The 58,251-nt window shown below is 43.7% G+C and overlaps 1 protein-coding gene across 3 annotated transcripts; it reads left to right on the top strand.

Annotated features, from left to right (window-relative positions):
* The first annotated feature begins 31,635 nt into the window (after positions 1-31,635).
* tle3b (TLE family member 3, transcriptional corepressor b) lies at positions 31,636-56,534 on the top strand. Of its 3 annotated transcripts, XM_067248519.1 has the most exons (22): positions 31,636-32,048; positions 32,477-32,708; positions 33,407-33,507; positions 33,737-33,800; positions 34,914-34,958; positions 40,708-40,770; positions 40,984-41,088; positions 43,776-43,805; positions 45,426-45,630; positions 45,950-45,966; positions 48,685-48,807; positions 48,971-49,021; positions 49,575-49,727; positions 50,853-50,985; positions 51,134-51,309; positions 51,973-52,049; positions 52,157-52,406; positions 53,382-53,629; positions 53,884-54,031; positions 54,132-54,282; positions 54,561-54,637; positions 54,973-56,534. In XM_067248519.1, the coding sequence occupies exons 2-22, from the start codon at positions 32,685-32,687 to the stop codon at positions 55,078-55,080; spliced, it is 2,349 nt and encodes a 782-aa protein (XP_067104620.1). In that variant the 5' UTR covers positions 31,636-32,048; positions 32,477-32,684; the 3' UTR covers positions 55,081-56,534. The 3 variants fall into 3 exon arrangements, with proteins under 3 accessions (XP_067104620.1, XP_067104619.1, XP_067104618.1); XM_067248518.1 differs by lacking the exon at positions 43,776-43,805 and having other exon boundaries at positions 40,984-41,058; XM_067248517.1 differs by lacking the exon at positions 43,776-43,805.
* The last annotated feature ends 1,717 nt before the right edge of the window (positions 56,535-58,251 follow it).

Here is a 58,251-nt window from a genome sequence, read left to right as displayed (position 1 = left end):
TTTTTATGAATGAACGATTTTCCACTAAATAAATGTCAAGCTTATTTACGTTTTTGGGGGCATATTTTCAGTTAGCAGATGGTACTGTTTGAATCGCGATTCCATCTTCTACTGCCAGGTAACGTCGTAGAATAATCTTCAAAGGGGGTTCTTTATTATGAATGAATGCAATGAGTAGGCTAAATGCCTGAAAATATCACGAGAATGGAAAACTTATAAGGACGTTTAAATCATAGAGATTAGGTGAATTTTTACACCGGTCTACATTTGGCAGACCGGTGTAAAAATTCACCTAATCTCTATGATTTAAACGTCCTTATAAGTTTTCCATTCTCGTGATATTTTCAGGCATTTAGCCTACTCATTGCATTCATGAGTAGGCTAAAGCTATGAGGCTGCCTCTTGCAGGGGAAATGAGAAGACATCTATTTCATTCTACACTTCACTCGTATTTTGAGTTGTAAATGAGCAGCAAAAAAATATGCTTTTAAATCTATGTAATGTTTATAAATAATAAGTATGCATTTTTATATAAAATATACAGAAATATCAGTTGTAAACATTTCATAAAAAACGGACCCCCCCTGTGCAACCGACGCAAGCAAGCACACCCTACAATTTCCCCAGAAATTGTACCCTCTCTAGTTGTAACTTGTTTAACTACATGCTCTTGTGGTTCTGGCCTTTGGCACTTATTTGGTTTTTCACAATGTATGCTTCATGTTTTGGCTACCCACAATGATGGGGGCTATCTCGTTGTTATGATCAGTGACCTATGCACTTTGTAAAGCTCTCTCTTGGAAGTCGCTTTGGATAAAAGCGTCTGCTAAATGAATACATGTAAATGTAATAAATGTACCGGTAAAGAAGGTTGTCTAGGACTTTCATATTCAAACAAAATTCAACTATGACACAACGTTGGTAAAAGACAGCATCATAGTGTCTAAAAAGGATGCAAATATAATATCATAGTTCATCAATATAATGTCTTTAAAGACTTTGTTAAGATATCTAAAAAAGTCAGCTATATGATGTCTGATCATGACGTCTCCAAGACTGTGAGGGAAGACCTGTCAGTTAACTGGGAGTCAATTTACCTTCAAGTGAAACATTCCAGATGTACCACTGTCTTTGTTTATCTGTTAAGCTATTTAAAGAACTGACCTGTGGATAAGCATTTATTTTTTTATTTGAAAATGTGTTTCTCTGTTGTAATTTGTAATTTTGCGTCCCTACTCATTTGAAGACGATTCCATTTTCATTTGTCTTCATTAGGCTCCTGTGGAATCACCCATTTAATCAAAACCTGCCTCTAAATGCACTGGGTGCTTTTCGTTACTGGCAAACTTCCAAAGAAACCTAGCCAAGGCACATAAAAGTAGTCTGTGTGGAGCATCTCAAAACCCGTCAGAAAGAAATGGCTTAACAAGGCTAGATTGTCAGTTGCAAAACATATTCTTGAACAAATAACTCTTGTGCTAAAATGTAGTATAAATTAGGAAAACTGCATCTACAATTATAGCGGCCCATAACATTCTTTAATTCTTGTTTGCCCCCGACGGGCTTCTGTGTTTGATAATGTAATAAAGTGTGTCAATTTTCTTTGTTAATCAAGAACATCTGGCAATAGAGTATGCAGGCAACGCTAAACAGCTAAATCTGCAAAACAAACAAAAACGTCTGACTGTGGTAATCCCTGCTGAACTCGAAAGCGATTTAGGCTAACAATTTAATAACTGCTAACAGATTTTTCATTGGTGAGGCAGAACAATTGGCACATTTGGATCTTAATTGCTTTAGAGGATGAGTTAGGCTTTGGTTTTCTTTTCCTTTGACACTGTACTAACTACAGATACTATACAAAACCAGCTAATTTAGTCCTGTTTTTCAGAGGCAGTAAACTATGTCCAAGAAGATGCATGTGGTGCTGAGATAAGAAACATGTAGTTCCTGTAGTACTTCAAACTCCAACTTCCTAAAGTATTCCAGAGCTATGAATCCACTGTCATAGTATCTCTGTATTCACAATGTTAAATTCCAGCTCATTCCAGATTCTACACCAGACTGGATGCTTTTCCTCATAAATTCAGACATTTTGTTGGCCTAAGAGGTCACTCAGCTGGACGCGGTGCAGTCAGCTGTGAACTACCCAATCGACAACAAATCTCTTCCTCAGAACACTGTGAGAAACAACTGGCTGTAAACATAGTCCAGTCATTTAGGAGGCCCTGTGCAGTTACTCAGATGTCGTGCACTAGAATGTGCACACTGTCTCTATTAAGTGGTGAGGGAGGACAATTACTGTATGTCAGCTCCGTGGATGAGGACACTGCTGCTGTACATCATGACTTTGATTTGTCCACAGGGAGGAAGACTGAACAAGACAGGCGAGCTATCTGAGCTTCTAAATGGCAGGTGCCAGCAGCGGGCTCTTATGTTTTATGTGTACGTTTGCGTGTGTGTGTGCGCAAACTATGGGCACACTGCCAGGAGTCTTGCCCTTGGGCTGATGGCAAATGCTGAGTTTGAGTTGAGGGAGGTAATGGCTTTCCAGCAGTTCCATGTACATCCAAAATAGTAATCTTAAAGGACCAGTGCAGTACCCTTTTCCCATGCGGATGTACAGTATACCATATAGCAGGGATCCAAGCTCCATTGCTTAGTGTAGCTCAACATGGGGGCGAACGCGTTTATATTTACTTCTCGCAAACCGCTTTTCCAAAAAACACTCTTGACACTGCACATCCTTGGTTACTGAGCAATACACCTGCTGAATATCAATTTGAGATACTCAAGCCACAGACAGACACACTCACAGAGATACGCACAGAGATTCCTGCCTTTATAGTTAGATGAGGGAGATTAAGACCCACTGGGGTGTCCTGCCTCTCAACCTGATGACCTTTTAGATTTTTAGTTAAATGTACAAGTGTCTTTTTGGCTCATTGGAAGTTCCGGTCATTGAGTTGTGTAAAGCTTTTGCTGCAGCTCATTTGCTTTGACGTTTGAATGATAGAATGAATCTGGAGGATGATTATAACTGTATTGCATGATTAACGGTATTGCAGTAGAAGAAGTGAGGGCTGAGAAGGACATCCTGGTCGATACAGATGTAAACATGCTGCTTTGTAAGGACAAACCAATTATATATAATATGATAAACTGACCATGTCATTAGGTGACACAAAATAAGAAGAGTAAATCACCCCAAGATATTTGATATGCTTGTGTATTGGTTATAGTCTTTACAAAAGATGATTAGACACAGACACAAACATTCATCATGTTGTTCAGATTCACACTGTCCTTGGCAGCCCCTGACTCTTTTATGCATTGCTATTGCCTAGCTTTCGCTCGCCACGTTATGTCCCATGACAATAAAAAACACCCAGGCGCACAGAGAACTGAGGAGACATCCCTCATTTTGAAGTCCAGGCACACGCAAACAAGGAAATAGACTGGTCGTGTTCGAACCGGAAAATAATAGAAAAACTGCTCTTTCAATTTAGCAAACCCAAGTTTTTTTTTCCTCTACCTTTTCATATGGCCTGGGGCAGAGCAAGGTAGATGGTTTGGAAGTCTTCCGACAAAATACCCCTGAAAAATTGAACTGACTATGAATAAACAAGCTGCAATATCCTGTGTTATGAATATATAATTTCCATCTTTAATAACTGTCTGGGCCCAGGGGATTGTCTGCAAATGGCTCTGTGAGCTGTAATATTTATTCCTGAATAATTAAAGCACCTGTGACTGACTAGTTTCTCTTCTGGTAGGTGATGCTGAACTGTTGAATGTCATGGGTTTGTGAGAGGTCTACCATGGTGGCTGTAGGTCATCATTATGGACTGCGTTGGATCTCAATAGGTAATTCTTACCACAGCTACTTTAAAAGATACAATAGAAAGAAACCCTTTGTCTTCTAAAAACATGTTGTACAAGCTAATGAGGTCCTCTGTGAGTTGTTTTGCAATACAAACAGCTCAGTACAAGTGAAATATCAATTTCTACTTTCTATTTTCGGGCTGCTACTTTCCAGCCAGTTAGATTCCAGCAATCCTGTTGCATCGCCTTAGGCGAGGCAGGCCTTCCTCCTGGGCTTTTTTTGTGAAACCACTGTCATACAAACTGCTTGAGGAAAGCACGGAAGTTCAGACAAGTAAACTACACCTGATTGTATTTGTATTGTGTTTTCAGCTGCTAGCTTCCATCTTGTTGGTTTTAAAATTAGAAACGTTGTCTAACAGATTAAATAGTATATTATAAATTATAAACAATATGATATTAATGACACCCTATTCATTTTGAGAAACTACAATGCAGGACTAATGCAGTGTAGTCCATTAAAACCATACAGAAATATGATTGTACTCGGTTATGTTGATACACATGACTATGGTCACATAGTAGTGTTGTAGGAAGGAAGATCATGCTTGAAACCCCTTAAAATATACAGTATTTGCATATTCAGATCATGTAGAGTTGTGAATCTGTTTTCCTGCCCATACAGTAGCAGTCAGTTTCAGTATGAACTGTGCTTTCTCCCCTAGGATACTATTGATTTACATTTCATTGTGAGTAACCTTTCCAAACCCACTGAAGTATAAAGGAATTTAATGAAACAGAACTACATTTTACAGCTGCAGCATTCATATTCATTAGTAACTTGCATTAACACATCACTCCTGTGACAGACCAGTAATGCATGTTTTATGACTGCAGTTAATAGTAAACTAACAATGTTCCCTGGCTATAAAAAGACCACTAGAGGCCAGCCAGATGAAAGGCATGGAGCCCCATAAGAGCAGGCTATTGATTCTCGTCTGTGTCCTATTGATCTGTGATGTTTTCGTTGCATGAAGTCCTGCTAATCGCTGTGCTCTCAGGGAGGACAAGCCTATCTCAACTACTTGACTCCACTGTCAATAGTCGATCTGCTATCCAGTTAGAATTAGCTACAGGTTCACTAGCTATTAGGCCATCAGCCCAGCTCAGTACCATATGAAAAATGTGCATTTACCAGCATATTGTTTCAATTCACAATAGGTCATTTCTGTAATGAATCACCCAATTACCAGGAGTGTTTTTTTCTTATCAAATAAGAGTCAGTAATGATGATGACATTAAACCAAAAGGATAATAAGTGTGATGGGGAGATAAAAAATCTGAAGAACAACAAAAACAAGTTGTATCTTGCCTGGCAGCTAACAAATGGTGTTGTTTTTTTCCAAGCTGATAATCAAGCATTTATTCCGTAAACAATGCTGGAACTGGCTTGGGAATTTGCCTAACAATGCCTCATTATGAGTGTATGAGCTCATTTTTTTTCCAAGATAATGTGTTTCGTCAAGGAGAGTAGAGGGGGAGAAAAAGAAAGAGAGGGGCGGGCGGAGGAGGGAGGGCAGAAAACACTTATTAATTTGTGCGAAATGGAATTAGCAGCGGGGAGCCGCAGCGGCGGAGTTTCTAATTTTACCCCTGCCCCCATGTGTGGGAGCGGCTGATGGTAAATGGAGATTTGTCACACTCCACTTGGCTACCTCCCCAGAAAGAGGTAGCTTGATGAGCTGTCTCTCCCTCAGGAGTAGCCCCTCACTGCTGCTTGGTGGGGGCACCTACACGTACCATTATTCACCATGGAGAGAGCCCAAGACTGGGGTAAGGATTCCAGCGAGATCCCCCCTCCTTTCCCTCTTCCTGCCCCTATGGTACTCCCTTGACAGTGTCACTCATTGGTCATCTTAAATCTGTCCCCCCAGACATTCTGAGCTGGAATGGGGAGAGGGGGAAAAGAACAAGTGCAGAGAGAGAGAAAAGGATGGAGAGAGACAGGTGATCGATGGTTAGTGAGGTGTCCTGAAAGACAACAAAGGGATAGAGAGGTAGAGCGAGCGAGAGAGAGAAAGAGAGAAAGAAAGAAAAAAAACAGGTGCATGGGCAGAAGACCATGCACCATTAGCTAGGTCTGCTGGCTCCACTACAGAGAAGCCAGCATGATAAACCGCATCCTGTTTGATAATAGTCTAGCCCCCGATCAATAGGCCTCTGCACACAAACACACTCCATCCCTCCTGCCCTATCCCCACAGCCCCCCAGGGAGATGAGCTAGGCAGAATAACAGTAATCCCTCACACATCACCCCCCTTTCCCCTGTGTGACTACTTTTCCCATAGTTCAAAGGGCATGGCCAATAAGGTGTAGCAAAACAACACACTGCACTGCTAGCAGACCTGTAAATTCTGTGCTTTTCATTTTTAGAGGGGCAACTGAATTATACTAAGCCCTATCACTGAGCGGTGTAATTAGTATATAAAATTCCTCGCTTTTCAATTTAGATGATGTATGATCTCCCTTTCTCCTCCCAGCTGCTTTGACGCCTGTATTGATTATGTGATAAACTGTCGGCTAGCCAAGATGGAGTTTTGCAGTGCTAATGGCTTTTTTCCGCTGGCTACTGTTACACCGGAGTGTTTATTGATCACGCTTTGCCAGCTGCTATTCAACTGTTCTTTTTATCCAGCCATTTAATCCTACAACCCCTCCCTCTTGTCTAAATAATACACAACAAATTTGAATTGATCACATAGGTTTTTAATTGGAGGTCGACATCAAAAAACATAATGGGGAAAAATGTGTTCCTTTTTTCATTGACAGTGTTTATGGGTTAATGAAAGTTTGTGAAGACCTGAGGTTTAAGCTGCAGGTCAATCTGACCCCCAGGTGTAATTCTTGATTAAAGAGAGTGGCTGAGATGTGTGGATGCATATACACAGACATATGTACACACTCTCTAACACACTCAAACACACACACACATGCACAAACACACAGTGCCTGCAGCTTCAGCCTGGCGATAAGAATCCTGATGTGTCTGTCAGTGGTACTGACTGCAGAGTTTTAGGGAATTAGAGGGATTAAGAGGTTATAGAGTACCATGATAGCCGCTGGGATGATGGAGAGATTAGCCAGATTATCTCCCTGCCTGAATCGTCTGGAACTGGCAGATGTGGCCCCGGTAGGTAGGGAAAGGATCTGAGGGAATGAGGGATAGAGAGGGAGGAAAAGAGGGGAGCAAATAATGATGAGAGGAACAGAGAGGTAGGAAGAGGGACTATAAGGAGGAAAAGGGTTGGAACAAGAGGGAAGAAGAAAGCGAGCGAGAAAAAGAGAGGCAGAAGGACTTGCAGAGTGGAGCCATAGAGATGGAAGGTGAGGAGGATGAGAGAGAGAGAGAGAGAGAGCTGGATCCCTTTAGGACTTGCAGAGTGGAGCCATAGACATGGAAGGTGAGGAGGATGAGAGAGAGAGCGCTGGATCCCTTTAGGACTGGGGTTTACTCTCATCCCTTCCAGTGCACATTTGACTCCTTGCTTCCCTTAATAGGGGATTTCATCATGGTGGCATCTGGAAGACCAGCTTTACATTTGATTACATGCTTTTACTGGCAGTTCCAGTTTACTCTGGATGATGTATGCATGTGTATTATGTACATAATGGTCAAAGCTATTCAAAAGTCAAAACTGTACACGACTGTGATGGGTGTAGTTCAGTGGTAGAGCATTTAAATACAGATTAAGGGTCACAGGGTTGAATCCCCCACCACCTCTAGGTTGCTTTGGATAAAAGTGCCTGCTAAATGACTCACATTTTTATTAAATGTACCCACATCCACCATCTTTCACAATGTATTCAACATTTACTACATAATATTCTCAGCATTAATTTACCATCTAGTTATTTGAGACATTGAATCTAGCACAGTAGGAATTTACACATATATACAGTACAGTCGTTGTCTTTACTACATCGTGTAGAAACCCAGAATCAGAATAGGCTTTATTCGCCATGTGAGTTAACACAAACAAGGAATTAACGGTGGAATACGATAAACATCAGAATCGTAACTATAAAAAGTAGAAAGAAAAGCTTCTTTTTATTTTTTAATTTTTTTACAATGTTATACAATGTAAACTATTAAATAAGATATATAATAGGATAATGCAATATGACAGGTAAATGGTCAAATTGACAGGTGATTTTGTGCAATGTGCAGTGAGGTGATAGATGGACTTAATAAATGAGTCAGACATTCTGTCTGGGAGATGTTCTTTCTTCAGTCCCTATAGAAACACACTGGTAGACATCATGTCATAGTTCCTCAAATGGTTTCAGATCACAGACAGCTACAGAGCAAGGGTCAGACAGCACTAACACAGAACTGTACGATTAGTATCAGTCTGGATTAGTTTAAGCACTGCTATAAAAACGTGACCACATGGTCCTTTTTGTCCCCTGTCCTACTGTCTATACTGTTTTTCACGGTTGTAATTGAGAATACCATGAGAACTGGGTCACAGAATAAGGAGGTGAATTGGATGTGAAGTGTAGATGATGCTTCATACACAGCAGTACGTTGGCTCAGTGGCTATGCTTGAAAGAATGTCACTAAGACAGTAAAAGACACATTTTCAGCGGTACTGCAGAAGTTGTCATGTGCACTCCAGTTCACTTTTATTATGCAGTATTTGTATCTGACCACATTTGTTTTTGAGTGGATAGACTATGTCTTGTAAAAGGAGATGTGGTATTGGAGTCATAGGAGAAGCAGCATTAATGAAGATAACAACCCCAGTTCCTTCTTCATACCGATGGAGTGGGCCACATATAAATGTGCACACACATTTTCAGTGTAGTCTGATAACAGACAGGAAGTGGAACTCACACACACTCACACACAGATGTACACTCAACATGTTACTCCAAAACACACATACACAAACACGTGTGAAAAATATAGATACATACATACATATATACATGACCATTCAACACAGACATACACAAATGCATTCTTTGCTACTGTATACTACACACACACACAGCCACATAACTATTTTAAGGCCCATTGCCCTTTCAACGTGTCTCTTGTTATCTCACAGACCCAGTTGTGGCTTTGAACAACATACTGACTAGGAAAGAGAAACGATGTAGGCCTATCTCGAGAGAAAGCCCACAAACCAAAAACCACAAGTAGCAGCTAGTCAAAACCCCTGACTTGGCTTCCAGTACTCTAAAACCTTTAGAAGATCCTCTTTCCCTCCCAAGCCTTAAACATTGGAGTAACATTTAGTTTGGGGATTTTTTCCTCGTGTCGACAGGTTTGAATTGCTTTTAAGGAAATACAAATGAGGTAAACAGTAGATTAAGCAACATACCTCTCATAGTCTCTCTGCTTCTGTTGTAGCATTAGCTTCACAGCAGAAAGGTGTGTGGTAGTGTTGCATGCAATTGCGGCTTTGTGTTTTCTCAGAGCCTCCATCTGAACAGGATGTGCACACATAGATACCAGAGAAGGTGTCTTGTGTAGCGTGCGTTGGAGTGTACTTCTTTTTTTCCCTACTGAAGGTATTCAACAGTCACACACAAACTTTGTGTGTGACTGTTGTGCGTCAACACGACGGCGAATGTGTGTAAACTTACAATTTATTTCTCACGAACACGAACTGCTCATCAAAACAACTTTACATGCTTTGCATGTCCTAAGCAATACATCAGACACATTCAGACACACAGAGATTCCTGCCTTTATAGTTAGATGATATGGTGTATTGTCCTTGCTATGGTATTTGACATTGACATCAGCTAAAAAAGTGTTTCTAATGATGTACAATGTGTGCTCAATACTCTAGACCAACAAACAATACCTAAACAAACACCCCCCTCCCACACACAAACACACACACTTCTAACATCTTACTGTTCCAACATGTGCTATGCCCCCTCCCTTGCACCCTGTTCAGTGTCAGATCTTCTATCTATGTCTGTGCAATGGTGGAAGAATTTCAAGGTGGCAGATAAGACAAGTGGTGGACACAATTATTTTCTCCATCTTCAAACCCACGCATGCTCACTCACTCACTCACACATGACACAAACGTATGTTGGGGAACACCCACACACTAATTTACACCAAGGTTATCAAGTGTTTGTGTGTCAAAACTGTTGTTGTGAAAAGTTTGGGCAAGTTTTGTTTGTGTACACACTACGCAATGCACTCAAAAAATTGTTTTAAGTGTTTATAAGTTGCCTTTTGCACAGTTAACCAGGGCACATGACAGTCAGTGAGGTTTGACAGGAAGAGAAAAAAGTTTACGCCACGTCTGGAGCCGGGCAAGTTCACACTCACAGAGGAGACGATGAGTAGGGAGTTGGTGTTGGTCTGCAGGGGAGGTGTAAAAACCACAGAAGCAGGTCACAAGAACTGCTAATGAAGCGAGGAGGCCAACAAGAAGAAAGGGGAGAGAAAGAGAAAAAAAGGAGAGGGGATATGGAAGGTTAGCAAGAAATGCACAGCACAGAAATGATGCATAAACTAACTGGGCCTTCCCTACCCAATTGCAAAACCATGACCTATTATGCAGCCCTGTGAAGGAAGTGCACAAGTGGAATGGAAAATGTGTGTCAAGGTGCACTGCGGAGGAGTTGAGGTTATGGTTGAAACTAGTTTGAATGAAAATGCAACTAAAAGGACTCACTTAAGCTACTTCATTCCGTTATCTGTGTGCGGTGTCAGCCTTCAAAGCTACAACAACAGCTTGTTGAAATGCACTACACTCAAAATCTAAAGATTGCCATCTCCCTGCTCGTTTGTCAACACTAATACATTTGAACCATTCTTTGACAGTGTTCTCATAGGGGAAAGATTACTTTTTATTACAAGATTGTGGGGCAACTTTGGCTGGGATGTTAAATCAATTTGATCAAAAGGAGGTGCAGAAATATTAGGTTGGCACCTCCAACTATATTACCATTTTTATAAACTGCACAACAAGAGTTTTTATCTGCAATCAAATTTTGCTTTCTTGCCTGTGAGGCTGCTAGAATGCATTCAATATGGAGGAAGAGTGAAAGAAAAGCTTGGGTGTTTACAGGTAAAGACACACACATTTTCATCCTACATCCTTTCATTGGTCTCCTGTAGACAGAAGCTGTGGTGAAGCTTTAGGAGCAGAAGAGGAATGATTGGTCATGAACGCATCTCGACCCCTTTTCTTCCTCTCTCTCATCCCCCCCCCATTAGGAAAACAAACACGAGGAAATTACAAAGAAATTACTACAACGACCATGGCTGACGACCATGCTTATGCTCCATCTCTGCAACCAGCGCGCCTGTGATGCTCCTCGACTTTTTACGAGCTGCCATAAAACAGCGGAGAGGAGATGGGCTGGATGTTTTCCATGTATTGCCATCCGAATTTATAAATTGGTCTATTACCTCCATTTCCACTGGTTACTCTGGGAACATTAGCAATTATTTTCACATGGGCCTCGCACATAAAACCAATAATTAGGTGATTTAGTGTTTTTGCGGCACTCTGAACTCTCCTGCTTTCAACTCTCCCAGTCCTTCCTCTTGTGTGCTTCTACCTATCTTCTTGCCGGTTATTTGCTTGGCTTTTGATGTGACAAATTGCTACGATTTTCTGACGAAGGCCGTGGTGAAGGGTCGATGGATGTTCTGGATTCCAATCCGTATATGTTGGGTAGAACAGGCCTGTGTTTTTTTCATGTTTGAATCATAGCATCGTTTGCAATGGTTTACTTGCGTCTAAATCTGACTGTGTGTCGTACATGTGAGCGTGTGCATGTGAATATACCAAAGAGTGTAAGTGTGTGTGTGTGCTTATGTGAGTAGTCCTAAAGAGTCTGGGCTGCTATTGCTTTCCAGTCAATGTGTGCTTATGGAGATGAATGGCCAGGGGGCTGAGATGGCGAGAGGGCCTCCACTGCACTGGAGCCTCCTGACTGCTGCCCACACACTCCTGCTCCATCATCACATTACTGCTCCTCTGGGAGGGAGGGGAAAGAGAGAAGAAATGGGGGAGGGAATGAGAGAAGGAGGAAGAGAGAAGAAATGGGGGAGGGAATGAGAGAAGGAGGAAGAGAGAAGAAAGTAATGCATCTAGGGGAGAGGGGAAGGGAGATGGTAAAAAAGGGGAAGTCAGAGAGAATATAAAAACCATTTTATCTCAAATATGGGAGAGAAACAGAATAGGAGAGAGGGAGGGAGAGGAGAGACCAGATAAAAGGATGTACTATAGAAGAGAAATGAGAATTTAGAAAGAAAATTGAGGAGGCAGGTGGAGTAAGAGAGCAATAGAGAAAGAGAGAGTGAAGAGGAGGGAAATGGGGGGAGAGGTATAGCTATCTGAAAGGCCTGGAGATAGGCTTAGATGAACTCATAAATCACAGGAGGCCAGGGACAGCTTCAGTGAGAGAAAGGAGGGGGGGGTGAAATCAGTGGCTTGCCACAGGCCTCCCCTATTCACTTTACACTGACTGACAGCGCAGAAAGATGGGTGATGTGCTTACAGTAGGATACCACACACACACAGGTGTCTAAACACATACTCATGCAATCATCACACACAAACACACATCCAATATCCCCCATGGCGCCATTATAGATCACATACAAACTCAGTGACGCTATAATCTTACAAGTAATACAAATAGTGTGTATTGTTTCTTCCCAATTCTTTTTCTTTTTGAGAGGTGCTGTCAATAACTTACTAGCCCAGATTGCCTCTGTCCTAGTATTTAGAATCTACATTTTTTTTTTTTAATTGATGCATTTACTCTTATTCTTGATCTATAGAGCAGAAGTCAATAATGTCATAGGAACACTCCTTTAACCCCCAAACTTCCCTTTTTATTTAATTTCTTAAGTAACTATGCACTCACACACATACACACACATGCATACACACACAGTGCGGTCTAACCTCTGGCTCCAAAGTCTGTAATGAGGCCTTGTGTGGGTCTATCATGGAAGCCGGAGCAGCCAGCTAAGCCTGGCCTGTGGTCCCATCCTGTGGTGCACACCCTCCCCAGGCTTTGGTGCCTGGTCCCTGGGTGGGATGGTCATAAGACTGGGACCAGCAGAGGAAGGATGGATTGAAGTACAGGGATGACTACTTTAGATGTGGTCCATGTGGGATACCATTCTGTTGCTTTTCTTGGTCGTCCTCCTCTCCAACCAGCTTACCTCACCGCAGACAAGACGTTAAGCCTGGGAGGTTAAGTTTGCTGTCTTGTGCCAACTCACAATTCTTAAAACGAAAAATATACTTATAAGAAAACTTCAAACTAATTTAAGATAATGGGTGTGAATGTCTGTTGCTTGTGGCTATCACACCACCACCATAAGAGAGTGGTTCGCTCATGCATAATACACCCACCACAATGACCTGGCAGGGCCAGCTCAATGGCAACATATATTTATCCCTCAGCAATTACCCTGCAGTTTTGACAGCTCACCGTTTATATACCACTGCAGTGCATATGCTCACGCACACACACACGCACACACACACACACAGTCTGCAGCGGGAGGCACTCCCTGTCTGTCTTGTCAGCGTATGGTACTCCACAAGGAGGCGGAGCTGGTTAGGGTAGCGGAGCTTTAAGATCAGATCCATGGGAAAGGCTGGAATTGAGTGAACTCATCGCATCCTTCTGAATAACTCCTAACTAAAGCTTTTCTATACCCATATCTGATGTCATTTTCAGAGAATTGAAGATGACCTGCAGATAGGATATTACAATCCCTTACACAACATGTCAACTATTCAAAATACCTGTCGTTGTAGAGTCAGCAATGAAAACAGGCCTTTAATGATTGCCCTAGAGCGTATCTGAATGTCTCATTGGGGTTCGCTTTAACCTTTAACTAATTACCCTGACTCACCATGATGAGAAGCCCTTTGCCTGCATGGTTCAAACTTGGCATTTGCAAAATGCCGTGTACACACAAAATAGGAGTCTCACAATTGTTCTTTTTTTTGTCTCCAAGTTTTCTTTTTTCTTACTTGCTATTTGTTTACCCACAGTTTGTTTACCCACAGTTTATCTTCTTCATCAGTCTTCCATAGATGATCAAAATCATTATAGTATCCTACTCTTGTATGACTGTAGTTGCTTATTTCAGATTGATGCGACATGGTGCATGTCTTAATGAGCTTTTGTGTGTCCATGTGTTGCTAATTTCAATACCTGGTTTTGTCTGAGTGTGGGGCGGTTTGTGTTTTGTGCTGGCATACAGTACCAGTAAAAAAAAATTGACACATTTTGTACCTTTTGAAGGATGAGAACAGTGTCTGTATTTTAGTTTAAACCCAGTATTAGTATAACTAAGATACAACCACGTGATACCAGCCCCACACGTGTGTCTACCTGTCCCCATCTCCCCCTCTACCCTAACCCTCTACCAGTGGAGACCCTAGGACTCAGACGCCACATCCCGAGTTACTGGATCACTCTCACTAACCCGATCCATATATTTCTTCTTTTATGGTTGTTCATCCTTCAAGTAAAACAAAAACACATGTTGGTGTGGTTTTTGGATTTGTGAAATATAAATGAATAGAGATGTCTCCCTGAGGTATCTGTGTTTCAAAGCAAACTGCTGACAGTGAACTATGAAGCTTCACCCTGTGAGGGTATGGGACAGGAGCTACTATACTGTTTCGTACATCCACCACTGGAAAGACTGGCTAGGAAAGCTCTCCCTCGATCCACTTACATTATTAAATGTTATCTGTAGGAGACTAAAGCCAACTTTTTCCATAATGACACAGCTATTGGAATCAGAGCAGAAAGAGAAAAGCAACATGTTTCCGATACCATGAACAAAGTCATAGTATAATACTTCTTGTAGCTTATGGAGATATCAAGATCACGTAACATACTAGCTAGTCTGTAAAATGCAGCATAGCCAACACAGCTCAGGCCAAGGATAGGTCAAAGTAAAATACATCATTTCCAGCTAGAGTTTGCATTACAAGCGAAGAGACAAAAAGATATGTAACTTTGTATCCTTTTGACTGCGTGTTGCCTAATTCTCTTCCTGGTTTGGCAGCCTTAGCCCCGATGCAAGTGGTTTCTCGAGTTTATCCAGTGAGGTTGGAGGGAAAATAAAAACATCACATGAAAGCTACAATTACAGCCCTCAAACATGTCAAGCGTCTGTTTTTGTGCTTTGAATGAGGGCTCTGTTTTAATGGTCGGTTCAAGCTGCAATGTAAACAAACAGTCATGGGGTTGGTGTAACCTCGTCTATAAGGCCTAGCCAACACTCGTTTCTGAGCCAGCTAGCTAGCTAGGTCACAATATCAGCAGTGGTTTTGGGGGAGAGGTAAATTACAGCATGGAACAGAACTGTGGTTTTGTAGACAGCAGACAGACACACTCTCCCTCCTTCTGTCTCTCACACACACTGCCTAGTTCGGAATTATCATCTGACTAGGATCCCTCTCATTTAGGTCACATGTTCTCACATGAAAATATGTTCTGTCCTCGGGCAGGCACCTGGGTGGGCCCTTTCCTACAGGTGTTCCAGTGACCTCAAAAGTAGGCCACCTACAAATTGTGCCACAGGCAATTGTCTAAACCTACTGACCTTATAAAGAATTCAGTAATGTCACCAATCATTGGCTCTGAATCCTTAAGGAGACTGTAAGCCAGTGGGATCTCATTATACGGAACATGAAAGAACTCCCATTGGGCAACATGTTACATCACTATTCTCATTTGTTTTGGGCCCCAGAGCTTAATCACGAAACATATTAGAGAGCAAATGTATGATATCCTATAAGAATGATACCTTCTATACAGGAACTGTTCTGTGTTTTATAGCACAAACATTTATAGTAGCAAAACTAGACCTTAACACTTCAGTGATATAATGAATATTAAACTAAGGTTGGTTGATTCTGTGGCCACTATTTGTCTGTAGCTTTGAATTAAAATGTCTGCTTAATAAAATGCAAGGGTGTAGTGTAAAATACAAACTGTGTTGTTGTACAATGATAGACTACGGCTTAACTAAAACTAAAACAATATAATTGAAATCTGCACCTCACAATAACAATCCTAAACTAAACCACATACAATATATATTTAGTTCAGGCCTTTTTAAACGCACATTACTGCACACCTAATGACCTGGATGCCACCCCAAAATAACCCATGTGAATGTTTTTGATTTCCAGGCCCCCAAAATTCACCCATACTGTTTGTGGTGACATGATTCAAAACAGGCACTCAAAGCCTTTGTTGACACTGAATATGTAACCTGGTCTAAAGCCTCCTCTTTGTGTGTGTGGGTGTGTAGTGTGAAGCGTTCACACCTGCCACAGAGTGAGCTTCCTGTAGCAAATACATGCCTAGCTCACACACTAAGGTCAATGATCACACTGTACCCACATGCGTTGTTGCATGTGTTTATTCACACACACACACACACACACACACACACACGCACAAAATGTGTGTCCAACACACTCACACACCTGCTGCTTATCCTCCTCCTCAGAGCCCTGTGCTAATGAATGGGAGTCTAATTACTCTTCTCACTCTGGGACTCCTCTCTCCCCACCTCCTCTCTCCTCTCCCTTGATAGAATGTGGGTGTGGAGGGGATGAGGGGGGGGTTAGCTGCTGTCAGCACTGAGCTTTCTTTCGCTCTCATACACACATGCTCACTCTCTCTCTCTCTCTCTCTTACACACACAGAGCAGCTCATTAGCTGACTGTCTGCACTTCCTTTCGCTTGCTTGCTGTGTCACACATACAGAGGGTTACATTCAGAGACACCACTTACACGCGCACGCAACACTTTAACTACTGGCAAAGTTACACATTTTCCATAGAATAAGATGCATTTCAAATGGTTTCTCATGCTTCTGTGTCCAGCAAGACAAAGAACCCCAACCCCCCGCTAACAACACTCACAGTTTCTTTTAGAAGAAAAAAACAAAACAAGGAACTGTGAGCCACAGTCTAACTTTCCCACACTGCAAACTGCAGACAGGTTAGCACACACACACTGCAGTGTGGTCTCTGAGGTATTCCAAGGCTGTTTTGACACAACCTTGTCTGTGACGCAGTTTTGGTGTTGTACCATAAACAGTCTCAATACCGTGTTGACCTCCTACCACTTCCTGTGTGCGTGTCTGTTGTGTGTTGAGTGTGTGTGCGTGTATTATGTGCTATTCTCTCTCTCCATAAATACAACTTTACTAATAAATGTCACCAGTTCATTATAAATGTAACTAACTAGGATAAAATTGCACTTAAGGGATTGGACAACTCTTCACTAATGTGTTATTAATGGTAACTAGGTGATTTGGATTTAAGAATGATGTTAACAGCAATATCATCAAAATGTTATACTGTTATTAAAAAGACATACATTAAATATACATAAAGCACTACACAATCTTATGGCCAGAGTTAAGCTCAGTTATGATCAATACTATAGGAAATACTGATTTGCCATACAACCACCATTCAACCGTCCTCAATTAGACATTCATATCCTGGTCTCATTTTGTTACCCCAAATTAGTACAATCCACTTTATCACTAAGCCTACATTGCTCATATACAACTGGTCCACTTAACCCTTGTGTTATCTTCGGGTCATTCTGACCCATCAGTCATTGTGACCCACCGTCGTATTGCGACAACTTTACCGCATACAAAAACAAAGTGAAGCATTTTCTTTTAACCTTCGGGCTGTCTCAGATCCCCCATATTGCGAAAGTTAAAAGAAAATTAATTGTACTTGTTTTTGTATTGGGTAAAATTGGGTGAACACAACGATGGTTCATTATGAACCTTTGGGTCATGTGACCCGAAGGCAGCACAAGGGTTAAGTACACATACAATATGCTTCTTGCAAACACACACCCCACCCACTCACACACATTGTCCACACATCTTGCATATGGAAAAACACTCATCCGCTAAAATAACAATGGAGAGGCCCTACAAAAAGGGCAAAAGAGCACAGAAGAGCCTGAAACCAATAAGAACATTATAAGAAAACGACAGTTGAGTCTTTTAGTCTGCCATGGCTGAAGAGTATGGATTTATCTTTCTGGCTGACCTCTCTGGCTGTAGCTGGGGTAGATGAGGGCAGGGACAAGCAGCAGAGCCCACGGCCAGTCGATTGTTCAACAGAGCCCAAAATGTGTTTTTAGATCTGTGGCTGACACGCTGTCCTGTGGGGAGGGAGGGGGATGAGTGGCAGGGATTTACTCTGATCATTAAGGGGGGCACATTGAGTGTGTGTGGGTAGGAGGGGTGGCTAATATGAGGGAATTGAGGTGTGAGTAATATCTCAAAGGACATGATGTGTTGTGTGTATTTGTATTGGAATGGCTGGCGGTTTGAGGGTGTGGGAGGTGTTAATTGTGGGAGCAGAAGTGCATGGGAATATTGTATATAAACTCATGAAAGGACTTGTGTGCTGACCTTTGTAGTAGTCTGAGAGAGCTACTTCATGCTCTAGGTGAGCTCAGTGAGGCTGTAAAGATGTGGATGCTGGCCCTGGTCTGCCTCCTCTCCTGGAACCCCATGTCAGATTGAAAGACCTAAGACTGGCAGGCCTGGGAGTTCACTGGACCCAGCTGTGTATGCGTGTACCTTTTTATATGGTCAAGGGTGTTTGTGTGTGTGTGAGATAGAGAGGCTCTCAGAGTAGCGATCCATCTTGACATTCAGCAAGCCCCATCACATCACTGTCACACCATTCTCCCTGGTCAGACGAGTGATGGAGTCTGGAGGGAGGGAGGAGATGACAGAGAGAATGACATATCACATCAGACTCATCAGTAAAAGTGCTGTGCCACACACTCCTTTAGAGGGATAGGGAGATTAGTTGGGTGAAAGCAAAGACCCAATTTATGTTGTCCTGATTGGCACTATTTTCTTAGTTGGAGCTCGTAAAGAATTTTCTCTGAAAGGTAAACATAGAGAAGCTTTTACATTTCTGGTGAACTTTGCACTGTGGATTATTGACACACTGATGAAAGCAGCTTCACACATTTTTGCATAGATTTGATAATTATATGAAACAAAGATGGCCATGGAATAGTTGTGATTTATTTGTGGCATACTTTAGCTTGACTGAACATAGCACAGCTGTCACCTAAAGGTAAACTAAATGATATACTGTGTATCAACCGTATTCCAACTACAGAATTTTTTTGTTTCTGTTTCTCTCAGGGCGTGTGGCATGTTTCTGCTGTCCTACCATCCATATGATGAAATGTGGAATCATGTCAAATGAATAATAGGGAAGATATCTATGTTATGCATATTATGTTTCATACAATGATGTCAGCACAAAATACTCAATAGAAGGAAATACATCCATATTAAATGTGTCTTATGGGTTTTGGGTCTGGGCCTATGAGTGGATAAGGGGAGCAAAGCATTGGATATGAGAAGTGCAATGAAATGCTCTGAGACAGTCTGAAGGGTCTTATTAAAGACCTGATCAATAGTTGACCTCCAGATTTGACCATGAACACACATCAAAAAGGGAAAATAAATCAATAGTCTTAAAAAAAGGATTGACAATATACTTGGATTGTGTGTTTGTGGAGAGCCAATGACTTGAATGCTCAAACATCACAGAGAGACGTAGGTGTACTAGAAGCATTTACAAGAAGCATTTTTCCATCCATGTTTCAGAACCCTTATGACCCTTGTGTGGTAGAAGTTTGTATATTGGAAATTAGTAACTGTCCAAAATATTGAATTATTAATAATAACCACATAAACATTAATGTGGTATATTGTATGTTTGTGACACAACGTCCACCCATATTTTTTTGGAGCTTATTTACTGTATTTTACATGACCTACAGTAGTTCAATCTATGTAATAAAAACATTTGGAAGTACAGTACCTATTTGTGGTCTTAGAAGAGAGATCTGTGCCTGATATGAGCTATAGCCTGCAGATGCTCTGATCCACTAAGCCCTCTTTCGTTTTGTCTGAGTCTCCAGACAGCTGCGAGGTAACCGTGGCGACACCTGCGCCGATCTTATTAAGATCTCTGCAGGGGTGGGTGGGGGGAGCCTCAAACTCAGCCTTGGCAACGGGGCTAAGTGGCTCTCGAAGGAGACCAAATTATAGCCTTGTCTAAGGACACCCGAGTGGAAGCTAGCAACCCACACTGCCTCAATCCTCGGGAGCCTAATGCCGGGTGCTGCTTCTCATAGTGATTGTTTTCTCATCACGCACACATTCTTTGGACCTCATAAATTGCCTATAAACTGCACAATCACTTACAAGATTCAGCACAGACCCCAATATGAATTCCTGGTTGTGTATAAGGTTTATGTTTCCCAAACGTGATGTTTGGCCTTCCTCGATCATTGCCGTTCCAGTAAAACGTGGTCTCAACCATTTCGAGAGTAATGATTTATGAAACCACACCGAGTAAACTTTCATGACATCATTTCCTTTTCTGGCGCGCTGTAGCTCAGCTGCAAATGTAATCAATTGCACGTCAAATTATCGTCAGTCCTCCCTCGTCTCTGGGCCAAGATCTGAGGCGCAATGCTGTTTTTGAAGACCAGGAGTCGCGAACCAAAAGTGTGTGGACTCTATTGGCTTGTTAACCTTGTCAACTCCTGCTTCTAAGCAAAATTATCTTGCAAAAAGAGTCCATATTGCGCCTGCACTTTTTCACCCAATGTTTCCATTTCCCACCGTATTGAAGAACACAAGGAAAATCTCCCAGATACTTTTGGCTTTCCGAAACTGCTGAAAATGTGGGCCACAGATGGCCTATAATGATTTCTGTGTGTGTTTATTAGTTCTGGCCAGGTACCAAGTTTTTTAAAAGTTGATGTCATTTGAGATCGTCCAAGAGATTTAATCAGAATTCAGGCGACAGCAGCTGTCTGTGAATGTTAAACAAAGGGATGTCAATAACTTCGGATTTTTAGCTGTGAACTTTCTCAAGTGAATCTCTGTACTATTTAATCTTATTGGCCAGGCACTAAATACATAACAAATTGTTTCCAGTTTGCCATCGGTGCTTTCTATAATAATTGGGGAGGGAACCACTGGCACATTTGTACAGTTGTAGATTATAATGGTCAGATGGCTGAGAGGTTAGGGAATCGGGCTACTAATCTGAAGGTTGCCAGTTCGATTCTGGCCGTGCAAAATGACGTTGTGTCCTTGGGCAAGACACTTCACCCAACTTGCCTCGGGGGAATGTCCCTGTACTTACTGTAAGTCGCTCTGGATAAGAGCGTCTGCTAAATGACTAAATGTAAATGTAAATAATGAGAACATTAAAAGTTAATTCAATTTTTTAATTATTGCCATAGAGATATGTGACACATGATTCCCTCTATATAAGTTATATTATTTTTTGTTGATTAATTAAATCATATTCAATCTCTGTCGATCTCAGAGTATGGTGAGATGTTTACAGCCCCAGACCTCGCCAAACTGAAACGTTGTTGTAATCCTGAAACCAGGTAATCATACCCAGAATGCCGGATGCCTAATGAGGTTAAATAGAACGGGGCTACACTGCAATCAATGAGTCATCAATCAGGAATTGGCAGAACATACATCTGGGAATGATCCCGGCCAAGTGGGGTCCTACACATGTCAATATTTATTGAGCAGGCAAAGCAGACGTACGCCCTGTTGTTACCTTTGGACCTGAGAACGATAGACTGAAGGAGGTCTGCGGGCGAGAGCAAAGACTTCTGGGAATGCAGCCTGCGGCTTTTCATGTTCAGCCATTGAAATCTGACAGTCTTGTATTTGATATATTCAGGATGTTCTCTGGTTTTAGTCCTCTCCACATCTCACTTCCCTCCCCTGTTCATCTGAGCGTTTGCGAACAGAAGATGCCATCTCTAAAGCAATCCATAACTGGTAAAGGAGGGGGTAGGACATTATTTTTAGCAAAGCTCTTCGTGTCAGACACAATTAATTCATGTCAGTCGGAAGCATTGTGTGATGTGAATTTGTGCTCAGAGGGTCTTCACTCTGTCTTCTCACTGTGTAAAGGAAGAAGTTGCAAAAAGGAGAAGGAAGATTTGTTGGTGTAGATCTCAGAATAAGAATTCCAGAATTAGTCATAGTAGTATCTCCAGACACAGGTGGATGTGTTTTTGTACTTCTACTATAGGTGTAAGTACAGTGTGTAAGAGATGTGCTGCTTCTTCCATTTCTCCTTCCTCCGTATAGTATATGTAGTTCTAGGGTTCTACTGAGGATATAAAGGAACACAATTTGGCTTGAAAATCAACTGTTCATTGGTGTAAACATTACTGAAGAAAAGTGTGAAAGAATGTATCTTTTCACATAAATAAGTATTTTTTTCTACTATTAGACTAAATTCAGAAACAGCAATGGGTGGGACAACTTCCTCCCCTGAGGTGAAAGAACAGCAATCTGGATACTCTATGAGGGTGCAGCTCAATTAGTATGTCATCACTAAATGGAGACTGCATTTCTATCAAGTTTCAAGAGATGACCTCAAGGTAAACCTTAGTGGGCCCCTGTTCGAACATGTGGAAGTAGTCTTAAACATCTATTTTCTCTCTCACTCTTGCCCCTTCACACTCTGTAATTTCCCGCTTTTTCTTACTTGCTCTCATTCTCTTGTCTGACAGATACTGAGAATAAATAATCTTGGCAAGCCTCAACTGGGCTGAAAAAATCACTAGTGGAGACTGGAGACCTTTTCTTGTTGATTGAAGTGACCACTTTTTTTTTTATTTACTACTCAAGAAAGTCTTCTCATGGTCACAAGGTCCCTTGGTCTTCTGTCTTTCAAAGCAAGAGCAACAGAATATTAGTGCTAGGTGTCTGTGCTCCGCTCAAGTTTAGCACAGTCTAAAGCAACAACAACAAAACATCTTTCTTTGGACGCAGCCAAAGAGCTTGGAAGATATAGAATGACTGTTTTTAATAACCATCTGCATTTTGTGCTAAGGTCAATGTGGCACTTCTTCTTCTATTCTTTATTAGCATTCCTCATAGTTAGATATGGCTAAGCATGTGCCTAACTTTATATTTAAAAAAATGTAGATATAGTAAGTTGTCTTAACTGCTAATGGCTGCGATGCTGATTAACAGTGGGCCAGAAGGGAGGGGGTGTTCTGAGTGTGCTCTCTCCACTAGAGCGTGTCTGTGTGGGAGGCTGGTCTGGCTCCACAGCCGGGAGAGACCCTTCAATCCTGTTCTGAAGTGAGAGTGTACTAGTGTATGGGCAAGTGTCTGTGTGGTAGAGATGTTAGAGAGCAAATGTGTGTGTGTGCATGTAACAAAAAAATAAAATGTGTGTGTGTGTTTGTCTCTAAGTGGATACTCATTTATGTGTGGAACCTCTTTGTTGTGACCCTAGAGGGCTATTGATCACGTTTTGTCACAAACTCATCTTCTCAACCGGGGCGATGGAGTGGCCTGTGGAGTAGCTCTCTCATTCACTGACAACCACTTGAACCTCATGCTGCTGAGGAGGCCGGGTCCTCCCCAAATCCCTATTAATGAGAGAAAGGCTTGAAGAGGGCGTCCTTGACTCTGCCTGAAACGCTTTAATTGTAATCTCAGTGAGGACCCCCTGGCAACAACCTCTAGAGCCTGGGTTCTCCTGACTGAACTGAAAGCCTTTTTGCATAATTATTTAGCTTCAACTGAACGTAGAGAAGAAACACATGTTAACTCAGTGGGCTACCCTACACGACTGTGCTGTAGCCTGCTTGTTAGGACCCATGACTACAGTTCTACAAAGACCACACTGCTCAAGTGGTTCATTAGGCCTGGAAAGTGGAGACGAGAGAGACAGTATGTTACTCATGATTCATATAAACTTGTATTTATTTTTGAGGTATGTAGCAACCTTGGAGTCAGCGTTACATTGGTCCATCTCGTGAGTGAGTGCGAAAATATTGATGTACATAGACAGCACATATGATCAAGTTGACCTTCCTCGTTTCATTACAGAGCTAGTCCTCCAGAATCCTTTCAAATCCTTGGAAGCATGGTGCAATCACTGGATCATGGTAATGCAGTAATGACATGTATGCATGCATACATATTAAATACTTTTACATCTTTATCTGTTTGTCTATCTGTATGTATGTCTGTCTGTCGAGAAGAATGAATTGCATTGGTGTGTGTTTTGTATTCTTGTTTATGCACAACAAAGAATCATCTATGTCCCCACAAATGTGTCCAGAAGTAAGAGCTGTTTCTCCAACATGAACAAGGAAATATCCCCATATGAGTGATTGCCAGGACCAAGTAAGACACTCGGCTCTGGTGGGGTCAAAGTACCAGTACTGTCACTGGGAGAGGGTAGCTTGGGACTGTAAAGGAAAGCTCCTTCAGCCATTATTCAATTAATATTTTCAAAATAGGTGTTCAGGGTAAGCAGTAGGTTCCAAATCGTGGCTCAGACTCCAAGGAGATGCCTTGTTGACTGTTCGCAAATACATATACAAATGAAATATTGTAACAAATCCTAAAGTGTTTCTCCCCTGAAAGTCATCCAGTGCTTCTCAGTGGAGCAGCTAACTGGTTTCTGTTTCTTCTCACCACACTCTGGGATAATGCGATGTAACCCCACTAAACCCCAAACAAGGTTGTCAGCTGTCCACATGCTGGGCTGCTACAGAGAAGTGGCCAGTGCCTTTCACTCTTCTGAATTCATCAGGCACCTGACTTCCGTATCACTCACCCACTTTCAGTCTTCAAATCACTTCATTTGTCACTCTTTCTGGTGAACAGTGGTGTTGGTATCAGGTCTCACTACCCTACATTCCACTCAGTTTCCATGGGCCACCCAGTTGAACTGTCCCCATGCCAGTTTGGAGGCATGCCCAAACATGTTGGACAGAGGTGCATTTGCGCAGGGTATCAGCATGGTGGCAGCACAGGCAAACACCTTTATGGGTGCATGAATAGTCTGCACACCTGCACCCCCACACACACGCACCCACACACACATGTACACCTGCACCCACGCACACTTGCACACACGTTCACTGAGCCCAGAGTTAATTAAGTGCTTAACCTCATCTAGGCTTTCATGACATGATGGACAAGACTGCAGAGTGATGAGGCTCTGGAGTGGCAGGCCAGTGACAGTCCAAGTGTCTTCCTTTCTTCAAAGGTGCCCACACACACACACACATCTTGCCTGTCCAAGATGTTAAGTGGGCTGCCATGCAAGTGAGGGGCTTAAGAGGCAGGGTTGTGGGTGTGATATTTCTGCCACGTGGGGAGAGAGAGTGATGGGCTTTGGGCAGCTCTCCAGACCAGCGAGAAATGAAGCGCGAAGTAAGGAAGGGGGAGAGAAAAGACCTGATAGCAGGTTTGCAGCACTCAATGAAGTCAACATGTTGGGAAAGGGTGGGAGGGAGCGGAAAACCACTGACAACAGCATAGCTTTTAAGAGGACAGCTTGAAGGTATCAACATGAGTGGCTGGTTGTGTGTGTGTGTGTGTGTGTGTATATCTGTGAGTGTGAAACTAAAAGTCAATGAAATGTTAGTGACAGGACGGAGGATAGGAGGTGAAGGCAGTTTGCTGCTCTTGCACTTGCTATTGACTTGGGCAGACCGCTAGTTTAGTATGCTTGTATTTAGACTACATGATCAGATCTAAGTCTATGGAGCAAAATGAAATGTATTCTATAATGACTCATTTCAATTAATAATTCCTTAAAGAAAATGGCATTCTCCTAGAGCTGTAGGGCCCACAGTAAATTCAGGCATTACCTGATGACAAGTGAACTATCCGGACCAGTTGTTTGACTCCATGGTCTGTGCCCCTCTGATTCATCACACACAGACAAAGCCACTAGGACACACATCAAAGGGACAAACATTCAGGCACACAAACACAGCAACACACACCCGCTCACTCACAAAAACGCACACTAGACACACTACACACACACACAGCTCATCTTCATTCTCTAGCTTGTGGTCTCAGGGGACTGATACTGGGGCCTGTTCCCTTGGAAACCTTGCTTGGAGCTATAATGAACTCAGTTCTCTTGTGACCTGTAGAGTGACTGCTCTAAAGATACGGAGAGACAGAGACAGACAGAATGCCAGCAATATGTCATGTTGCTTTGAAATACCCAGCAAAATTACAATCAATTAGATTGCCTAAGAAAACACTCACTATAATACTCTACCACCTACATGTAGTAAGACATCGGTTATTCGAAGCTTACCCTGCGTGTTTGAATACCACAGCAAGGTTTACATGTATGCAAGATACTGTAATGCGGGTGCTTGTTTATCCATGTGGCCATTCATCTAATGTCTGCATGTTTTTGTAAATGTACCCATTAATCAGACCATTGGTGTGCCAGTGTGTCTGCCTGTGTGTGTGTGTGTGTGTGTGTTTTGCTATGCCCATTCCTTCAGGCACAGTTTATCATCCACTCCTCACAAGCTATCCGCTCACTACTCCAAGTCTGTGTTTAGCCACTGTCAACGAAACTCCGGCCTCCTCTGCTTTTGTTGTGCTCTCTGCTGTGTCGCCCGGGGCTGTCAATGGGGCTAAGCTAACCTGTTTGCGTCGCATTGAGGCCTAATTGATCCCTGAGGCCGGAGTTAAGCTCTTCTCACCACTGCTTGACTTCACAATGACACGTCTGGGAGGAAGAAGCAACACCTGCTGGGGTTCACGCCGGGGGGGTTATTAAACATATTGAAAGCGGGGATCACATCATGTCTTTCACATCTGAGATATTGTGGGGAGAGAGAGGGAGAGATGGAGAGTGGAACAATAAGTCTTGGTCAACAGGTGTAGGGATTGTTCGGCATAACAGTGGGGGTGTTATTGGGATGTCAGCTAGGTAACATTAGTCCCTGGGGGTGGGGCAATTTTAGCAGGGCTGCTTTGAGTGTTTACAACGCAAGTGGAAAAACAGTAAGGGTTCAGGTGAACCAAGAAGGTGGGGTGGGGCAAGGCAAGGTGTACATGAGAGAGAGGCAGGAGCTGGGAGGAAGGTTTGTCTTTTTTGGTTGTTTTTTTATAGGGTCAAAGGCATCAAATTAAGTGGTAACGCCATTAGACAAGTTGTTTTAAGCTTGTTATTTTTTATTCTCCAATAGACTGTCAAATAGGTATTATACTAATTCAATTATTCTTTCTTTTATTGCTCAAAAGGCTGGCAAAATGCCCTCATCCCAAAGTAGGTGTGTAGGTGTCAAGTATGCCCTCATCCTAAAGTGGGTGTGGAGATGCTCCCGTGCCCCCGTCCCCCACCCAACACACACACCCCTGCTTCACACCAGCCCCCCATTGTGACCCTAGTGGCGAAAGCGAGAGGAGTACTTGGATATCGTTCCACGGCTAGGTGATGAGGTGCTCCAGCGTCGCGCTGGCTCCCCTCCTCCTCACACTCCAGCTGGAGGACAGGAGAGGGCCACTTTGTTGACCTGCTTTTAAAGCCTGGCCACTTGGATCGTAATCACCAAAAATAACACCGGCCCTCTAAGAGAGACCAGGCATGCCGTTGGCTTGTGAACAGAGTCCCACGACAAGCAGTCATATACATAATACTAATGGTAGTGGTGGCACCTGTGTGAATACTGTTAATGTTAATAACTGGCAATATGTCAAAACAAACAAAACCCCACAAAACTATGGTGGCTACCATTAAGTTTACTCATTTGTAATTGTTGTCTGCCCAAGGCCAATCCACTATAAGAAAATAGAAGGACCTGTGTGAAGTTTACATGTTTTCAAACTGTATTTGAATACTTTTCTGTTTTCATGGTCATAAACATCCTATAATACAAAACATGCCCCCCACCTAGAGTAGTATGTTGTCCTCTCAAAGGTATATTATCTCGGTAAGAAATAGCATCAGACCTACTGTACAACTGCCCACACTCCCTCTTCGTATTATTGTTTGTGTGTGTGTTGTCAAGCACTTGGCCCCATCGAAACCCAGGGCAGCCGTCTCTGCTATTGATTCCCCTAACGACGAGGGGAAGAGCTCATTCTGAGGGGAGGTTTTCAGGATCCTCTTGTCTCCTTTCTTCCCCTTGTTTACCTTTAGTGCCTTAACGAATTGGCCTGATAGGCAGCTGTGTTTTCAAAAGGCTTACACGCCACAGGCTTCTGTGGAGATGAGGGCTCGCTTTCATTGGTGGATTAGAGCAAATCCGTCAGCCCCAGATAGGATTCTCACATTGGGAATTCCTGGACACCTTTCTTGTCAATTTTTGGGGGAGTAGCGAAATATTGCGAATGCAGTCTTTTCTCTGTTTAAAGTGATCTATAAAAATCTGAATACACGTATTGACCACATGGCCGAGTTATTCCTTATGACTGAGGGACCACTAGTGATGACACAATGAAGACCACATGGCATGAACACTTTGGAGCACCTGCCAAAAAAGGCTCCATCATTTGTTTTTCCACTCTCACTCCCTGCTTCTTCTTTTTGGTACAGCGACACAGTTCATATCTGCATTAGTCCCTTGTGATAAAACCCTTTCATCCTGTTTGCATTGATTACAGGCTGACGAGTCACTGTGATACACTCAGCGGCCCCAATTCAAATGCCACCCCCCTCCCCCTTCATTCCCCTGACAACACACCGGCCCCTGCGCCGCACAGTGGGCCCATTGTGGCCAGGAATGCGTCTCCTTTCAGGGCTTGAGCCTGGCTAGGAAGGCATGTCAATAATCCAGAGACAGCGGGCGCTCCACAACGCTGCAAATGACAAACCACCCGCAATGGAATAAGGCCCTCGTTTTTTTTGCCTGGCCAGTTGGGACAGACAGAGGGATAGTGAATAGCGATGGAAGGATGTATGTATGGAGGGATAGATACATGGATGAACACAGTCAGTGGATGCAAAATTGTTATTCGCCATTCTTTTCCTTTTGTTTCTGTGTAGGGGAGGGAAAAAGTATGTGATGCAAACAAACCTGAGAAAGGATACTGAAGATACACCAAAGCTCTCACAAAATGCTTACTCTGTTCAGTAAAATATATCACTAAAAAGGTTTCTGTATTAGCCTTGTGCCTCTTTATTGTTTAAGGTAAGGTATTTCAAAATAGATTACAAGAAATCTTGTTCCAGGAATGCACCAATTCAGGGATTCCAGTAGTGACTGGATTTAGTTTGGTTGGCTGCAAGATTGTGGTTTGGGGTAGCAGGGGTTTGTTTGAGTAGAGAGCGTAATTCCGCAAGCAGAACAAATGGGATTCACGTCTTTAGCGGCCACTAAAACCATTGAAAATAGACATCTGTTATATTTATTTTGGGACTGCTGTGTGGGGGCCCAGGTATAGGGTTGTGGGAATTCAATGGTAACCCAGGGATGGGGGTGAATAGAACTGATCGTTGCTTTGCAAATAATTAAATCCACCTCTGCAAATAGCCCCAGTGTGTGTGTAGTGCCTCGGGGTAGGAGTTTCACAGTGTCTGGGGTTCCAGGGTAAATAAACAGTGTAGAGGTCTGCAGGGGTGGGGGCTGCCCTTATCCCAAAGGTGAAGCCCAGTCCTTTGTTGCCTCCTAATCCAGCCCACTTTCTATTAAGAGGGATGTGTGGATATCTGTGTGTGTGTGTGTGTGTGTGTATTACTTGGATGTGTCTCGAGCTCTCATCGTAGTGATGTTGCCAGCACACAGATCCCAGATGACCATATCCTGACCCTAGACCCACACACTGACTGCCAGCGAAAACCAGCACTATGAAAACCTTGACTCATTTCTCTAGCAATGACCCACAACCTTACAACCCTAACATTATTTGTTACAGAATGTGTTAGTGTTAGCCCTCCATCAATGAGCTCTTCTATTATTATAATTTTTACACTGTTTCATGAGTTGAAGGAAGCTCAATAAAATATTTTTTAAAGAGGAACCCATAGTGAGCCATAGTTTGTGTGTGTGTAAGCAACAGATTATGTCCCAACCATAGTGACTAATATTGGTTAAGTGTGGTTCATTCAGTAGGATTAGTACATTAATTTCATAGATTCTATGCACACAGTAGGGTCAATTGATCGAGCGGTAGCCCTTTGGCCTAGTTTCTCTGCACTATAGCATTCCCGGGTGTTTCTGTTCGAGCCATCAACTATCCCATCTGGGCCAGTCCAAAGTTTACAACTAGATGGTCAATAAGGAGGGGTCTTTTGCCCTTCCCTTGAGCAAATGACCCTGTAGACCTCTCTGTAAACATGTAAAGGTGTCCAATTAATGTAACATTTTTTATTTTGAGCGTTTATCACAAGAATGTATAATTATATTGGCCCAGATTTTCGATTGTTTAAAACTGAGGATTAGTTCAATTTGTCAAACAATGACAATACTTTTAAAATCATGACATTGTAACTAAGTCAGAATGAAGTATGTTGCTGTATATTTAGTATCTTCGAAAAGTCTTACACTGCATTAATGACTGCAATAAATAGATTAATGGACATTTAAAAGATATACTGCTCTTGGATGGTAAATTATTTATGTTTTCAATATTGACTTGCTTGTAAAGTGTACATACTATTAGGCCATGGAGAACATAATCTAATTTCTAAACAGGCTTATATATTTTAAGAGGCTGCAAAATATACTATACTCTTAAACAGTCTGGAAAAATCTGACTAAAAAGGCAAAAGAGAAAAATGCTAATTTATACAAACAGTTGGCTGCAATGAGACAATGTTTAAGCGAGTCAAATGCTTTGTTTTGTGGTAATACAAATGTATTCTTGGAGGAGGGGGAATCAAACTGATATTTAGCCCCTGCTAGCTTTTTTTCTTCCTCCTTTTGTTTTATGCAAGGCTCTTTTACCACATGGTAGTGACAGATTGTTTGAGCTGGAAGGAAAAGCCATTCGAAGCTAATTAAGCAGCCATTCTAGGCACTATTCGCAGGCAGGAGGGAGAGAAGCACAGGCATTTGTCAGCGCTGAGCCCCTCGTGGTATTGATTGACAACAGTGGGATACTGACTGACAGTCTCTACTACACTGGACCAATTGTAAGCGAGAGGGTAACCCAGTTGCACTTCTATTGGATATCTAGCGGTGGAAAAAAATACAAGCCCCACGTGGGGCACGGTACTGTGAGCAACACGTGATAGGCTGATTTCCTCAGGCGCAGACACAGCGAACCTTCAGTTGCAGATATGAAAGGTTGTTGATGCTTGAGGACTCTTTAAAATGTTTTGAGTTAAATCCTCTAGATGATCAATGTGCCTGGTTATATAGAATTTGTGTTTATTGATTTTTATTGCATATTGTATGACTAACATCATCGAATGACAGAGCTACATTCATTTAAGAGCAAAATTCATAATGTAGTTGCTGAGGCATAATGTGTAGGCTCTGAACCTATGCTGAGAATTGAGCAATACAAATTTGAGGGAATTTGCTCACAAAGATGGGAATTTGCCTCGTATTTTATATCTCTAAAACAGATTTGTATCACCGTCCGGCCAGAAAGATTATTTATTGTAAAGCTTAACCTCTGATGATATTTAAATGATTAATTTAACAATATCATGTAAGTGTTGGTGTGAGTACATTGTTTATTAAAAGTTGTTTGTTGAACGATAGTTCAGATCCAAAATGGCGAACATATGAGGTCATGTATCCCTGTCCAATTGCAGCACAAGTGTATTTTGTACCCCACGTGGGGACAACTCTCTCCGATTGGACGAAGTTGCCATGCTCCTTCGGAGAATCCGATTGGCGTATGAGGAGCCCTCTCGCGGCAGTTGAGTCCTCGTGTCAGTGCACAGTCTGTGTGTGGTACAGAAAGCGGTGGAGGAACTGGGTGAATCGAATGAAAGCAATTGGTACCTTTTACAACATCAAACCTTTGTGCGTTTAACCTCCTAACTGAAAGTATTGTTTCTGGACTTACTGGGAAATTAATCGACTATTGCTCGACAGAAGAAACGCTTTCTTGGAAGTTTTAAGCGGCTAACAACTCGTCGTAATCGACGGGTTCCCGACGTCCGATCGGGGAGGTTTTCTCTAGGCAGGTTGCGTGCGGCGCCTCTAGATCATAAGAGTTTCTAAGGACTCGTCTGGGAGATGGATTCCATGTAAACAACGAATGGTTTTTCGACTATATCTTCTTTCGTGGAGGAAGGTTACGAGCCGAGGGTATGAGCATTTGAGAAAATACTGTCGTCGTAGTGAAGAGAGTGGAGTCAACCGAGACAAAGGTAAAAGCAGAAGACATGAAGAGCCGCTAACAAGACTGGTGGTGTGGCTCGTGGGCTGCTACGCTGAGAGCCGCAGTGTTTTTTTTATAGCTGATTCTGCTGACAGACTTTCGCAACAAAGCGATTCAATTTCACATTCATGATAGCCTGCTATTGAAAAACGTTACATTTGCAGTGAAATAAAATCATAAATGTATAAACTTTTAAGTTAGATTAGCCTACACTATTGGATAGCCAAATTCTACGTGGATGTCCAAGTTCCTTCCTCCGTTTATTATTATGATTAAATTACCAAGTAGGCCTTATTTTTGGAAAGACAGTCAACTATGATGGTAGTGTGTGCTACAGATGTTTCATGCCTTATTTTGTGCAAGTACAAGCGAGTACCCAGGGCTAATATCAGTTCCTCTTTGTTTGTGATGGTACAGCATACGAAGCAAGCAACCAACAAAAACCGAGAGATCCAGGGTTTGGGTCGACGTGCACTCTCCATCGCCGTGGACTAGGCTTTGTCTGACTGCTTGGGTTGTACAGGGAGGGGTGGCGGACAACCGCTACTACACTCGGATTACTCAACCCCCCCCCGTCCTCCCCCCCCCCCCCCCCCATTTCCCACTGAAAAAGGATACACACAACATGTATCCACAGGGCCGGCATCCGGTAAGATGAAGCACTTGTTATAATGGTGTTTGTAAGTCGTATGCTAATGAACCGCTTTTAGAGTAATTAGCTTGTCAGCAAGGAGCTCGCGATCTCCTGCACCTTAACCTTCTATTTATGGTTCCCATGTCGACTGAACTGGAGATGATGCAAGCAATTGACAAAAGGTTTCGAGTGGATAGAAACTGAAAACACCTAGGCTATTCACTTCTGCGGAATTGTGGTAACAGATTAGAACCCGAGCAGAATAGACATGGTGTAAGAAAATGATCTCCTCTGACAAACATTACTCTCAATTATCGGAGTAGTTTCCGTTTAAGCAAGCGGATGTTGTAGCCTAATAATTGCGCAGCATGCATGGAATTCTTCCGAGCGCAGGTTGTGACCCCCTCCAACGTGTTCTTTTGAGGACGCATGCAATGATACGCTTCTGTCAGCGCGCTCTGAGTGATAATGGGTTCTCCCAACAATTATGAAAGCAGCCACCAGGAAGGGCTCAAGGGAACGAAAGCTTTGGCAACGTAGCTGACAAACCAACATTCAACTAGAGCGAAAATCCTTTTAACATGAAAGCGGTAATAATAAAAAACGAGATGTCGTATTCGTTACGGATGTTATTCTAGATATGCCACAGATTTAGTTATGGGTGTGTTGGTATTGCCGTTTTGTCATGGTCTTATTTGGATCTTTGTTCCTAGGCACCTCATCAACCGGGGCAGCCTGGATTCAAGTTTACCGTGGCAGAGTCATGCGACAGGATCAAAGACGAGTTTCAGTTCCTTCAAGCTCAATACCACAGGTAATGACAAGTGCACTACTCTTGCGCTTGTTCTTTTCCAGGGCAAACAATTAGTCCATACCTAGTGAATGTATGTGGTGATATATATGGATGTCTGCTTTGTCCATAACACCTGCAGTATGCAGGTTCCATTGACACACACATTCTGATAACTTATAAGGGCATCTTAGCATGTTTGGAAAGTGTGTAATTATTGAAATGAAAAATAATGTAAAATAATCTCTTCCAGTTTAAAAGTGGAGTATGACAAACTGGCCAATGAGAAGACGGAGATGCAGCGTCACTATGTCATGGTGAGAACACAACCTTCACGCCTCATAACGAGTCTCATCTTTGTGCTTAAGCACATCGGCATATTTAGCAATGGTGGCTGTTGTAGTGTTAGACTCAAGATGGTCAACTTGGTGCAAGTGATTTAGATGAGGACAAGTCTGACTTAAAAGGTGATTGGAGAAAATGGGGTGTGGTGTGGGACTCCAGCAAATATCTGGTTGATTGCAGGGTGTGATGAGGCCCACATTATTGAGAAGGGAGGAAGGCTCCAGTGCCAAATTTACGACCCCCACCCCTCCCCCGTACACACACCCTTCCCCTGACCCCCTAGGGGTTAATGACTGAGCTGCTGGCTTTGTGTGTGAATCATATTATTTAGGGCTGATTTTCCTCTCCTGGGCTGAGCTGCAGGGCTCTCTGGCTCCTCCCTGCTTTATTTAGAGTGAAGTGGGGCGGGTAGAAAACACACTTAACATGGGCCCACGACAGGTTCGTAAATACACGACATGGTGTGAAATATTTATTCAACATCATTTATCTAAATTGACTTGCCAGTACAAAGTATTTTAGGTGCACATGTTTACTTTACACCTCAATCTAACAGTGTTGAAGAAAGGGGAGGGCCACTGCACATTGTTGTCATACTGACAATGTTAGCATTTCAATAGAAGTCTTATGTGAGGTCCTACCTTTCTGTTCCCCCACTCCCAAGTCATGTTTCCTGTCTGTGTCTTTACTTTCCATACTTACCATACTTACCTGAATAGTTTAATATCTTCACATACATGCAGACACATTTTACTTGTACAAAGTACAAGTAAAAGTAAGTTTTTATGAAAATTTCAACCCAAAGAGGGAGGAAAAACAGGATGAGAAGTGATGAATGAAGGAGAACCAAAGAGCAGAGTAGAAGATTGTGTCAATCAGTAACATTCCAGCTGAGACAGCCTGCCCCTGTGAACCTGACATCTCTGACATATCAAGTCATGAAGGAACTAGGGAGGATGAAAAACAAGTTTTTTTATTTCAGAATTTGAGTGCAACAGTGGATGCATGTTGGCATATTCCTCTCACCGTTGATATGCTGAATTAACATGTCATATTTGTCCTTTTTTTTTTTTTTTTTTTTTTAGTACTACGAGATGTCCTATGGGCTTAACATTGAGATGCACAAACAGGTATGTACTTTAAAGCAAATATTTCAAAACCCTGTGTTTTCAAAGCAGTTTTGAGACTGGGGTTGTCATCAGTGGCCTTGGGGCTCCTTTGTGAATGACATATGTTTGACCTGTGTGTGTGTGTGTGTGTGTGTGTGTGTGCATGCACGTGCGTACATGTCTGTCTTTAGGTAAGGACTGGATAGCACTAGCAAGGACCTTTTTTTGTTTGTTCAAGAGAAGGCTTTCTCTCAAACACACGTCTGACCTTAGTCTATAACCACATCCCTAAATGCCTTACACACACACACAGACACACACACGCGACTCCCTCCTGTCTATGAAAACGCTGACAGGCTAAATAGTGTGCAGAGCAGGCAGCTTGATGGGGCTGCTTTGATAAGATTAAAGTGAAGTCTTTGGCAGGGAGTCTGAGGGAATGTGTGTGTGTGTGTGTGTGTGTGTGTGTGTGTGTGTGTGTGTGTATGCGCACGCACATAAACACCTGACCTGTCTGTGAGCTGTGCATGTATAAATTCCTGAAATAAGGTGCCGCTAGTTTACTAGGCTAACACTTTTGCACAACCACCAGGCCTTGCAGGAGGTCAGTATTGATAGTTTAATGGGAGGGCCTGTCAGCTAAGAGTTCCCATCCTCCCACCTGTTCTACCAAAGAAGTATATCTGTATAAAGGGATACGGTCACAGCAATTTCTTCTGGCTAATCATTTTCTGACTTGGCCTCTCTCTCGCTCTCTCTCTCTCTCTGTCTGTGTCTCTCGCCATCTCACCCCCTCTTTCATGATTCCTCATTCCTACATCTTTCTTTCCCACTTCCCCTCAACCCCCTCTTTACCTCCTCTCTCCGACTACGTGATGAGAATGAAAGCCTGAGTGTCGTTAGTGCTGTGATGGTGATTCATGGGTGTGCATGAATGATGGGGGGGGGGGTAGCGTGTGTTGGTGAGGACTGGCTGGCTTTATGATTCTCACTCTCAGGGGGGTCCAGCAAGGTTAATGGCATCTGTTGGTAGATAGAGAATTGGAATAGCAACTACCCGATTTACCAGATGAGGGCTGTGTGTGCGGTGTTGAGTGTGATTTTGTGAATGTGTATACATCCAAACTAGCATCTCCACTCCCCACAGCAAGGGATTCTTTCACCATTTATCGGGTGTACAGAGTACAAGGGGGGGGGGGAAAGGAGAAGGGAAGGAGAACAGGTTAATCGACTGGCTGGGTCCCAAGCTTTGCCTTTTGTTTATCAATAAGCCCCACGGAGTGGAGTGAGCCATCTGAATAATGCATGATTCCACTCCTTCCCCTTCATCCCTCCAGCCTAGTGTTTGTGATGACATCAGCGAGGGGTAAACAGACAAGCCCTCGACTCTCCCCATTATCTCGGGCTGCTGAGGAGGAAAGGGGGGAAGGGAGGCTAGGAGGAAGGGATAGAGGGAGGGGAAGGGGGTCGGATTATTGGATGCAGGCAGGCATATTATTTCCCAGCTAGAGGGATTTAGTTTGTAAAGGAGAAAACATGGCTATCCATCAACACCACCCCACCTCCCCCTCCATGCCCATTTCCTTTGAGATTTGAGTGGAGCTGTGTAGAAGCTATGTAGTGCAGGTGTTAATAGTGTGCTAACAAACACACTCTGACAGATGTGTGTGGATATATACAATGCTGCATATCCCTTGCCACCACTGATAAGATAGCTTCCCCCCCTTCCCCATGCATTGTCTTTTACACAGTCCCAGCCTCACCTCAGCACCCTCCCGTGCGGCTGGTAGCGAGGCACAGGGCTCTCTGGCAGCCAGGGGGGTGATTTGTTTTGACAGCGTCTTGTATTATGCTGGAGCATCAGGCGGAGGTAATCACCCTCGCTCGCTGTCAATAAATGATTTTAATTAGCGCAGCTCATTAGGCTTCTCCTGTAATGTGCCCTGTGTGTGCAAGTGTACAGCTGGTTTTTTTCCCCCTCCATTATGTGTCTCATTCTTCTCAGTTATGTGCATTTTCTTTTCATTTTTTTGCTCTTCATTAATCCAGTTGTGTCTCAGCCAGTTTGGGTACATTTCATTGAGAACCTGGGCCTTTCTCATCGTAAGACAGCCATTTTCTTTGTGTGTGTTTGCTCATTTCCTTCCTCTGCCAGTCGATAAACTAGGTTTTCCGAAGCTCAGAGTGCTTATTAAGGGAAGTCCTGTCTGTGTCCGTCCTGGTGGTGGTGGGCGGCAGGGGTGGGGGGTAGTGAACAGATATAGATGGAAGGAGAGAGGTGTGTGAGCGTATGTGTGTAAGAGAGAGATGGGGGAGGCTTGTTCAAATGAATAATTTATACAGGATTCCAGGAATTGTTTGCCAAGGTGATGATGGTTGACTTGTCAGTAAGCCAAAACAAACTTACTGGGTGAACACACATTCCCCAGTCTTGCTACAAGGGGTGTAGAGTGGTTACCAGTGGTTGTGAAACTTCATTAATAGCCAAGAATTATCAGATTGAAGAGTACAATACAATTATAGCATTGTTGAAAATGTTTGTGTTCACTCAAGTATCTAGTGCTCTTTGGTGCCTGATGCAGAGCTATGGAGGAAAAGGTCAAGAATAATGAAAGAAAAATATTTTCTGGGTCCTATCCTGCCTTAATGGAATTGGAGGGGGACTTTTTTTTATGACAAGGGTTTCTATACTTGCTAGAGAAGGGAGGTGTGTGTGTGTGCATGCACATATGTGTGCTGCCTGTCAGGGCCTGGTAGTGTGACCCGGACCATTAGAAGGCTCTGGTCTTTACCCTGCATAGATCCATAGACTAGGCGAATTCATATGAATAAATAGGCTACTTTATTCCTGGATCTGCACAATTAGGTTGTCAGCAGAGATGCCAGGTAGCAGATCTGAGTTGATGGTTACTGGCAAGATTTGGCTTCAATAAACAAGAGTGGGTATTTGACTCCTCTTCGTGTCTAAATATCTGAGGACTTCCTGAAAATACAGAGTGGGTTTGCTTTTTCATGCTAAACAGATGTTTCCTCTGCCCCCCTCACTCAGGAGGAGGGAGATTCTGCTCCCCCAGTATTAACACCAGGTCTCTGGGCAACGATGTGAAGGGGGTAGAGGTTGGGCATCAGAGCAGCCAAAGCCCAGGGCCGCCAAAACCTCTGACCCCCCATGCCATCAATGCCTTGTTTTCCCGCCAATTGAATCCTCATCAGTCCCACCTCCCTCCTTACCTCCACTTCCCAGTATGCTAATGCACACAGCGACAAACAGCCAAATGGCTTTCAACACTTGCCACTGACGAGGCTGTGGCATAGAGGGCCTCTCCAAGCGAGCGCTCAGCAGCTCTGAGTACTCTGTAATTATGGAGGCCCGGTGAAAAGCCTCAGACAGCTCAAGGGCTCTGTTTTCATTGGCTTTAAGCGACAACAACCCTATTTTTAGCGGCGGTGGCTAGCAGAGGCTAAAGGCGCCCTTTCTGCCACCGCGTTGTCATCATGTCTCCTACTAGGGTACATTGTAAACTGAGAGCCGTTCAGGTGCTCTTTCACACTTCTGGTTCCTATTCCACTTTTAAACATGTGAAAGGGTTGACTGTTTCCAAAATAAGTCTTTGTCACTTGTCTCACAGAATATATGACTGCACCAGACTATTTCTGTAACTTTATGAAGTTGCAAGATTACAGTAGAGCTTGATACATACGCTTTTGGGGCAAAAAGTTGATGCTCTTTTCTTGTGAAGTCATTCATTCAGTCCCACTAGCAAGCCAAAGTTTTGAGGGAAGCCCTGGGGACCACCGAATGCAACCTCTGGGAAAGGGTCAAAGTCTCGGCTGTCCGAGCACCTGGCGTTCTAGCTCGCCTTTCACAGACAAAGCCGACCAGCCGTGAAGAGCGAGTGGTGTGTATACCTACTCCTGCCGGGGGCATGTCTCATGGCCCCAAACACACTGAGAAACCCACCTGGATTTCATGCATGGCTTTAAACCCTCTCCAAGACCTGTTGATAGGAGGGGGAGTAGCATTTAGTGTCACGGCAAAATAGCTGACCTGACTGAGTAACTATGGTTAGAGTATAGTGTAGTTCGAACGGTGAGTGTATTTTGAATATGAAGATTGGAGTGGTCATAATGGATTAACGGAATTCAAAGCCAACTGTTGAAAACTTCCTAAACAAATAACAGGTGGGGGATGTGTGTGTGTGTGTGTGTGTGTGCGCTGCCTCAAGCCCACCCCTCCCACCATGTCTAGACATTGAGCCAAGCAACCTCGCTCCCATGTACCCCGCTTTTAATCCCCCATACATTTCCCGTGCCGATCTGATCGACAGGCCCAAAATTCAATTTAATGACCTGCCTCTGTGTGCCTAATATGATTTTACAGGCAGTTATGGTCAATCCCAGACCCAATTTACATAACGATCAGCCCCAGATAGGGCCTGCCACTGTTGCCCCGGCAACACGGGGAAAGGGGCTCTGGAATGAGGCATGGGGGGGGAGACTACAAGTAAAATAGGGTTGGGGTTATGTGGATGGAAAAGAAATACAGGGTGGATAGGTTAGGAAGGAGGGAAGAGGTGATGGAGGAGACAGATTTGGCTTATTGGTTCTATGATCCAATACGTTTCATATATTATCCCAATAACAGAATAAATCTAGTTTTGATAGTATGAGGGATCAGAAATTGTGTCAAAATGCATAACTGTCACAATCATGTAGAAACATCCTAACATGAAATATTCGCTGTATACAAGATAATCTATTTCTGAATTGATTTTTGCAGATTTTCACGATTTGCAGATTTACTTTTTGTTAATTTTGTTTGGAAAGGTTTATGTGTATTCATATTATGACACAAGCAAGATCAGAGGTCCTGACTATTTTCTCCCTTTCTATTTTCTCCCTGTCTTTTGAAACTTGAGACTAAAACCAGAGGGATGCAAAAGGCTACTTGCCACACCACCTTTACTCAGTACACTCACTCTCAAACAAGGTTAACGCCAAACCAAAGAAAAACAAAACAGGTTCAACCTCCCCCAATCTCCACCTGTAGGGCCGTGTCTGAACCCACCATACGCACTCACATACATCAAGTACTTCTCACCCCCAGCACAGTCAAATCAGATTACCTCAGTGTCAGATCAAGAGGAGGCTCTCTCCTCCACATCATCATCTTATTTATTTATGTAATTTTTTCTTTCTTTTTGTCTTCTCTCTCATTGACCCTCTTGTCCTGGGATGGACTGTTTAGGTATCCTGCCTTGGATGGATCATCTTAGTCTTCTGCTAAAATCGCTCCATCCACTCGATACAAATGATGTTCATGATGGATACTAGTAGTCAGCCAGCCATCCTGTCTCTGTCTCCCTCTCTATCTTGGTGCTAATTGTGAAGAATTACCCTCATTTGGCTTCTTCTGCCCAGCTGCTATTAGCATATTTCAGTCTCCTAATGAAATCAAGGGGGGAGCCTAATGGATCTCGGGGATCGGGAGGAGGGACCAAATTTGGTTTGTCTTTAGGTGGTGCCCATTTAGCTAGGAAATGGATGGGCCTCTAGACAGACTGAAGGGGGGGGGGTCATTACCATTAGAAACGTTCAGGTGTTTAAGTGTGTGTTGGATGTGCATGCTCTTGAGTGAATGACACCCTGTTTTGTTTACGTTGGCGGCGAGATGAATACACTGTCTGGTAACAATGATTTTACAAGGACACCTTGAGAGAAGCATCTGGAAATCTAAAAGGATTATTGGTTTCTCTTTTTTCCCCATCAGACTGAGATTGCAAAGCGGCTTAATGCGATACTCGCCCAGATCATGCCTTTCTTGTCACAAGAGGTGAGTGTTTGGATTTACAACAAGTTCGTAAGACTGCTGGTCAGAGTTCTGTCTGGCCATCACAGCTAAACTGATATCATTACTATATCCAAGAATATCAACTGTAAAATTAAACTCAAATACACAATCTTCTACAGTGCAGTGTATTGTAAACAAGTATACACACCCGCCTCTACTCTCTGCTACATTTATTGTTTGTTTGTGTTCCCTCAGCACCAACAGCAGGTGGCCCAAGCTGTTGAGCGTGCCAAGCAGGTGACTATGACCGAGCTGAATGCCATCATCGGGGTACGTGGACTTCCAAATCTGCCCCTCACCGTGTGTATACCCCTCTTCTACCTCCATCTGACCTCAGGCCAGGGGCAAACCTGCACGCACAGTGGGAGGTCGTCAGACCACTCCTCATAGAATGTAGACCTGCATGCTCTTAAGCTGGGGGTAGGCCCTTTGATAGTGCTAGTCTGTAGTCCCATGTATCATATCTATACACCATGCCGGGGGAAACGGTGAAAAGGCATAATTATGTTTGAACTTCCATTGTTCCTCCTTTAAACTATAGCATACACTCATATCAAAGTTTATTTTTTTCTTCTAAAAACACATCTGTTCTTGTGTCGCTTATCCCATCTCCGTGTGCAGATTTGCCCTTGCCAGTGATGGTCTTTATGATTTGAGTTTGTGATTTTAGTATGTGATGCATTATTGATAGGATTATCTAATGTAAAATGTTTTTTTTGACACTTGACATTAAGATTACAATAACTACCATGTGACTAGCAATATCTATAAGACCAATGTTTTTGTTATATAGGAAGTGATGTGTAGGTACACTTCTATACAATTGAGCAGAAAGTTATTACATAAGTAAAACTTGGTGGGACAGAGGTTGGGCTTTGCAGGGAGGGCTTTTCCACTTGACACCCTTACCCCATACTGTGCCTTCTTACACTTTTATAACAATCTTGACCGGTAATACATATTTCCATTTTATTACATAGTAAACATTTTAGGTATGTAGAAATTGCTATGTTTCAATTGCTATGTAGTCACATGGTACATAATGTGACCTAATGTAAAGTGTTGCTGAATATTTTGATCATCATTATTGATGTGATTGTAAGTGGTAAACATCCAGTCTTCAAGAGGGCCTGAAATGGTTGTTATGAACAAAGTGGTTGTAGACAGAAGGGTTATTCCCAGTACGAGTCCATCAGGCTATTATCAGAATCTTGGCTTTCTCTCTCCGATTACACCTAACCTTAATTGGATAAGGTGCTACAGCACGTAGACTCAAACTACTGCCTCTGATCCACATATCATGACAAATATCAGAAAAGCATAAGATATGTGGCCTTGTCTATACTCAATATGTGTGTGTACTGGTCACACTTTAAGAAAGGGATGGGCCAGTGAGCTTGGTTAGGGCGTGGACACACACACACAAACACTACACACCTGGAGAAGTGTGTTTTGTCAGGATTTTGCTGAGCGCCTGGCAGGCAGGCTGTGTACACACACACACACTATGAAAACAAGGTTTTATTAGTTGGCGGGAGCAAGGGCAGGAGATCAATCCCTATGCTTCTCCTCTGTAAGGGAGAGAGGGTGAGGGCAGACAGGGAGAGAGGGATGGAGAGATGGCTGCCAGGGGGATCGGTGGAGGAAGGCCAAGGCCGGGGGGGTCATTATCCAATGATAATCTGATACGGTCAGTATTTGGCATCCTGCTGCTGTAGTTAATAACAGAGATGGATGAGTGTGGGGGATTTGACAAACACACCCCTAAAATAAGAGACGCATAAAACACCCAAACAAGAACACCAAGAAATGTACTGACTGTGCCTGATGGCAGGCAGTAAGCACAGTATTGCTACGTTGTGTTCTGGGACAGCAAAAACACTGACTCACTCACTCTCTCACACACATACACACACCTTGACCTCTGTCCCAAGTCCCAAAGCCCCCTCAGCTGTTTCCAGGTGTTCCTGGAGACCTAATCAGTCTTATCTAGGGATATCTACAACCTGCTAATCTGTCCTTCAGACAGAGGTTATCATTGACCAATAAATACTAAATACTAACTGAGAACAGCGATGCTAATGGCACCGCCAGTCAGTGTACTGGACTGTATTTACACTGGGGGCTTTCCACCATGGCTAAGTATGATAAATCTCCAAAAGCAAGTTTATCTATGGTGATAAAAACCAGAGCCCAATACCATTGAGACTATGCACTTAGTCAATCTCTTTATTGTGCGATGTGATAGACGCGTTATGGATTTTGACTTCATTGCTTTAGCACACACCCAAAATGGTATCTTGAATGTACAAAGCCTGTAAGGCCGTCATAGGATGCAATGGGATGCTTTGGAATATGGCGTAAAGTTACTTACAATGTCCAGCCTATGAGTCAGTGACTGAGTTTCAGCACATGGTTCCTGCTTAGATAATGGTTAACAGACTGTTGGCACGTTACTTATCTAACACAGTAAACTCCTGTGTAAACGCTAATCTGCCAGAGACGCAAATCGTGTTCTTGTTAAACATTAGTGTCTGGTTTGTTATTGGTCTTCCTCAGACATGTTCTCGATGTCCATTTTGAATTTCTGTTTTAAATTCATAATACTATTCACTGACTGTCACTTAGCCTTACAGAAGACAAAGTAACAGTATTGATTTGTTTGCCACGTTAACATTATAATTTACAGCCATTACAGGTCCTCTTTCATTTTTGTAGGTCTCATTTCTATCCAATAAGTGTTGACTGAGTGAGTACATTTCACTCTGTCATCTGCTGCCATTTGGGTACAGTACTTATTGTTTAGCATTAGTAGTACATGTTTTAGCTTAGCATTAGCAGCGGCTGTGGTTATCCTATCATAATTATGTGTTTAGCCTAGCTAGCTAGCATGACTTTCACTAATAGCCTAGCTATATCAGTACCTGTGGTAGTACTTGTTGAGCTATGTTGGGCTTTTTCTTACCTTCCTCTCTTTAACTCATCAGCAGCAACATGCTGTCTACCCAGCCTTGATGGTCAGTGTTTGGGAGAGGGTGGGAATGTAAAGATGTGTGAATGTGTTGACATTTGTTATAACTGCTGCCTACTAAAGCATGCCAAGGGCTTTGCAACGAGAGATGATAGAGTACAGTTGGAGTGAAAGCATGCAATGAATGACACTCAAACCGGGCAACCCCATTTTCGGGGATTAAGAGGCTGGACTTTGAAGAGGCCTGAGCGTTCAGTCAAAGCCAATCAAGAAAAAGAGGGGAAGAAAGGTTGCCAATAAAAGAATTAGGTTGCATCCCAGTCAGTTGTTGCCATGTTTGTTTGGTTGTCTGCCAGTGAGCTTTTCTAGTGTAGTGTACTAGGACGTTAGTTCCACCTGACAGTAATGATGTGTGGGAGCTTAGTTTGCTTTAATGGCCTGTTTCCTGTGGCTCCCACAGTAAGGGGCCACAAGCTTTGGTAGACATTTACGCAAATATAAAAAGATAAATGGCAAAGAGAGAGCTTTTTTTTCATCCAGGAATATTGCATTAGAAGTCATTTATTTAGTTATTTTTTGTTAGCCCCCCCCCTCCCTTGGCTTGTTAATGAGGCTTCTTGATGTTCTCTGCATGCTTCCTCATTAGGCATTCTCAACAGGGACATCCATGCTCTATCTATACACCCCTCCCCTTCTCTCTCATTTCTGTACACTCCCTGTTCTTCCTTATTGCTTTCACTTCACTGCAGTCACATTGTGGTAATTATTTTCTTTCCCTTCCATCACACAAATGGGCCTTTACGTCACAGAAGACCAGTATAATATTGATTAACAACCCCTTGTCCATGTTGGTTGTGTTTGTTATATGATTTTATGTCCCTGGCTCAAGCTAATGAGCAATACTAGGTAATAGGCCTATTTTTAATGGCAAGGCTAAATTAACTCTTGTTCTTTAAGGCCTAAGCCCTATGCACCTTACATGTCTGCTTTCCTGATGGACAAAGGCAATGCTAGCACAGAGGAGAGGGATTTTTGGGGGACTGTGGAGTAGGGTGGCAGTTGATGGATGTGCTAAGTGTTATTTAACCTTGTTTTAAAGCACTTGCTTCCCGTTTGGCTGGAGGCCATTTGACTCCCTCCATAGTCTCTCAGACACTGACAGGCTCCTGGGAGGGCTGAGTGTATGTGTGGGGGGTGGGAGGGGGGTGTTGCGTTGCATTGTCAGGGTGTCGAATGATTTTCATACGCCTTTAGAATAGCATATAAATGTAGGGAGCATTTTACAAGAGGCTTTTAACCAAAGTGATTGTTTTGTTGTGGTTGCTTTACTAATTATTTATGTGTAGTAGTTAAAAAGAGAATTCTGCATGAAAGTCATGATGCTGCTTCTGAGTTGGTGTCTTTTGTGCCTTTTGAACATCCATGTTTTCGTTTTAGGAAGTTTATATTGCTGTAGTCAAAGGGGTGCAAGTGTGACAGTTGAAATACATTCCTCAATAGACATTACATCTTGAATACATGTGTAGAATGCTTCTGATATCAGTACAGATGAATAACAGTTATTCACAACTCAACTAAATAATCACCCCCCGAAAGTTCTGAAGCCCACTATTAGCCGGTCCTGGATCCTTTTCCCAGCCAACCCACTGTTGTTTTCTCCAAACAGCAGCAGCAGCTCCAGGCCCAGCACCTCTCTCACGCTGCCCACGGCCCTCCCATCCAGCTGCCACCCCACCCTTCGGGTCTCCAGCCCCCGGGCATTCCCCCAGTACCAGGAGCAGGCGCGGGCCTGCTGGCACTCGGTGCCCTGGGCAGCCAGGCCCACCTCCCTGTGAAGGACGAGAAGAACCACCACGACCTGGAGCACAGAGGTGAGGATGGCATATTGTGTGGTGGCCATTTAGGTTATGCCACATAATGGTAATTTCATGTTGATTTTGCATAAAGGGACATTCTGGTTCACAACTGCCACCACTGTGTCTCTACAGTGGACATAATGTATATTGGCTTATATGATGTCTCTTTATGTTCCATAATATGCAGAGTGAACTGATGAAAAACCGAATACATCAGAGTGAATTTCTGCTTTTAAATGAGATATTTAACAAGCATCCTAATCCTCTGTTTTGTCTTTTCTCCCCCATGGCCCGTCATCCGTTCCCTTCCTCCTGGATGTTCCTCTGGTGACAGAGCGGGAGTCAAGCACGGTAAGTTGCCACCTGACATCCGTCAACCTCCCTTCTTTTCCCAGCAACACATAACTTGACATTGGTTTAGGATCTGTTTGATGATTAGGCACATTTTGCATAGACTTTGAGCTCAGACCCCTTGTTAGCGATTTGCACTCGGTGAGTCAAAAGCACAGTCATTTTTTTTTTGCAGCGTTAAGCCTCCTTGAAATCAACCGATGAATGGAAAATGAAGTCTTGATTTAAGCTGGTGGCGTCTAATCCTGGTGGATAATGACTTGAACCACAGGGGGTGGATTAGTATCTCTCATTTCATCACAATAAAAAAATACTTATTCTTTCCTTCCAACTTAAAGGATTTACTGTAACCCTGACTTTTCCCCTACTATTTCAATCACTCCTTTTCTTATAACATGCATTTAGTTTTTCCATCTCTACCTACCTTTTAAGTAAATCCCTCTTTTTAGTTTGCTTGTGCATTCAGCCCATGTTCTCTACGCCTCTCTTTTATATCTCTTTTTTCATCTCTATCCCCTGTCTCTGCCCCCTTTCCACTACATATTTATGGACACAGAGAGAAAATCGCCCCCTCTCCCTGCCTTGTTAAAGCTCCTGTTTATTAGACTGGCTTAAATCTCTGTGATAGCCTGGAGGCGAGGAGTGTGTGGTGCTGGTGGTGGTGGGAGAAAGAGGCGGGGGTAGCGAGGGGCACGGCTCTGTCCGATTGAGTTCCCATTGACTGGCCAGCCTGAATGGGTGCAGTCATGTCTGAAAGGAACTGAACCCTCCGCCCCACACCCCCAAAGCAACCTAGCGGTTAGCAGCACTAGCACTAACTAGGCCCAGCCAACCTTCACTCCACTCCTTCTCGTCTCGGGTCACCTGATAGGGGCCGTCTGAGGCGAGCGCAGGTTATTGAGTCGCTGCTAAGCACGCCTTAAAAGGTCACAGGATTAGACAGGCTGGGCGGCTTTTTTTGTAGACAAAGGCAACATTAATGTATATATTTAGAGCCCGATTGAGGGAGAGAAAGAAAGAAAAAGGGGAGGTCAGGTTTGGCTTGAAGAGTTAGGAAGGCTAGCATTCCTTCGCTGCAGCGAAGAGGAGGACACACTGAGGAGGAGGCTTGCTCAACCTGACCCAACCACATCCTCCGCTTCCCTTTTCTAGATCGCAAGTTCATCCATGTCTGTCTCGTTTTCTTCCATCCCTTTTATTTGCACTTCCTAATACTCTCCCTCGCTCTCAGCCAAGTGGTTTCTTTCAAGAGGCAAAGGGTTGAGACGGGCTACTCCCCTCCCTCTCTCTTTCTCCTGCCAATGAAAACACAGGGCTGTCAAACAGGTTGAAAGCATTGGTCTTGGCACGCATGCGCACGCGCGCACACAAACACACCAGCTCTGGCCTCAGGGACTATCAGGCTGGCAGTGCCACGGCTCTGCCCAGCCTAAAGCTCCACTGCCTGGCTCTGTAGGGATGCCAATCTGCCAGCCCGTCCAGGCATGCCCAGAAGTGGGGAACTCTGCTGGGCTCTCATTAGATGCCAGGTTCCTTTCCTCTCTTTTGCTGTTTCTTCTCTCTTGCTGTTTCTCTTTCACCCCTTCCCCCTCTGTAGGCACCTTTTGTATCACCCATCTCTTTCTTTTTCATCCGGTTGTTTTGCTTACTTGCCCCCTCTCCCTCTGAGGCCCCTCTGTCTCAGATTTTCATTTACTCTCTCTTGTCACTCATTCTTTTTTTGGGTTTGTCGTTCAGTCACTCTCAGGCCCTTTGTTTATGTAGAACCACAGGGTTGTCCTGGCAGTGTGCCAACCTGTGTGGGGTCAGAACACACACGCACAAACTCCTTGGCAGTCGTCCGTTCAACCACAACAGCCTTTGAGAAAGGGCCGCTGTTAGCTTGTGTTCTTTTCTTGTAGTGTGTATGTGTGTCTGTATGTTATGAGGAAGGAAAATAAATCAGGACGTACACTCACTAGGTTACCATCTGTATATTTCTGTTCGCCATTGTTTTTGTTACATTGTTTGTGTCTGCTCCAACCATTTAAGTGTGTGGCTTGAGAATAGATTTGGCCCTTCTTAGCTTTTTACTTTCACGCACACTGCATCAGACACCATGGTGATTTTTGAGGCGTGTTTTTATTGTCCTCCAAGGTTGGTTTGGGCCAGTCCAGATCTGTGAATGCGTTTGAACTTGTGTGTGTGTGTGTTCAGATTGTCTCTCACAATTTGCTCAGCTGCCCCGGCTGTTTCCTCGCTCCATTGCCTTGGCGACTGAGAGGTCTTCCCAGAATCCCTGCCCTGTCCAACACACCCTCTCCCCTCCCTGGGCTAGTTTGATCCTTAGTCAATATTGTGACTATTTCACCCGCCTTAAGATTTGCAGGGCATGTCTGCCCTAAGCTGGCTCTTCCATCTTCGAAAAAAGGGCATGGCGCTCACTGCACTAAGCCCCATGTCGGATTCACTTTACTAGGTCGTTTTTTCTTCTTGAGACAAATCAAGATCTGAAATGACGGGATATGTGCAAGGCTGTCTCAGAAATCTACACAGCCATTGTATAGGCTCACTGAAGCAATCTGGAGTACTCCATCAAATTATGTTACTTAAAATATTATTTTACTGCGATCATTATGCGGATAACGTAAAACCCAAATCCTAATAGTGGGATCGTTCACAATTGTGTGAAAGGGTTCAGTCCAACCGTTGTGTGTGTGTGTGTGTGTGTTGTTGCAGAATAACTCGGTGTCGCCGTCAGACAGCCTGCGGGCGGCCAGCGAGAAGCACCGGGGCTCCTCAGACTACAGCATGGACTCCAAGAAACGAAAGGTGGAGGAGAAGGACAGCATGAGCCGATACGTGAGTGGTAGACGCACGCACGCACACACACACCACACACACACACACACTTACCTAGGGTGTTCAGACAGAACTATACTACACACACACGCAGTGTACACACACATTGTTAAACAGTTGGGGGCGCGCGCACACAGACTAAATCAACTGTCTGCTTCTATAGGACAGTGACGGGGACAAGAGTGATGACCTGGTCGTGGATGTATCCAATGAGGTGAGAGCAACTGTGTGTGAGTGAGTTTGTCTAGTTTATGAGGATGTGTGCATTTCTCTGTGTGAAAGTGCATGTGTCAGATTTATCGTTAAAACTGTGGAGCCACAATCTGAACATTGTGCAGTGAATGAACGCTGCTTTTGTTGTGCAATGAGAACTGACAGAACCGTTTTACACCTGCCACACCTGTTATGTCTCAATGAAACACTGGGTGTGTGAACATTGTGTAAACGTTTTGTTTTTCAAGTGTTTTTTTTTACATTTTGAACAAACACTTTAGTCTGAGTAAACACCACCAAATAAACACCGCCTTTTAAAAGGAGCGCTGAAGCAAAGGACAGTGGTATAATGGTATACAAAATAAAGACATTGGCACATGGCCCTGGCTTGTTTGATCTATATGTTACATGCCGGTGTGTGTCTCTCACTCACACTCACTCACACTCTCTCTCTCGCTCTCTCTCGCTCGCTCTCTCTCTCTCTCTGTCTGTCTGTCTGTCTGTCTGTCTGTGTCTGTGTGTGTCTGACTCACTCACTCACTCTCCCTCTTTAGGACCCTGCCACACCTAGAGCCAGCCCTGTCCACTCCCCCCCAGAGAACGGCCTTGACAAATCGCGGACCCTGAAAAAGGACACGCCCAACAGCCCCGCCTCTGTGGCCTCCTCTGGGAGCACACCCTCCTCCAAAGCCAAGGATCATGCTCACGTAAGTGTCTGGTAGGACTGGAGATGACGTGTGTGTGCAGGCTAGCTGGTGCTCTATTGTGTGTGTGAAGCTTTGAAGGGAGAAAATTGACAGGCAATAGGGGGGGGTTCCTTTGTAAAGTGTGTGTGTGTTTGAAGGACTAATACATGGGATTTTTTGCTGTTGGCTGCAAAAAGGGGGTTAGAAGCGAGTGGGAAGGAGAGGGGGGGGCACATATACTGCAGATCCATAACCCTGTCCCGCTCCTCTCAATCTCTTTTTATGAGTTACGAAATAAATGTCAATTGCTTTCCCAGCCAGTGCTGTAAATAAACCAGGGGCTATGACAGGGAGATTGCTCCTGCCCACCCGTGTTCCCCCCCCCCACCATCTTTGTCTTCATCCTGTCATCTCTCTCCCTCCCTCCTTCCATCCTGCCTTGCTGCCCCCAGACAGGCTCAACCCTATCTGGCTGATATGTCACTGTGCTTAACTACAGACCTAACTAGTGGGATTTGTCACTCCACTCCTTCCCTCCATTCATCCCTCCTTTTTTGCCTAGGTTGCTTTAAGCATCAAATGCAGGGAGAAAGCCAAGTAAGGCTTCAGTTTTTCCCTGCTCTCTGGCCTGTCCTCATAATCTTCCCTCAATTTATTACCTGCCTGCCTGCCTTCCTTCTCTTCCTCCCTCCATTCGTTTGTTCTGTATCTCTCTCCTTTCCTTGACTTCTGCACAATCCCTTGCCAGACTTATGCCCCATCTCTTGGCCAAATATGTCAACATGCTTAACTGGTCCCAGCTCTGTCTCGAGGTCCTGGAGGCGGCCTGAGATTAAATGCTAGAAAATGAGGGATAAATGCCACCGGGGCGGCCATCTTCCTTTCCAGTTCCAGCCCTGTGATGGGGTTAGAGGGTTTTGGCTCAGAGAAAGGGAGGTTTATGTACCAGCCAGGGCCCCGCAGGCTGTAATGAAGTGTCAGTGTTAGATTGGATTACCTTGAGCTCGCAACTCAAATTGTCACACTGGATTTGACCCACCCTCCTTGCATCCTGATAGTTAGGATTAAGACTCACTTCTGAGTCAGTTTCTCTCTTTCACTACTTCTGCATCACCTCCTCTGTTTTTTTTGGTGTGTGTCTCCCAGAATGATAAGTCGTCGACACCGGGCCTGAAGTCCAACACGCCCACGCCCAGGAACGATGTCCCCACGCCAGGCACCAGCACCACTCCAGGACTCCGGCCCATCATGGGGAAACCCCCAGGCATGGAGGCACTGAGTAAGTACACACACACATCTACCAATACTCTAAATATGTTGAAGATATCATTTGAATGAACATGAACTCAAGGTGCGTGTTGCCTAAAGTGTTAGGGAGAAAATAATTTTTCCATCCCTGATTCCTTATTTCTTCCCTCTCCCTCCAGCTGCTCCCGCCCTGCGCACCCCTTTGACCATCGCTGGCTCCTACGCCACGCCCTTTGCAATGATGGGCCACCATGAGATGAACGGCTCCCTCACCAGCCCGGGTGTCTACGCTGGCCTTCATATCTCCCCCCAGATGAGCGCAGCAGCCGCAGCCGCTTACGGGCGCGGGCCCATGGTACAGCCCCCCAAACATTACCCAGCACACCCTCCCCTCTTGGCTGGAAAGAGGGATCACTATGTGCAGATACATACATAGATGGATCCAAATGTACATGAACATGAAACTGGTCCCACACATACTACATTTTTCTATTTGTTTCCTCACCCTAGCTGTTCCTTGCAAGTATTTGTTGCGTACTGTTGTCAACTGAGTGCTAGTGCTCTGAATTAACTAATTCCGCTCATGGCTAAAACACTTTCATGTTATATAACTTGCAGCTAGCATTTATTTCCTATATCAATAATTCACTCATTCAATATTTCTTATTTTTATGGCTTTGATGTTGGTTAGCAAGATGGCTGGAAGGGAGAGGAAAAAAACGAACAGTCCCAGTGTGTTTGAACATGTTCTAGGCTCTCATTTGCATTAGCAAGTGCGATGTTGTTGCTTTATGTAAAGCCACTCTCCATTGCCATTACGCTAACGCTACAAACAAAGCAAGGGAATCTGAACCTTTTGATCCACTGATGGATGCCCTGAGAGAATGTGTAGATAGAAGACGGCAAATGTGTTCTGAATTTAAATGATAGCCAAACCTAGTTTAGCGTAGCCACGCAGCTCAGGTTAGTGCTGTTTGTTACTCAGCATGCTAACGGCAGGTCCTCCATGTTTCCTCAGGCGGGCTTTGATCCTCACCCTCACATGAGAGCCCCGGGCCTGCCAGCCAGCCTCACATCCATCTCTGGAGGAAAACCGTGAGTTGTGATTCATATGTGTTTACATGTGGCGCTCTGATTAAAAGGGACATGCCTACTGCATAATCCATGTGGGTTCTGGTTGTTCACCTCTCCACTTCTCGCAGGGCTTATTCTTTTCACGTGAGCGCGGATGGTCAGATGCAGCCGGTGCCCTTTCCACCAGACGCGCTGATTGGACCGGGTATCCCCCGGCACGCCCGCCAAATCAACACGCTGAGCCATGGCGAGGTGGTGTGTGCCGTCACCATCAGTAACCCCACACGCCATGTCTACACTGGCGGCAAGGGCTGCGTCAAGATCTGGGACATCAGTCAGCCGGGCAGCAAGAGCCCTGTGTCTCAGCTGGACTGTCTGGTAGGGAGCCTTGATACAGAGCTGCTATTACAACCTTATGAAGTGAACCCAATGAACTCTGTTTTATTACTGTTTTATTGCCGTTACCACCTAGAGATGGCTAATAATTTGCTCATTGGCTTTGTATGACATTGGAGAAATATAGTTGTCAGTTGGTTATATTGCACCAGGGCTACTTCGGATATTTACGTTTACAATATATGTAACCTCTTTGAGACATTGAAGTGTTGATTGGCTAAGACATAGCATCCATCACTATACATTTATTAACCTCATTGGGTGTTTTTCAAGCACTCAGTGGCCTCATTTGAACCCCACATCCACCTCCATGCCCCACTTTAATTCTAAACCATCTCTGTGTGGAGAGGAGTTTGCTAAATAAATCAATCAGTTTGACCACTGGATCGAACTAATCCCGATGGGGAAAAGTCCCTGAAGAACAATCTTGTTGTAGCCCACCCTCTCCTGCCCACCCTCTCCTACCATTATACTGGCTGTTGGTCATTTCCTGAGTTTCTGATTCACTCGTGACATTTTCCTACTGTCAAGCTGCTCCTGCCATGCTTCCAAAGGGCAGACTAGGAGAGACCTAGACCAGAAGAGTGCTGGTGTTTTGATCTAGCCATCAGAGTGATGTTTAATTCAACCGAGAGCGGCCCGACAGCACTATTGATCTCTCATACACCATCTCAGTCATGGACCAAGGCCAGGCCTGGAACGGCTCCTTTTCTCCCTCCTTAAAAACAAGCCTCCCTTCACACTCTGAGGGAGCTGCATTCAAACCACTCACTTTGTCAAGGAAAGTGAGTGGCCACTCTAGGCTCCAACAGGAGATCGTTTTTTTTTTTTATAGCTTTGTTGGTAATAATGGGGTTGGTGGGATTTTTTGCTTAATAGGAAATCTGTCATGATGATTGTCAACTCGCTGACTGTAAAGCACAGCTAAATCATGTTCTTTTTTTTTGTCTGTCCCAGAATCGTGACAATTATATCCGCTCCTGCAAGCTACTGCCGGATGGTCGCACCCTCATCGTGGGCGGTGAGGCCAGCACGCTGACCATCTGGGACCTGGCCTCCCAGACACCACGCATCAAGGCAGAGCTCACCTCCTCTGCCCCGGCCTGCTACGCCCTGGCCATCAGCCCCGACGCCAAGGTCTGCTTCTCCTGCTGCTCCGATGGCAACATCGCCGTCTGGGACCTGCATAACCAGACGCTGGTTAGGTGAGCAAGCGCATCAGCAAGAGAGGGGAGGGGATAATGCTAATGTTGCCCTGGTGACATGTTTTGCTTGAGGAATTCAATCTTCCTACAGATAATCTTGAGGGTGATTTCTATGATGTGTGATGCTGAAATAAATAAGTCTAATGTATCAGGGGTAGTACATTGGGCATAGCTATCAGTTGTGCATAGATTTAATGCACTTTCCAGATTCTCACCAGGCATGTCTAACCTGTGTCTCCATGGTCGGGGTTTAGGCAGTTCCAGGGCCACACAGATGGCGCCAGCTGCATTGATATCTCCCACGACGGCACCAAGCTGTGGACTGGGGGGCTGGACAACACTGTGCGCTCCTGGGACCTCCGGGAGGGCCGGCAGCTACAGCAGCACGACTTCACCTCCCAGGTACACACATGCACACACACACACACAATCTTTGAGAATCTTTGCATGATTACCTCTTACCCCCGAGCAGAGTGACACCCTTCTTTTTTTCTCCTCTAAGATCTTTTCGCTAGGTTACTGTCCCACTGGTGAGTGGCTGGCAGTGGGCATGGAGAGCAGCAATGTGGAGGTGCTCCACCACACCAAGCCTGACAAGTACCAGCTGCACCTGCACGAGAGCTGCGTCCTCTCCCTCAAGTTCGCCTACTGTGGTAAGACTTAAGTACATTTCAATTGCACCCTTGTAGAACCATGACAAATGCATGCGTACTGTATAAAGATAAATACCTGCATTGCATGAAAGTTATTGTTCTTGTAATAATTGGTGCTGGTTATATTATGATGGAAAATGCTGGTGAAATGTATGTAGTTTTAGCTGAAATCCAAGGGGGCAGACCAAACCCGTAAGGACAGCCATGACCCTGTCTTTCCTTTTCACACCATGTCCACCGATTCCTCACGGTCCTTCTCTTATTTCATGTGTCAAAAGGTAAATGGTTTGTGAGCACAGGCAAGGACAACCTCCTCAATGCCTGGAGGACTCCCTACGGCGCCAGCATATTCCAGGTAAAGTCAATCAATATCTCCTTTACTCACCCAGGCAGTAAGTGGAAAGTGTGTGTGTGCGCTCCCAATGTGTTTGGTTTCAAAAGGGCATACACACAAACAATTTTAGGAAAGGCAGAGAGGGAAATGTTTGGTTGGGTTTGCTGTTGGAATTGGTTTAGAATGAAGTATTGATGTTTCTCAAGCGAAATGGGAGCATGAACAGAAATATGCATTAGCACTATCTGGCTTTAATCTTTCACATATTCCAGATGATGGGATTAGCTTGAAGGAGCAATTGTAAACCACAGAACGGAGGTATCTGACACTTTATTTCCTCTCCTTTATCTCTGCAGTCGAAAGAGTCATCTTCTGTCCTGAGCTGCGACATCTCAGCAGATGACAAGTATATAGTGACGGGCTCCGGAGACAAGAAGGCCACCGTCTACGAGGTCATCTACTAACTACACAGCCTGCAGGAATAGTTCAGCTTGAGCACTTCTAATGACCAGACAAGGGAGCTGCGAGCCCTCCTGTGTCTCCTCCTGACTAGGCCTTCATTCGGTGTGTATACCCTGTATAGACAACCCAGGATTGGACTACTACTTCTATAAACAATGGTTGGATGCGGAGTCATTCTACCCTGCCCTGGATTAGTCAACCCTGGCTATTGCGATTTTGTCACTTCGATTCAGACTGAATCTTCCCTCGCTGTTCTTTTGTGTCCTTCCTAAATTCGGGTCAGTTGCTGGGCTAGGTTAAGCGTATTTTTTTAATTTTTACACTGCAATGAAAATGTTTCCGTAACGTGACAAGATGGAGCGGTGCTTCATCTGAAACTGTTACTCCCTGGATGACTTGTGAAAAGTGTACATATTGGAGTAAATAAAAACATTTTATAAATATATATTATAAATATATATATATTTTTTGTGTCCTGGTGTACTTGTGATGGATTTTCTTTCGCCTTTCCTTCATGCCTGACATTAACAGGAGAAAAGACTAGGGTAGTCCGTTGTATATTTTTACGATTTTGATCCAAATGTTGTTGTTTTTTGCTCTTCACGTTCTGCAGATTTGACCTTTTATGGTAATTGAGACATCTTTCGGAATAAAGAGAAAGAACAGATGAAAACGTAACATTTTATGGATATTGTAACGGGGGAAAAAGTCCGTTTGGGGACTCTTTCGGAGGACGAAGTGTGTACCTCCTGCCAAACAGTCTCCTGGAGAAGTCTATCTGAGGACGCCATGATGGACTGCAAGAAGGGGAGTTGTAAATGAGAAAAAACAAAAAAAATGTTTACTACTTGTCTGTGCCCTTTTTTGCCGTCTCGTAAATTTTGGATTACTGAAGAAGTCTGTTTCCGGACGTCATTTCTATAATTGGACTTAAAAGTTCCACACAGTTGGAACTCAGGTGTTGACTGTATGACAGGCTTTTTTGGTCAGCCTGACAAAATTTGAATGAGCTATTGCGTGCTCTTGATATTGAATTATCTTGATCATAGACTAACATACTTATCTTATTGCTTATCATTATCTTATGATGGAGATCCTGAAATGGCTTGAGGGGGAGTTAACTATTGAACCGCTTGAGCCGTTCCTAACCAGTTGCTCAAACATTATTCAGTGCCTGTGATAAGCATTTGGGGGCATGTGGGAGCAATAGGCTAAATCAAATGTAACACAACACACTTTTTTACTATATGGTGTGGCTTGGTGTTGTGGTCACATCATCAGCATAATACGCAATGTTCAGTTCAAGGCTAGAGTTCACGCAAGTCTCAAATCTCCAGCACCCTTCCTGCCTTTCCTTTTCAGTCAAAACAAGGGGTGGGATGAGAGAATCTCAAATTCACACCAAAGTATGTAGCAAAACTGTGTCAGCACTGAACATAATGTACAGTTGTTAATAATTCAATAAAACTTTTTTTTTGTAGAAAGACTGAGTGGGTTTCTAGTACTATCGTTGAGTTGCCATTTCAGCAATAGGATATGATGATACAAACATGAATATCCTCACAATGGTAAACAAGAATTTGTATAATTCATGCGAGGTGGGACAAAATTTGAGTGAAAATGTAAGGGATATAATTTCAAATGAATACTCATCTCAAGGCTAACGCAAGATTGAATGGGCCTGTGTATGTGTGTGAAAAGGGTGTGTCCGATTCTATGGGCTGCTGTCCAAACAAGCCTGTGCCTCTAGAAATGACTAATGGTGGGATATGACACACATAGCTTGGGATCAGGAGCATGTTGCCAACCCTCTCTCCAAACACCCTCTCACAAACAGAATCTCCACCTTCTCCCATATGACCAGACATGCTGCTATCTTAACTAACACCACCACAGGCTCCAGCTATGATGCAGGCATTGTCTGATCATGATGAATGCCTCAAAGACCTAATGTGGCAGTAGTGACTGAACTCTTAGAGGTTCACTTTCTAACAAGACTACTGTATGTATGAAAGTATGAATAATGTGGTAGCCTTGGACACTTTCTCCCCTTTTATGTAACACTACACTCAATTGAGTCACCTCGCTGTGGATCCATCTGCTGCTTTTTTTCTCTCTCTCTCTCTCTTCCTCCACCACCTCCATCCTTCTTTCGGTGCGCGGCTCCCACCACAGGTGGCCGCTGATTTCATTTGCACTTTTGCGGGGGTGCTGGCTGTCAGGTCGTGGGTGTGTGAGAGAGAGAGGGGGAAGAGGACACACATGGAGTCTATGCCTTGCCAGAACATATGATGCCAACATACTGTGTGTTCATGTAGCCACATAATGCATATTATGGGCAATGTGGTTGTCTCCATCATTACATAACTCCCACTCGCGCACCCACACACACACACACCAGTAAATGAGTAGTAAGTGGCTTCAGACACAAGTATTCAGTCTACATCCAGCTCACTGGTGACCCATTAAAGAAAGCTGAGGCTGGATTTAGCTTATTGTAATGCAAGAATGTTGCTGCGCAATTTGGCTTGAAATATTCTTGGAGAAATGGAATGGATTAGGACAAATTCTTATGGAGAACTGCCATTATGATAATGTTAAGCTACACATTTATTTAACATTTGATTTTTAAGTTTAAAACACTGTTGGTACCTGCATCACAAATCAAAATCTCTGTGTTCCCAAATTCCACTAATAAATAACATTGCGGAGGGCGAAAGTTATTTTCATGGAGAATAATGTTCTTCAATCTTTGGGGGAAAAAACAACAGCTTTTAAAACAATGAGCTACTACCCTGCCATACATCTAATATAAAACTGATATAGTAGACTTTTCAGATGTGTCTGTGATGTTTTTCTGCCCCCAAAGATTGTCATATTTCACCCATCTTCTATCCATCTGTCAGGGTGTTTGTTGCCTTTGCTGTCTCTCAGTCTAATGCCTCTTGGTGCCTCCATGTTATGGTGGAGAAAATATAATGGCAGCTCTGCCCCCTCCCTCCTCTACGTTTTTGTTGCAGCTTCCTCTCATCTCCTCACCTCTCAGTCTGTCAGCTCAAAGGGAAAAGACCTTCCATTCTGCTCCAGTTCTGAAACATCCTCTGCCCCCTCACGCAAGACCACTGGCTCGGAAGATTAAGGGCTGAGCCGTCTACTTTCTTTGCAGTCTTTCT

The sequence above is a fragment of the Osmerus mordax genome, chromosome 13, assembly GCF_038355195.1.
Source record: "Osmerus mordax isolate fOsmMor3 chromosome 13, fOsmMor3.pri, whole genome shotgun sequence".
NCBI classification, from domain to species: Eukaryota; Metazoa; Chordata; class Actinopteri; order Osmeriformes; family Osmeridae; genus Osmerus; species Osmerus mordax.
This window is presented reverse-complemented; position numbering and strand designations above follow the sequence as displayed.

Bases quoted from the DNA above. Each gene is read 5' to 3' on its own strand.
- tle3b (XM_067248519.1), top strand. From the start codon at position 32,685: ATGTATCCACAGGGCCGGCATCCG. The intron at 43,806-45,425 runs GTCAGTGTTTGG...TTCTCCAAACAG, and splicing joins CTGTCTACCCAGCCTTGATG to CAGCAGCAGCTCCAGGCCCA. The intron at 52,407-53,381 runs GTAGGGAGCCTT...TGTCTGTCCCAG, and splicing joins TGTCTCAGCTGGACTGTCTG to AATCGTGACAATTATATCCG.